We start from the raw sequence: 72,089 nt of genomic DNA, 5'->3' as shown, positions 1-72,089 counted from the left end.
TGTGTGTCACACAAGTTGACTCTGTTTGCCTCATAGTGACGTAACCAGGTGCTTCCTATTTCTGTCTCCTCATACAACTTGGTCTAAGTGCATTTCGTATTATTCTGTATGTAAATCTGTGACTTTACATTTAGTAGGCCTATGATATGTTAGGTCACATTATGAATTGAATCACAGTTGTACAATATCATACGAATTAGAGGACTATAGTATCACACATCTAATCCATTCATACAATAGCATACGAATTGGATGATGTAAATTCTCTTGGAGGATGTATAGTATAGACCAGGTTGCTTGTTGCATTGTAACAACAAAGTAGAATTATGGGGAGAATTTACGTTGGTGGTTTGGTAAACTGATTACAAAGGACAGGATCATTTTAGATGAAAGGTTAAGGGAATTTATGTAGCAGATTAGGTGAATTGGGTTAAGTTTAGCAGAAGGGTTAGGCTAAGGGTTAGCTAAACTGCCACAGTTGTCCCTGACCTGACACGAACATGCAACTTTCAGATTGCTATATGGTCGCGGATTACTCACGTTTAGTTTCTATCTAAAGTAACTAGACCATTAGTAGGTTAAATACGTAAACGATGTTAAGTATGACTCTGAAGCCAGGCTGCCTCATAAAACAGAGATGACAGGGTGTGTGTGTATCCAGAGGACAGGCGATCTGGCGGACCTGAGAGGGACCAGAGAGTCCAGTTACAGATTGTTCCACACACTGTAGAGGCGATACAGGATCTCTCTTGTGTGTGTTGTGTGTGAGAGAGAGTGAGACCGCCTAGATTTGAACGTGGGTCTCCTGTGCATCACACTGTGTTAGTCTGCTGAGCTAAAGCCTTGGCATTAGCTCGGGGGGGGGGGGGGCAGAGAGAGAGAGAGAGAGAGAGAGAGAGAGAGAGAGAGAGAGAGAGAGAGAGAGAGAGAGAGAGAGAGAGGCTATGTGCACACTGCCCACAAAATGAGGTGGAAACTGAGCTGCACTTCCTAACTTCCTGCCAAATGTATTACCGTATTAGAGACACATATTTCCCTCAGATCACACAGACCCACAATGATGATAATGTAATTGATAATATCACAGTGTGCAATCACAGCAGCTAGATTTGTGACCTGTTGACTCAAGAAAAGGTGCCCTGTGACCTGTTGACTAAATAAACTCAACTCATATTTGTGTTTATTTATTTTCCCTTTTGTACTTTAATTATTTGCACATCATTACAACAATGTATATAGACATAATATGACATTTGAAATGTTATTATTTTGGAACTTTTGTGAGTGTAATGTTTACTGATTATTTTATTTTATTTTATTTATTATCTATTTCACTTGCTTTGGCAATGTAAACATATGTGTCCCATACCAATAAAGCCCCTTGAACTGAAGTGAATTGAGAGAGAGACAGAGAGAGAGAGAGAGAGAGAGAGAGAGAGAGAGAGAGAGAGAGAGAGAGAGAGAGAGAGAGAGAGAGAGAGAGAGAAAGAGAGTGTGTCGCACCAGAATGAAAATGTCTACTGGTTAAAACGAGTCAATAATAATCCAGCCTCGCCGTGGGAGGCAGCTTCTGGGCCGTGCAAGGATTTAGCAGGGCTTATCAGAGTGTGTGTGTGTGTGTGTGTGTGTGTGTGTGTGTGTGTGTGTGTGTGTGTGTGTGTGTGTGTGTGTGTGTGTGTGTGTGTGTGTGTGTGAGTGTGTGTGTGTGTGTGTGTGTGTGTGTGTGTGTGTGTGTGTGTGTGTGTGTGTGTGTGTGTGTGTGTGTGTGTATATATGTTTTCTGTGTTATCAGCGCCCCACACACGCTGCTCCAGCTCTGTAGTAATTTCACTGGGGTGGCACGTGTGTCTGTCTGTCTGTCCCTCTGTCTGTGAATAATGTAGGCCTTTCTGCTACTGTACAATAAATGACCATAAGCAGGCAGTGAGTTATGGAACACGCACACACACACACACACACACACACACACACACACACACACACACACACACACACACACACACACACACACACACACACACACACACACACACACACACACACACACACACACACCTAGCATCCTGCAGTAATAGGACACCACCCTCTGGCATGTTAGTGGTAATATTATTATGATGGTGCTATATTCCTGATGGACAGTATCAACAGCAAGGGCATAATACAGTTACTGTATACTCAATGCACGCGCACGCGCACACACACACACACACACACACACACACACACACACACACACACACACACACACACACACACACACACACACACACACACACACACACACACACACACACACACACACACACACACACACTGCAGTGGAATAGGCATGTGCATTAGTCACAACCCTAACATCCTGACTATAAACACTTACAGTTTACCAATGATTCATGTGATTGTGTAACTCCTATAAAGGTACAGTAACAGTAATGCTGGGCCTCATTTCCCTTTCCATCGTCTAGTCCACCCACTATAGGCCTATAACCTTCTCTCTCTCTCTCGCTCACTCTCTCATCTCTCTCATCTCTCTCTCTCTCTCTCTCTCTCTCTCTCTCTCTCTCTCTCTCTCTCTCTCTCTCTCTCTCTCGCTCTCTCTCATCTCTCTCATCTCATCTCATCTCTCTCTCTCTCTCTCTCTCTCTCGCGCTCCCTCTCTCTCATCTCTCTTTCTCTCTCTCTCTTTCTCTCTCTCTCTCTCTCTCTCTCTCTCTCTCTCTCTCTCTCTCTCTCTCTCTCTCTCTCTCCGGGAATAACCCAGGTTCAAACCTGTGTGTGTCTGTGTGTGTGTTAGCTGTGTCATGTTGTAACGGTCCTGCTGTATCGTATTCTCTACCAACTGCCAGTAGAACGAGGCGATCGGAATCATAAGTTTAACTTTCCTCCCTGGCTGCTCTCGACTGCTCAGCTTGCAGACAGGCGTGTGTCTGTGTGTGTTTGTGTGAGTGTGCGTGTGTGTGTGTGTGAGTGTGCGTGTGTCTGTGTGTGTGTGTGTTTGTCGGGTGTCGGGTGGTTTGGGCAGTGAGACGTCTTTACTATTTAATGGAAGTGAGGGCAGTGTCGTCTGTCACAGGGACAACGCTGGGTCTGGCCCCAGGCCTGAGGGTGGGTGTGTGGGTGAGTGTGTGTCTGTGTGCTTGTTTGTGTCTGGCTCCAGGCCTGAAGGGGTCCACTCCGCTGGCACCACTGATGGTGTGAGTCATAACTCACCATCTCTTTCGGTTACTGCTATCGCCCTCTTTTTTTCTCCTTCTCTTTCTCTCTCTCTGGCTTTCGCTCAATCTCTTCATGGTTAGAGATATAGCATGAATACTTTTCTCTGTCTCTTTCTTTGCTTGGTTATAATTATCTTTCTCTCTCTCTTTGTAGTTTTAATTCTCTCCTTCTGTCCAGGTCTCTCTGCTTCCCTCTCCTTATCGCTCTCTCCCCTCTCTCTTCCTCCTCTGTCTGTGAGCCTATAACTCTGTCTTCTTTGTGAGTGTATATCCATCTCCATCATTCTAATGTAATTGGAAAAGGAGCAACTGCGTCCACTATACACTATACTACACTATACATAAAACACTGCACTACAATCTTAGAAAAAAGGGTTCCAAAAGGGTTATTCCAAAAGGGTTCTGCTATAGTCTTCATTGCAGAACCCTTTTCCCCCCAGGTAGAACCCTTTTTGGTTTCAGGTAGAACCCTTTTAGGTTCCACATAGAACCTTCTGTGGTAATGGTTCTATATGGCCTTCAGAAAGTATTAATACCACTTGACTTATTCCACATTTTGTTGTGTTACAGCCTGAATTCGGGAAAAAAAATCGCCCATCTACACACAACACCCCATAATGACAAAGTGAAAACATGTTTTTGTATTGAATGTATTGAAAAGGAAATACAGAAAAATCTAAAGTATTCACACCCCTGAGTCAATACTTTCTAGAATCACCTTTTGCAGCGATTACACCTGTGAGTCTCTAAGAGCTTCTACACCTGGATTGTGCAACATTTGCCGATTGTTATTTTCTAAATTCTTCAAGCTCTGTCAAATTGGTTGTTGATCATTGCTAGACAAAAATTTTCAGGTCTTGTCATAGATTTTCAAGTAGATTTAAGTCAAAACTGTAACTGGACCGCTCGGGAACATTCACTGTCTTCTTGGTAAGCAACTCCAGTGTAGATTTGGCCTTGTGTTTTAGGCTATTGTCCTTCTGAAGGGGAATTCATCTCCCAGTGTCTGATGGAAAGCAGACTGAACCAGGTTTTCCTCTAGGATTTTGCCTGTGCTTAGCTTCATTCCGTTTCTTTTTTATTCTTTAAAACTCCTGTCTTTAATGATTACAAGCATACCCATAACATGATGCAGCCACCACTATGCTTGAAAATATGGAGAGTGGGACTCACTTTGTTTTCAGGACAAAAAGTGAATTGCGGTGCAATTCTTTTTGCAGTAGTACTTATTAAGTGCCTTGTTTTTTCTGTACAGGGGTCATTCTTTTCCCTCTGTCATTTAGGTTAGTACTGTGGAGTAACTGCAATGTTGTTGATCCTTCCTCAGTTTACTTCTATCACAGCCATTAAACTCTGTAAATGTTTTAAGGTAACCATTGGCCACATGGTGAAATCCCTGAGCGGATTCCTTCACCTCTCCGGTAACTGAGTTAGGAAGGACGCCTGTGACTTTGTAGTGACTGGGTGTACTGATACACCATCCAAAGTGGAGTTAATAACTTCGCCATTCTCAAAGAGATATTCAATGTCTGCTTTTTGTATTTTTACCTATCTACCAATAGGTGCATTGGAAAACCTCCCTGGTCTTTGTGTTCGAATCTGTGTTTGAAATTCATTGCTTGACTGAGGGACCTTGCAGATAATTGTATGTGTGGGGTACAGAGATGAGGTAGTCATTCAAAAATCACGGTGAACAATATTATTGCACACAGAGTGATTCCATGCAACTTATTATGTGACTTGTTAAGCCAAATTTTACTCCTGAACTTATTTAGGCTTGCCATAACAAGGGATGAATACCTATTGACTCAAGACATTTCAACTTTTAATTTTTATTACATTTTTAAAATGTTGAAAAACATAATTCCACTTAGACATTATGGAGTATTGTGTGTAGGCCAGTGACAAAAACATCTGAATTTAATCAATTAAAATTCAGACTGTAACACAACAAAATGTGGGAAATGTCAAGGGTGTGAATACTTTCTGAAAGCACTGTTCATGGAACCAAAAAGGGTTCTACGTGGAACCAAAAAGGTTCTACCTGGAAACAAAATGGGTTCTTCAAAGGGCTCTCCTATGGGCACAGCTGAAGAAACCTATTAGGTTCTAAAAAGCACTTTTTTTCTATGTGTACACTGAAAAAAAAGGAAGGTTCTTAAATGATTCTTCCTCAGCTCTTAAGGTTCCTTGGAGAACTCTTGCCTGATAAATAACTTTTGAGTTAAGTGTGGGGTTCTTGATGTGGCATCTGAGGTTCTTCAGAATTCTAAAAGGATTTTGAAATGTATGGAATCCTGCAGATGTGTCCCTTTCATAGCACACAGCAAATTGGCCAGTGTTGACTAGTGTTGATTTTTCAGTTTAACATTTCTAGTGTTGATACAAGAGTTAAATTAACACTGTAAAGAGTTCAATTAACCCGCAGTGGTGTAAAATTACCCCAGTGTTGGTGTTAATAACCAGAGTTGAACCAAAACCACAATCCTCAATATCATATTTCCCAGCATGCTCTATTGCAGGATGATTTTTAGAATTGTTTGTATCTACAGTACCAGTCAAACGTTTGAACACACCTACTCATTGCAGGGTTTTTCTTTATTTTTGCTATTTTCTACATTGTAGAATAATAGTGAAGACATCAAACTATGAAATAACACATATGGAATCATGTAGTAACCAAACAAGTGTTCAACAAATCAAAATATATTTCATATTTGAGATTCTTCAAAGTAGCCACTCTGCCTTGATGACAGCTTTGCACACTCTTGACCTTCTCTCAAGCAGCTTTAACCAGCTTCAAATTCACTTGAAAGGCACCCTGGTAAATATGCAAATACGGCTTAAAACCCTACAGGATATTTAATTATAGTCCTGGAGGTTAGAAACATTTCTAAAATGGTTCCCCTATGGTTTATTAATGATTCACACCTGAAGATCAATGCACAGAGCAGGTCCCTATAGAAGACATAGAATCAGAACTTTGGACATTTTACTGTAATTCAGCTATACTTAAATTTGATGTAAAAAATATTAATAACAATGTGGAGGGCAGTCCCTTAGACATTTCACATTTGAGTCATTTTGCATGCAGTCTTATCCAGAGCGACTTACAGTAGTGAGTGCATACATTTTCATACTTTTTTGTACTGACCTCCCTTGGGAAGCAACCCAGCAACCCTGGCGTTGCAAGCGCCATGCTCTACCAACTGAGCCACACTGGAGCTTAGCCCAGATGAGTGTGTTTGTGTGTGTTCCACGTGTCATTAGAGCGTGCTAATCTAGTGCTCCCTGTTCAGTTTGGTGGAGTTAATGTGCTCACATAACGCCTAGCCCCCCCCCAGCCCTACACACACACACACACACACACACACACACACACACACACACACACACACACACACACACACACACACACACACACACACACACACACACACACACACTGACCCCCACATGCACCCACACAACAGGCTTGCATATTGGCAATGCTAACATGGCTTTACTAACAAACACACCAACACACACATACTAAACCCCTTTCTATCACACACACACTCGCTAACACACCTGCATCCTGAAGGTGCGAGTAAAAATGACTCCCATTCACATAGATATATATACACACACACACACACACACACACACACACACACACACACACACACACACACACACACACACACACACACACACACACACACACACACACACACACACACACACACACACACACACACACACACACACACACACACACACACACACACACACACACACACACACACAGGGCAGGCAGGCACCACTGTTGTTTTGTTTGCTCTAAGGTTGAGGTTGTAAGCAAACAGATGAACCAGCCCAGAGATCAGATGAGTAAAGAACATCTCTGCCTGAAGACATTTTCTATTTATATTTATGGACAACCAGATGAGCAATGACATACATACACTAAACATACATCACACATAAGGCTCCATGTGTGTGAGGGTGTATGCGTGTAGATATTCTATGCGTGTAGATATTCTATGCGTGTATGTGTGTGTGTGTTAAGTGCGTGCGTGCGTGTGGAATCTCAGTCTCATGTGTCTCATATGAAAGGTCAGGCATGAGGGTCAGTAATACTGTAGAGAGAGTTGCCCTGAGCAGAGCAGTGACATCCCCCTGACAGACAGGCCATTCACCATCTGACTCAGACCCAACATCATGCCCTCTCACTTGGCCTCCCTCCCTACTCCAGCCCCAGGCTTTGGTTGACTGGAGGCCCTCTACAGCAGCATACAGAGAGTCCCTCCCCCACAACCACAATCTCTGCCCTGGCTACCCTGGCTGGAACTCTCTCCCCTAGAGGGGGCTAGGGCCTGGGGGTAGGGGGGAGGGGGAGAGGAGGGTGAGATGGGTGAGGAAGGAGATGAGGGAAAGGAAGAAAAATAAGAAGAAATGGGTGAAGAGAGGGGTGAGGCTGTGTTTGTCTCCCCTCTGAGAACTGCAGTCTGTCCCTGGCATTGGGGACAATAGAGGAAATAGACCTGTCCAACTGGGGAAGCCACAGCCAATAGCAGGCCGAGACAGTGTGGACACAGGAAGTGTCTACAGTCTAGAGGATATGATGACTCATCAGAGAGAGGCTGGCAACACAGAGTACAGCGCCCTTCTAGCCAGCCCTCTGATACTACACTGACACCTACAGGATGGGAGGGGAACAGCAACACTGGGCGATAGCTAGCCATACTCCTCTGTTGTGTGTGTGTGAGCGGCTGGGGTCTATGCGGTGTGTGTGAGTGGAGGTTTGTGTGTGAGCGAGGGTGAGAGCTTCTAAGAGATGAGATGGTTGTTTGTGCCGCCCGTTGTGTGAGTGGATTCCTATGGGAGATGTGTGTGTTCCTGCTGGAGAGATGTGTGTTTGTGTGGGGTATTTGTGTGTCTCTGCGGTGCGCGTGTATGTTCCTGCCATGAGTGTGTGTCCCCCAGACTGGTTTTCGGCAGAGAGGGCAGTGTATCTGTCCTGATGTAGCCAGGCTAGGGTGCAGCAGGCAGGGCCAGCAAAAGGTGTGACCGCATGGTAGTATGGAGGGAGGGTGGAGACAACTGTCAAACTCACTGAAACACACAGGACACACCTCCTCTTCCTCCTCTTTCTCTTCATCTTCTTCCTCCTCTTCTTCCTCTTCCTCCTTCTCTACCTCTTCCTCTCTCTGACATAATAGAATTTTGTCTTTGCTGTGTGATATCATTCCTGTCACCTTGGGCTGGTCTGAGGTCAGTTTTCAGAGCCTGTCTGTGTCTCCGCAGGTCAGTCTCTGTATTAAGGTCACTGACCAAGGATCAGTGTGTCACGCTGTCTCAGGTTTCCCGCCTGTGGCTTGTGTGCGCCGTGTCCTGTTAACGTGTAGCGTGTTGTCTGTCTGTCAGCAGGGCTGGTGAGTCCTGGCTATGTCAGACAGAGGACATTAAGATCAGTGTCACAGAAACACACACACACGTAGATGCACACACACACACACACACACACACACACACACACACACACACACACACACACACACACACACACACACACACACACACACACACACACACACACAAACGAGTAAACGCACACACACATAGACGTACGCACGCACAGACACAACAAACGCGCTCAAAGACCTACGCACACACATCAAATGTCAGTCTCAGTTTTCCATTCAGACGCACATCACACACACACACACACACACACACACACACACACACACACACACACACACACACACACACACACACACACACACACACACAAGTTCACTAGGACAAAAGAGAAGAAATACACACCGAACCCAACGCCAGTCCAAACCAATGATCCTCCTCAGATTCACTGAAGATTTCCACTGGGTAACCCAGCAGGGAGAGTTAAGTACACATGCACGTACAATCACACACTTTCTGCAGTACTCACTCAAGTCCAGAGCTCTACAGACAGTGGTTTGTGTCTGTGTGTGTGGTCAGAGGCTTGGGATTGACCAGTAGGGTGTGAGATTCATCAGTCAGCTTCAACTCCTAAAAACAGCAACTTCACTCATCCACCATGACCAAGACTCTCAGCGCTTTCAACAAACATCACAACACATTTCATAAATTACACACAAAGCAATTATAATGACGACTGAATGACCAAAAAAGAACATTAATGACATATAGAAAAGTAATAGAGGGAATTTAAAGTAATATAATGACAAAAAAGAAATGGCATGAATATAATGCAGAAAGTCAGGTAGGGAAGTAACGAAGATACATCTGCCTGCAGACCCTAATTATCCAAATGTAGCATGCATCGGTCAGAAAATCAATTCAAACATTTTTAATTGCTGATTCACTAAAATGTTTTGCTCAAGTTAGTTTCTTTCTACTTCCCAAAAATACCTCATATTTTGTGACAGCTGATGTGTCCTCTCTACTTCAGTGTCGAACTAAGCATGTAACTGTGTCGATAGTTATTTTGCATGCTTGAACAACCTCAGGGAATATCAGTAGCCTTGTCAAACTGCTTTGCGCGCTGACCAATGCAGGTAGGTGGCCTGTTCCTGATCTTGCACAGCAAGATTACGCCTTATTAGTTCAGTGACAACCTATGTCATTTGCTAGGTTATTGTTATTTATGACTATGCGCTGTTGAAAATGTTTTTTTTACCGGAATAAAAGTAAACTACCGGAGACACAACTCCCCACTGGGCAAAAACTGGTTAAATCAAAATTCTTAAAACATCATTTAAAAAAACATCAAATTCACGAAATGAAATAACATCTGTGCCCAATGGGTCTCATCTGGCTATTCGCTACAGTTGAAGTCAGAAGTTTACATACTCCTTAGCCAAATACATTTAAACTCAGTTTTTCACAATTCCTGACATTTAATCCCAGTAACAATTCCCTGTCTTAGGTCAGTTAGGAACACCACTTTATTTTAAGAATGTGTAATGTCAGAATAATAGTAGAGAGAATGATTTATTTCTGCTTTTATTTATTTCATCACATTCCCAGTGGGTCATAAGTGTACATACACTCAATTAGTATTTGGTAGCTATGTCTTTAAATTGTTTAACTTGGGTCAAATGTTTCGGGTAGACTTCCACAGCCTTTCAGTTCTGCCCACAAATTTTCTATAGGATTGAGGTCAGGGCTTTGTGATGGCCACTCCAATACCTTGACTTTGTTGTCCTTAAGCCATTTTTCCACAACTTTGGAAGTATGCTTGGGGTCATTGTCCATTTGGAAGACCCATTTGCGACCAAGCTTTAACTTCCTGACTGATGTCTTGAGATGTTGCTTCAATCTATCCACATAATTTTCTTTCCTCATGATGTCATCTATTTTGTGAAGTGCACCAGTTCCTCCTGAAGCAAAGCACCCCCACAACATGATGCTGCCACCCCCGTGCTTCACGGTTGGGATGGTGTTCTTCGGCTTGCAAGCATCTCCCTTTTTCCTCCAAACATAACAATGGTCATTATGGCCAAACAGTTCTATTTTTATTTCATCAAACCAGAGGACATTTCTCCAAAAAGTACGATCTTTGTCCCCATGTGCAGTTGCAAACCGTAGTCTGGCTTTTTTATGGCGGTTTTGGAGCAGTGGCTTCTTCCTTGCTGAGCGGCCTTTCAGGTTATGTTGATATAGGACTAATTTTACTGTGGATATAGATACATTTGTACCTGTTTCCTCCAGCATCTTCACAAGGTCCTTTGCTGTTGTTCTGGGATTGATTTGCACTTTTCGCACCAAAGTACATTCATCTCTAGGAGACAGAACGTGTCTCCTTCCTGAGAGGTATGACAGCTGCGTGGTCCCATGGTGTTTATACTTGCGTACTATTGTTTGTATAGATGAACGTGTTACCTTATGGCATTTGGAAATTGCTCCCAAGGATGATCCATACTTGTGGAGGTCTACAATTTAATTTTTTTAGGTCTTGGCTGATTTCTTTTGATTTTCCCATGATGTCAAGCAAAGAGGCACTGAGTTTGAAGGTAGGCCTTGAAATATATCCACAGGTACACCTCCAATTGACTCAAATTATGTCAATTAGCCTATCAGAAGCTTCTACAGCCATGATACAATTTTCTGGAATTTTCCAAGCTGTTTAAAGGCACAGTCAACTTAGTGTATGTAAACTTCTGACCCACTGGAATTGTGATACAGTGAATTATAAGTTAAGTAATCTGTCTGTAATCAATTGTTGGAAATATTACTTGTGTCATGCACAAAGTAGATGTGCTAACCGACTTGCCAAAACTATAGTTTGTTAACAAGAAATTTGTGGAGAGGTTGAAAAACGAGTTTTAATGACTCCAACCTAAGTGTATGTAAACTTCCAACTTCAACTGTACCTACTGAACGGGGCTTACAATAGATTTTATTTTGATTGTTCAGGTTCACCATTAGCAAAAGTTTTGGTAGTTTTTAAATATGCAGGGTAAAGTTGGTGGAATGGTAGAACAAACTCCCTCACGACGCCAGGTCAGCGGAGTCAATCACCACCTTCCGGAGACACCTGAAACCCCACCTCTTTAAGGAATACCTAGGATAGGATAAAGTAATCGTTCTAACCCCCCCCCCCCCCCCCCCTTAAAAGATTTAGATGCACTATTGTAAAGTGGTTGTTCCACTGGATATCATAAGGTGAATGCACCAATTTGTAAGTCGCTCTGGATAAGAGCGTCTGCTAAATGACTTAAATGTAAATGTAAATGTAAAGTTGATAATTTCATGGCGAGTACATCAATCACTTTGTGAGGCGCACTTTACTGTGTGTGACTTATTTTATTCAGGCATTTATACAGAACAATAAAGCATGTTATGATTGCGCAACAAAGACAAAGGAGGCCCATTTATTAGAAGTTGTTTTTTATTCGTGTTCTGTGTAAACAGGGCCTGGTTAGATGGGTACCTAGGTCAGGTGCACTGTATTTAGGTAGGTTTTGTGATTTTGTCAGTGCATACTTAAAAAAAAAAATGATATTTACATAAGTTAAAATGTAGGTCAACAGAGAAAAAATGACAAAAAATAGTCTGTTATAGCCTAGGGACTACACTTGAAGTACATTTCTTCAATGGGAAATAAGACATGTTATTAGGAAGGTTACACATGTCTTGTGTTTGTGGTCTGAGGTAGGCTATGTTGTACTGTAACTGTGTGTGCGTCAATAAGCTTGGTTTGTCTGAATGCCATCCTAGACTATAACAGACACAATTCCGCACTTGCACATGTCCTTCGTCCAGTAGTCATTCACAGTTCTCTTCTTACCGACAAACAGTCTGCAGAACCAGCAGCAGCATTTTTTCTTCTCCTTCTCCTTTTTCCTCTTCCATCATTGCCCTCTAAACAAAGCTGCTAAGGGGGGAAAAACAGCAGGGAGCTATCTTTTTTATTTATTTATGTACAGGACAGGAAAGACACCATCCACATTTTCTGATACTATCAATCAATCAAATGTATTTATATATCCCTTTTTACATCAGCCGATGTCACAAAGTGCTATACAGAAACCCAGCCAAAAACCCCAAACAGCAAGGAATGCAGATGTAGAAGCACGGTGGCTAGGAAAAACTCCCTAGAAAGGCAGGAACCTAGGAAGAAACCTAGAGAGGAACTAGGCTCTGAGGGATGATACCTGGATTGTACAATATTTGCCAATTATTATTTGAAAAATTCTTCAAGCTCTGTCAAATTGGTTGTTGATCATTGCTAGAAAACCATTTTCAAGTCTTGCCATAGATTTTCAAGCAGATTTAAGTCAAAACTGTAACACGGCCACTCAGGAACATTCACTGTCTTCTTGGTAAGCAACTCCCGTGTAGATTTGGCCTTGTGTTTTAGGTTATCGTCCTGATGAAAGGTAAATTCCTCTCCCAGTGTCTGGTGTAAAGCAGACTGAACCAGGTTTTCCTCTAGGATTTTGCCTGTGCTGAAAAACTCCCCAGTCCTTAACGATTACAAGCATACCCATAACATGATGCAGCCACCACTATTCTTGAAAATATGGGGAGTGGTATTCAGTAATGTGCTGTATTGTACTTGCCCCAGACATAACACTTTGTATTCTGAACAAAAAGTGAATTGGTTTGCCAGTCACAGACCAGCAGGGACCCGATTCCCAGTGATCTCGCCAGCACTGGTTTTGGGCCTAGCACCTGCTCAAGGTTGTTGATGACAGCCTTGGCCACCTTGTAGGCATCAATGGACTGCTGAGTGTTAGACAGCCCCTCCTTCTCAGTGACTTGGACCCAGTGAATTGACCACAGAAGATTTTGGGTGTGGTCGACGAAAGCAGGTGTCTCCAAATAGACTTCCTCCTGAAAGGCTTGGTGATCTACTTGAGAAAGCAACCATGCTTGACTTTGAAACCAAGTGCTTCAAGCTGTTTTGGCATGATCTTTATCTTCATCATGGACTTCACCATGGCCTCAATATCTGTGAGGGCCTTTTGGATTGTGGGAGAGCTGCTCAGGTCAAGGACCTCAATGTTCTTTTCCTTCACATGGAAGAGAAAGAGAGGCATTGTAATGTTAGCTCCATGTACACCTGTGGTGTCTTTACTACAGTTTAAAGCAGCAGTCCATATGTATTGTAGTGTATATCTTAATAAATATACAGGTATAGTTCTATTAAACAGCAAAAAGTCACAAGTAGACCCAGTCATTCTCTCCGGGACCTCCATGATTTCCACTGCTGCGGATGAGTAGGGAGAGGGGATAAGCTTTGCCTCAAGGTCCTGAGCCTTCATCTCATGGTCTTCTCCATCCATTACCTTGTATCAAAAGGTTGGCTGGTCCTCATTAAAGTCCTGTAGATCACTTCATTACTCCATTTTTGTTTACAAAGCTTACCTACACAAGCTTCCGACCTACGTCACTTCATTGTTAAAATAAAACAAATATGAGAAACCAACCCGTTCACAGGGATGATTAACTCTGGAGGTTCCACTAGTATGTACCGATTTTGGTTTTAATGCCCCACATTTTTGGAATAGCCTACCAAACTCCCTAAAGCTTGACTCTGGTGCCTCTAGGGCAGTTTAAGACTTTGATGTTGAATGAATTTAATGAGAAAATACTTGTAATTTTGGTTTTTGAAGCTGTAGTGTTGATTCTGTAATGTGTAGTTTATTAAATTTTTTATTGATCCTTTTGAATTTGTTGTATTGTTGTCCTCAGGGCACCATTGTAAATGAGACCCTGGTCTCAATGGGTTTTCCTGAATAAATAAAAGTTAAATTGTCCACCAGGCTCTCCACGACCTCCCTGACTTCCTGTGAAATCTCCACCTGGATTTGGCTGATGAGCTCCACCTGGAGCATCTCCTCTGATGTGATCTCAGGCTGGCCCACCATGGTTACCTTCAGATGGAAGAGAGGAAGAAGACATTAGTTCATAGTGTTCCTGTGTGAACTAAAGGTGTAATAACAGATAACCTTTCTAGGACACACGTTCCGCTAGCGGAACCCCCCCCCAACATTCCGCTGAAAAGGCAGCGCGCGAAATTCAAAAATATTTTTTAGAAATATTTTACTTTCACACATTAACAAGTCCAATACAGCAAATGAAAGATAAACATCTTGTTAATCTACCCATCGTGTCCGATTTGTAAAATGTTTTACAGCGAAAACACAACATATATTTATGTTAGATCACCACCAAATCCAAAAAACACACAGCCATTTTTCCCAGCCAAAGATAGTCACACAAAAGCAGAAATAGAGATAAAACTAATCACTAACCTTTGATAATCTTCATCAGATGACACTCATAGGACATCATGTTACACAATACATTTATGTTTTGTTCGATAATGTGCATATTTATATCCACAAATCTCGGTTTACATTGGCGCCATGTTCAGAAATGCCTCCAAAATATCCGGAGTAAATACAGAGCCACGTCAAATAACAGAAATACTCATCATAAACTTTGATGAAAGATACATGTTTTACATATAATTAAAGATACACTGGTTCTTAATGCAACCGCTGTGTCAGATTTTTTTTAAACTTTAGTAAAAAGCACACCATGCAATAATCTGAGACGGCGCTCAAATATAAATAACATTTCTCCGCCATGTTGGAGTCAACAGAAATTACATCATAAATATTCCCTTACCTTTGATTATCTTCATCAGAATGCAATGCCAGGAATCCTATTTCCACAATAAATCGTTTTTTTTGTTCGATAGTGCCCATTACTTATGTCAAATTAGCAACTTTAGCTAGCATGTGTAGTACATGTGTCCAAACACTGGCGCAAGTGAAGGCAAACGTCGGACGAAAACTTCAAACAGTTATATTACAAGTCGAATAAACTGGTCAAACTTAGTAGAGAATCAATCTTCAGGATGTTGTTATCATATATATCCAATAACGTTCCAACCGGAGCATTTCTTCATGTCTGTATAAGTAGTGGCACAAATTGCCATTCCATGACTAGCGCACGTGACCAGGAACTGGCAATCTGCCAGACCAGTGACTGAAACACCTCCCATCCGGCCCCACATCACACTAGAGGCTTCATTCCACGTTCTGCTGACTGTTGACATCTAGTGGAAGGCGTATGAAGTGCAAACAGATCCATAAATTACAGGGAATTGAATAGGCGATGACTATCAAATCGACCCTTTTCAGAATTCTCACTTCCTGTTTGGAAGTTTGCCTGCCATATGAGTTCTGTTATACTCACAGACATAATTCAAACAGTTTTAGAAACTTCAGAGTGTTTTCTATCCAATAGTAATACTAATATGCATATATTATAATCTGGGACAGAGTAGGAGGCCGTTCAATTTGGGCACCAATTCATCCAAAAGTGAAAATGCTGCCCCCTATCCCTAAAAAGATAAATAAACAGTCTATGTGGATGGCACAGGAGCTTGGTGGCACCTTAATTGGGGAGGACGGGCTTGTGGTAATGGCTGGAGCGAAATAGGTGGAATGGTATCAAATACATGGTTTCTATGTGTTTGATGCCATTCCATTTGCTCTGTTCCAACCATTATTATAAGCAGTATTCCACATAGCAGCCTTCACTGGTGGACGGGAGCAGTGGTATACTGTCTTTTAGGAAATGGAAAAATATGATTATACCTCTCCTGAGGACTGGTGACATTGGCATTGTGTTACTCTTAGCTCTCTATGAACTCACTGCTCAATCTCATGGAGTCTATGGCTACCCTTCACCTTCAACATCTGTACACACAGAAGGAGCTTTTGTTTACAAATACAAAAAGTCACAACAAAGTTTGTGCCATTCGACATTGTAATTTGCTTCAGGCTATCACAGCTTTATCTATTAATCTATTCCTCTGTAAGACAGGCCATCGTTAGCTCTCTTTTCCCTGGTTCCAGACCTATCAGCCTATTTATTGAAACAGATGGATGTGGATGGTTACTTTAGGGCACAACATTAATTCAATACTTAAGAGGTCCAAAATAGGATGCTTATAAACATGAGACCTACTGTATAATGACACATGTACCTGCTCATCAATGTAACACTACCTAAAATGATCTTTGGATCACCAGGAGACCAGTAAAACAACTAGAAAAGCTTTTATGGTGGAGAAATTACAAGATGATGTTATAATGCTGTTATTGCATCAAATGGTTGTTTTATGCAACAGAATAAGGGGTTGTTAGAACGCTCATCTGTGTGTGTTCTACTGAAGATGGGCCTCTGGAAGATTTACAATGTCTTTGGGTGATACCGCATTCCAGAGCATGAGTTAATGTTTCTGTTCTATAAGGTACCAGGGAGAGATGACCCAGGGCCAGACCTTGGTCTCTACACAATGAGATACTGTCTGCTGTGATTTATAAGTATCTTTCATACTAGTCTTAACCTTGTGACCCATTCATTACATCTGTTGTTTGTCATGTAGACTGAAGGGGGTGTATCTTGGCTATAAAAGACCTTTGTACTTTTGTCTCGGGGCTCTCAACGAATCATCTGAGGGTGACTCGTCGAACAGCCATCATTAACGTAGAGCACTCAATCAATTCACTTCATATGTGTGTGTTGTATTGACCTGCTCCCTTATAAATAAGTTTTAAAAAAGATTTAGTTTAAGTATAACTGTGACTTGTGTGATAAGTTTGTCTCTCCTCATTTGATAGTAAAGAAATTAACCACCACGCTTTCTGTACAGAAAACTGGACAAAAAAAAATCAGCTAGAAAGCTGAAATAAGACCTATATAATCGACCAATGCAAGCAACACCAGAGGTGGAAATAGCAGTCTGAATGCAAAATGCATTTGGAACACAAAATAGCCATTCCAATTTTTTATGCAATGACATGTGTGATATTGTGATTTCACTGTTAGATGGCACTTGTTGACAAGAATAACCACTCTCTAATCTATGCATTCTAAAACAGAAGGGTCTTCATGCCACAGGCTTGAAGCATCATAGTAGAGTAGCTAAACTACCACATTTTACTAAAATGTTAACTTTGTGATAAAAGCACCAATTTGGTACAAAGGTAGATTTCTGTATGCTGAAAATATTTACATATGGAGTCACCTCAGATTTGGCCCCTTGGGAGCGTGGGAGGCATTTTTCAAAATGGCCCCCGACGAACACTATTTTACAATTCAGAAGAACTGCTTTCAGGTAAAGACACCAAATTAGTTGCAGTAGAGCTAGATTTAGTTTTCTAGATAAACTAACAAAATTTGTCACAGAGTTAGATTTATTTATGATAAGGAGCCAACACAGATTTTGAAAAGGAGCCAACACAGATTTGGCCCCTGGGGACAATGGCAGCCATCTTTGAAAATGACCACCTGTTTGTGACTGGACCTATATACTGTGTGTAACTGTTAAACCGTTTGGTTTAACTTCTACTTCCACACAATCCCGGATCCGGGAGCACCCCCATCAGTAAAAAAGCTGACTAGCATAGCCTAGCATAGCGTCACAAGTAAATACTAGCATCTAAATATCATTAAACCACAAGTCCAAGACACCAGATGAAAGATACACATCTTGTGAATCCAGCCATCATTTCTGATTTTTAAAATGTTTTACAGGGAAGACACAATATGTAAATCTATTAGCTAACCACGTTAGCAAAAGACACAACTTTTTTTACTCCACCATTTTTTTCCTGCATAGGTAGCTATCACAAATTCGACCAAATAAAGATATAAATAGCCACTAACCAAGAAACAACTTCATCAGAGGACAGTCTGATAACATATTTATTGTATAGCATATGTTTTGTTAGAAAAATGTGCATATTTCAGGTATAAATCATAGTTTACCATTGCAGCCACCATCACAACTCTCACCAAAGCGACTAGAATAACTACAGAGAGCAACGTGAATTACCTAAATACTCATCATAAAACATTTCTGAAAAGTACACAGCGTACAGCAAATGAAAGACAAAGATCTTGTGAATCCAGCCAATATTTCAGATTTTTTAAGTGTTTTACAGCGAAAACACAATATAGCATTATATTAGCTTACTACAATAGCCAACCACACAACAGCATTGATTCAAGCCAAAAATAGCGATAACGTATAAACCAGCAAAAGATATTAATTTTTTCACTAACCTTCTCAAACTTCTTCAGATGACAGTCCTATAACATCATATTACACAATACATATAGAGTTTGTTCGAAAATGTGCATATTTAGCGGCACAAATCGTGGTTATACAATATGAATAGCAGCCAAAATGCAAACAAAATGTCAGGAGAAATCTTGGGAGAGGCACCTATTCTAATCGATAACTAATCATAAACTTGACAAAAAAATACAGGTTGGACAGCAAATGAAAGATACATTAGTTCTTAATGCAATCGCTGTGTTAGATTTTTAAAATTAACGTTACTACAACATACAGCGTGCGTTAAAGCGAGACCGCACCTAGATTAATAGCAGAATAATAGTTCTACATTTTTCAACAGAACAACGAATTAACATCATATATAGTTCTTACTTTTTGATGAACTCCCATCAGAATCTTGGGCAAGGTGTCCTTAGTCCAAAAGAATCGTTGCTCGGTTGTAGAATGTAGTCTTCAACGTTGGAATTAGCAGTAAACATTAGCCATGTGGCAAAGACGTTTCCAACTCTCTAGAACGCAGCACGAATAAATACCCGAAAATCGCAATATACCGATATAAACTGATATAACTCGGTTTAATATAACAACATTATGATGTCCTTAACACCTATAACGAATAAAAACACAGCCGGATATATCTAAGGCCTATAACCGGAGCGTTCTAGAGCCACAGCCAGAGGTCCTTCCTGCGTCAGAGCGAAGTGAACAAAGACCGGACCCTACGTTCCCAGGCCATTTATAACCTCTCAGTTCTGCCTAGCAACTCCATTTCAATTCTCACTATTCGCTGACACCCAGGGGAAGACGTATGCAGTGCATCTCAACCAATAGAAGACAGGCAAATTAATAAACTGACCTGGGAACAGCTTGCAGAATTCAGCATTCTCACATCCTCATAGGAAAATTCCTCCAACTCCAGTTCTGTTTCACTCACAGATATAATTCAAACGGTTTTAGAAACTAGAGAGTGTTTTCTATCCAATAGTAATAATAATATGCATATTGTACGAGCAAGAATTGAGTACGAGGCAGTTTAATTTGGGAACAAAATTATTACAAAGTCCAAACAGCACCCCCTATTGAGAAGAAGTTAAAGGATATCCAGGCCAAGAAGTATAGGCCATGACTTTTAAAAGTCAAAGAAGTGTAGACCATGACTTTTTGTAGATTATTGTAGGTTTGTAAAATAGTGGTATAGTCTGCAGCTATTTAGTAAGATGGCTGCCATGTCTCCCAGGGGCCAAATCTGTGTTGACTCCATATCTAAATCTTTTCAGGGTACATAAAACTACCTCGGTGCCAAATGTGGTGTGTTTATCTAAAAAATGTCCTTCAGAACAGTAACATTGTATTTACCGACAGTGGCCATTTTGTAAGATAGCTGCCACGGCCCCCAGGGTCCAACTGTATGGTTGCTCCATATCTGAATGTTTTCAGGCTACATAAATCTACCTCTGTGTCAAATTTGGTGTGATTGTCTCGAAAAAGTACATCTAAACAGATAACTAGCACTACCGTCTGCAGCCATGGCCTCCAGGGGCCAAATCTGTGGTGGCTCCATATCTAAATCTTTCCAGGGTCCATTATTCTAACTATGTGACAAATATGGTGCTTTTATCTCAAAGCAGTCCTTCTGAATTGTAGAATAGTGTTACAGTCTGGGGCCATCCTGAACAATGGCTGCCATGCCCCCCAAGGGCCAAATCTGGGTTGGCTCCATATCTAAATCTCTGTCAAATTTGGTGCTTTTATCAAAAAAGTTAACAATTTATCAGCTTAACTGCCCACTATCACAGGATATCCTGAGTGACAGAAATAAAAAGTATTGCAAATGTGACACGTAATTAATAAATGCAAGTATCCCAAAATAAATATTAAAACACCCTTCATTAGTGAAAAGAACACAAAGAACATTTTCAATCTCTTGGTAAAACAATGGATTACTCAAGTGTATTTGGCCACTTTAGATTTTATTCATTTACAATAATTTACATCAGGGACGGGCAAGTGGTGGCCCACAGGCCGTGAATAAAAAATTATAATAATACATTTAAAAAAAAAGTATATATATATATTTCACTTAGGGCCCCCAAAAGGCTTTGGTTTTGCATAGCCGCTGTAAGTACGGGTGCTGAAGGTGCTGCAGCACCCCCTAAGAATCCCCCTAAGAATTTGTGTCGCAATAAAAAACTATTGAACTATTTTTTCTGTTGCATTATTTATATAAATTATAATACGATTGGGGTAGGTGAGAGAAACAAACATGGGATATTTATAAATGGGGTCATTCTGCATGGAGAGCTCGCAGTGCACTCGTGCTCTTCTCTATTTAGATGTGGGGGTTTGGAGTCGGACATATGCTCTGCTGTACAATAGACAGTTTAGCTTGAATTAAGTCGGGTCTCCTCGCCCTCTCCGTCCCTCTCTCCGTCTCTGTCCCTCTCCCTTTTCTCTTCTCTCCCACTTGTGGTGGATATCAAGTGACCTGGTATTTGGTATTTTATTAGGATCCCCATTAGCTGTTGCAAAAGCAGCAGCTACTCTTTCTGGGGTACACACAAAACATGAAACAGGACATATTTCAGAACATTAATAGACAGCAGCTCAAGGACAGAACTACATTATTATAATTGTTTATTTATTTTTTACAAAAGGCACACGCAGCCTACAAATAAATACATACACACAAAATATCTAGCTCAAATTGGGGAGAGGCGTTGTCAGGTGTTGCTTTATCAGAATTTTTTAACCATGTTCGCAGTTCACTTGAGCAATATGAGATGGAACGGAGTTACATGCAATAATGGCTCTATATAATACTCTACGCTTTCTGGAATTTGTTTTTGCGGACTGTGAAAATACCTATCTCAGAGCTGTGTGTAAATTGACTATGCAAACAATTTGGAATTTTCAACACATTAATGTTTCTTATAAAAAGAAGTGGTGGTCTGTCTCTGCACAACTCTTAACCAAGAGAGACTAGCAAGCATAGTACTTCTATCAGCCCTCTGATCAAAATGAAGAGCAAGACGTGCTACTGTTCTGGGCCAGCTGCAGCTTAACTCGGTCTTTCCTTGCAGCACTCGACCACACGACTGGACAATAATCAAGATAAGACAAATCTAGAGCCTGCAGGACTTGCTTTTTGGAGTGTGGTGTCAAAAAAGCAGAGCATCTCTTTATTACGGACAGACCTCTCGCCATCGTTACAACCATTGAATCTACATGTTTTGATCATGATAGTTTACAATCTAAGGTAACGCCAAGTAATTTAGTCTCATCAACTTGATCAACAGCCACACCATTCATTACCAGATTCAGCTGAGGTCTAGAACTTACAGTAGGGAATGATTTGTACCAAATACAATGCTCTTAGTTTTAGAGATGTTCAGGACCAGTTTATTACTGGCCACCCATTACAAAACAGACTGCAACTCTTTGAGGGATAACCCCCTTTTATTCAAATTTTCGCCTAAAATGACGTACCCAAATCTAATTGCATGTAGCTCAGGCCCTGAAGTAAGGATATGCATATTCTTGGTACCATTTGAAAGGAAACACTTTGTGTAAATGTGAATCGAATGTAGGAGAATAACACAATAGATCTGATAGAAGAAAATCCAAAATTCAACAGAAAGGTCCCACCATCACTCTTCTTTGGAATTCTGATGGTGTCCACAAGATGGCAGCAGTGTATATGCAAAGTTTCAGATGGATAACTTGAAGTATGAGCAAACTACATGACAATGAGTGTGAAGTCACCCAGGTACATTTGGGCAAATCATGAAGGAGACATTTACATTCATATTACATTTTTCTGCAAGAATATAATCAAATCTGTATACTTGGACTTTGATTTAGTTTTTCCAGTATTAGTAGCCATATTATAAGTTCAACATTTGCAAAAAAAAACTTCAGAACTTCAGAACTCTCCATATTCTTATAATTTTTGTCCGAAATGAAAAGGCTGGCTGTCGCACAAGATTAGCAGCTACATTTTGCGACAGATACAGGGTTTCCGGATACTCCCGTAAAGCCCAGCTCATTGGCTTTCTAGCTGTCTAGCTTTGTTTGACCCCGATTGGTGCTTATTTGACAAAATCACAGTTGACCAAGTGAAGACCGCCCGTGTCATCGGCGTGCCATGAAGGCGTCATATAGGATATACTACACCCCTAATGATATAGTGAAGTCTGGTTACGTTCTAGGATCTCTGAGGAATACATACGAACGTGATTTGACTGGTTGAAACAACGTTTAGGGTTAGACTCCTTACTTTGCAAATTGAACGAGTGGAAATACATAATCGACCGTGCATGCTATATGGACCATTTTAGGATATGAAAAAGGATTTTATCTAACAAAACGACACTTCATGTTATCTCTGGGACCCTTTGGATGATAAATCAGAGCAAGAATTCAGAATGTAAATACACATTTCACCTTCAGAGGTGAATTTATCAAACCTATCCCGGTGAAAAAAGTGTTTTGTTGTTAGGAGCTCTCCTTAACTCTACTTCATCACCATCCCGGATCCGGGATCCTCCTCATCAAAAAAAGCTGACTAGCATAGCCTAGCCTAACGGGACAGGGATGTCATATAATATAATTTTCATGAAATCACAAGTCCAATACAGCAAATGAAAGATAAACATCTTGTGAATCCAGCCATCATTTCCGATTTTTAAAATGTTTTACAGCGAAAACACAATATGTATTTCTATTAGCTAACCACAATAGCCAAACACACAACCGCATATTTTCACCATGTTTCCACCGCATAGGTAGCTTTCACAAAACCGACAAAATAGAGATAAAATTAGTCACTAACCAAGAAACAACTTCATCAGATGACAGTCTTATAACATGTTATACAATACATTTATGTTTTGTTCGAAAATGTGCATATTTGAGGTATAAATCATAGTTTTACATTGCAGCCACCATCAAAACTAGCACCAAAGCAGACAGAATAATTACAGAGAGCAACGTGAAATACATAAATACTCATCATAAAACATTTATGAAAAATACATGGTGTACAGCAAATGAAAGATAAACATCTTGTGAATCCAGCCAATATTTCCGATTTTTTAAGTGTTTTACAGCGAAAACACAATATAGAATTATATTAGCTTACCACAATAGCCAAACACACAAACGCATTTATTCACCGCAAAGGTAGCTTTCGCAAAAAACAGCAATAGATATAAAATTAATCACTAACCTTTGGACAACTTCATCAGATGACAGTCTTATAACATCATGTTATACAATACATTTATGTTTTGTTCGAAAATGTGCATATTTAGAGCTGCAAATCGTGGTTATACATTGTGAATACGTAGCAACATTTCCCCAGAATGTCCGGAGATATTTTGGACACTCACCTAATCTGACCAAAGAACTCATCATAAACTTTACATAAAAATACTTGTTGTATGGCAAATGAAAGATACACTGGTTCTTAATGCAACCGCTGTGTTAGATTTTTAAAAATAACTTTACCACAACATACAGCTTGGGTTATTGTGAGACAGTGCTCACCAACACGGCGGAGAATAGACATCAACATATTACACAGAAATACAAAATAACATCATAAATGTTGTCTTACTTTTGCTGAGCTTCCATCAGAATGTTGTACAAGGAGTCCTATTTCCAGAATAAATCGTTGTTTGGTTTTAGAATGTCCATTTCTTCTGTCGAATTCGCGCCACAATGCTAGCCAAGGTTGCTAACATTCCCATCCTCTCTTGGTGCAAAGAACGGAAAACTCCAAAAGTCCCAATAAACGTTGAATAAACTGATAAAACTCGGTTGAAAAAAACCTACTTTATGATGTTATTATCATATGTATCAAATAAAATCAGAGCCGGAGATATTCGCCGTGTATACCGAACGTTTTTCAGAAGACAATGTCGAGGTCCCTCGCACGCCGTCGAAGACAAAGAAAATACCGGACCTGTCACTCCAAAAGCTCTTGTTTCGGCCTCAGATCAAGCTAGACACCCCATTCCACCTTCCACTGCCTGTTGACATCTAGTGGAAGGCGTATGAAGTGCATGCATATCGATAAATAAAAGCCAGTTGAATAGGCAGGCCCTGAAACAGAGCCTCGTTTTCAGATTTTTCACTTCCTATATGGAAGTTTGCTGCCAAATGAGTTCTGTTTTACTCACAGATATAATTCAAACAGTTTCAGAAACTTGAGAGTGTTTTCTATCCAATAGTAATAATAATATGCATATTGTATGATCTAGAACAGAGTACGAGGCCTTTTCATTTGGGCACGATTTTTTCCAAAGTGAAAACAGCACCCCCATATTGACAAGAACTTTTAAACAATAGCATGGCATTTTTTCGCAGTAATAGCTGATGCAAATTGGACAGTGCAATTATATTAACAAGAATTTAAGCTTTCAGCCGATAAGACACTTATATGTACCGACATTTGTTGTTTCTCTAAAATCTGCGATTGTGACACAGGGTGCTGCATGATTTACAACTGTCCCATTGACGGGACGCCTATCCATAAGAAGTTTTAAGGGTTCAGTGACTTCATTAGCTGTGGTTGCTGATGCGTATATGGTTGAATCATCAGCATACCGTTGAAGTCGGAAGTTTACATACACTTAGTTTGGAGTCATTAAAACTAGTTTTTAGTTTTGGCAAGTCGGTTAGCACATCTACTTTGTGCATGACACAAGTAATTTTTCAAACAATTGTTTACAGACAGATTATTTCACTTATAACTCACTGTATCACAATTCCAGTGGGTCAGAAGTTTACATACACTAAGTTGACTGTGCCTTTAAACAGCTTGGAAAATTCCAGAAAATTATGTCATGGCTTTAGACGCTTCTGATAGGCTAATTATCATAATTTGAGTCAATTGGAGGTGTACCTGTGGATGTATTTCAAGGCCTACATTCAAACTCAGTGCCTCTTTGCTTGACATCATGGGAAAATCAAAAGAAATCAGCCAAGACCTCAGAAAAAAAATTGTAGACCTCCACAAGTCTGGTTCATCCTTGGGAGCAATTTCCAAACGCCTTAAGGTACCACGTTCATCTGTACAAACAATAGTACGCAAGTATAAACACCATGGGACCACGCAGCCGTCTTACCTCTCAGGAAGGAGACAAGTTCTGTCTCCTGGAGATGAACGTACTTTGGTGCGAAAAGTGCAAATCAATCCCAGAACAACAGCAAAGGACCTTGTGAAGATGCTGGAGGAAACAAAACAAATCCTATTTCGACATAACCTGAAAGGCCGCTCAGCAAGGAAGAAGTCATTGCTCCAAAACCGCCATAAAAAAGCCAGACTATGGTTTGCAACTGCACATGGGGACAAAGATCGTACTTTTTGGAGAAATGTCCTCGGGTCTGATGAAACAAAAATAGAACTGTTTGGCCATAATGACCATCATTATGTTTGGAGGATAAAGGGGGAGGCCTGCAAGCCGAAGAACACCATCCCAACCGTGAAGCACAGGGGTGGCAGCATCATGTTGTGGGGGTGCTTTGCTGCAGGAGGGACTGGTGCACTTCACAAAATAGATGGCATCATGAGGCAGGAAAATGATGTGTATATATTGAAGCAACATCTCAAGACATCAGTCAGGAAGTTAAAGCTTGGTCGCAAATGGGTCTTCCAAATGGACAATGACCCCAAGCATACTTCCAAAGTTGTGGAAAAATAGCTTAAGGACAACAAAGTCAAGGTATTGGAGTGGCCATCACAAAGCCCTGGCCTCAATCCTATAGAAAATTTGTGGGTAGAACTGAAAAATCGTGTGCGAGCAAGGAGGCCAATAAACCTGACTAAGTTACACCAGCTCTGTCAGGAGGAATGGGCCAAAATTCACCCAACTTATTGTGGGAAGCTTGTGGAAGTTACCCGAAACATTTGACCCAAGTTAAACAATTTAAAGGCAATGCTACCAAATACTAGTTGAGTGTATGTAAACTTCTGACCCACTAGGAATGTGATGAAAGAAATAAAAGCTGAAATAAATCATTATTTCTTCTATTATTCTGACATTTCACATTCTTAAAATAAAGTGGGGATCCTAACTGACCTAAGACAGGGAATTTTTACTGAAATTAAATGAGTTTAATGTATTTGGCTAAGGTGTATGTAAACTTCCGACTTCAACTGTACATTAAAAAGTAATATTTTAAATGCACATGTGTAATACCATCCTTATTTTCTACATTTATTTCAATTTGTTGGATGTTGCAGTTTTGCAAATTGTTATTTATTTTTCTTTGATATGGTGCAATATTCTATTATGCTGTTCAGATTGTATTAGTTTTGAATGGTTTGATTTATATGCACTTCGTTTATATACATTAAAAAGTTATACTTTAAATGCAAATGTTTAATAGCTATTAATAGCATTCACCGCTATCAGGTGTGGGGTTTAGAATGGTTTTCCCACAAATTGCATTTTGGCAAATGTTTGAAATTGAAGTTATATTGGCTGCTTCATTACACAAATTGCATTTTCTGTTTAGATATATTACCATAATCTAAATGTGATTCCTGTCATTCTGAGCAGTGGGTGGAGGCCCTAATCCTAACCAATACATATGGGTCGGGTACATTTTTCAAATGGTCGGAAATGTATTCCGGCACCACATTTTCTTAACTGGAAACCCTTATTCCTAGAGATACAAAGATGAGTCTTATATATCTGTACCATTATAATGTTTGTGACAGCATGGCCAGCGCCATTGAAGCCAGCTCCATTTTGAAGTACTACCTTTTCTTCTTCACAATTGGCTGATCCCTCCTGATGACCCAGTTGAAAATGACTCCAACAGGGTCACCAGGAGGGATCAGCCAATGAAGTTGGAAGTCCCACCCATTAGACAATATTAAAACGGTGGAAGCCCTCAATGGCGCTGCCCATGCTAATACAGTCTTTTGGCCACTAGAAGCCTCTATCATTCTTTATGGCTTACATCCTATCGAAACTGTCGTCTGGTGTGTTTGGTTAGACTACTAGCTATTAGCCAATGCCATGGGAAGCAAGGTTAGGAATTAAGCTAGCTAGCCTGTTATGCTAGTGTCGACAATAACCGTTTAGCTAGCCAGGAAGCAAAATATTTGTCTAGCTGGCCATGGCAAGCAAGGTTAGGAATTAAGGCTTAAGCTAGCTAGCTTGTTATGAAAGCAATGTTAACTGTTTAGCTAGCTAGTTAGCTAAAATATTCGTAACGTTCCTTATCAAACACTATTTTCCACCACGAGGTGCTAAATGCTAATCCCGGATGTTGTGCATCAACATCATTTGTTGTGCAGCAACAAGCATTTCGCCACACTCGCATTAACATCTGCTAACCATGTGTATGTGACCAATAACATTTGATTTGATGTAGGTTTCTAATCTTTCCATGAGGGCATTTACCAGGGCCGGCGTTGTGGGTAGGCCTTAGGGGGCCTGGCCCGCCCTACCGTACCTCCTTGCCCTTCCAAATAAAAATATTGAAATAGTGATCATTTATTTGACGCGCCAAAAAAAAGTAAGACGCATCAATCTCAGATAAAGCATCCGATCGAGAGAAACAGCGTCCCTCTGTCTCAGTATGTGTAGACCATGTATCTGATGCTCTCTGGACAAAAATAGTATGGCATGACATACAGTCATATGAAAAAGTTTGGGCACCCCTCTGAGGCTGCATAATAATTTACTCTGTCTTCACAGAAAATGATCACAGTGGCATGCCATTCATTTTCTAATAACAGCTGAGTACTGGGGTATTGTCCAGACAAAGATTTTTAGTGTAGCAATATTAAGTTGTATGAAATTAAATCAGATGTGAAAAATAGGTTATGCAAAAATGTGGGCACCCTTGTCATTCTGTTGATTTGAATACCTGTAACTACTTAGCACTGATTAATTGGAACAGACAATTGGTTTGGTGAGCTCATTAAGCCTTGAACTTCATAGACAAGTGCATCCAATCATGAGAAAAGGTATTTAAGGTGGCCAATTGCAAGTTGTTGTTCTCTTTGACTCTCCTCTGAAGAGTGGCAACATGGGGGCCTCAAAACAACTCTCAAATGACCTGAAAACAAAGATTGTTCAACATTATGGTTTAGAGGAAGGCTACAAAAAGCTATCGCAGAGATTTAAGCTGTCAGTGTCCACTGTGAGGAACATAGTGAGGAAATGGAAGACCACAGGCACAGTTCTTGTTAAGGCCAGCAGTGGCAGGCCAAGTAAAATATCGGAGAGGTGAAGGATGGTGAGAACGGTCAAAAACAGCCCACAGACCACCTCCAAAGACCAAAGACCATCTTGCTGCAGATGGTGTCACTGTGCATCGTTCAACAATTCAGCGCACTTTGCACAAGGAGAAGCTGTATGGGAGAGTGATGCGGAAGAAGCCTTTTCTGCACACACGCCACAGAGTCGCTTGAGGTATGCAAACGCACATTTGGACAAGCCAGCTTCATTTTGGAATAAGGTGCTGTGGACTGATGAAACAAAGATTGAGTTATTTGGTCATAACAAGGGACGTTATGCATGCCGGCAAAAGAACACAGCGTTCCAAGACAAACACTTGCTACCCACAGTCAAATTTGGTGGGGGTTCCATCATGCTGTGGGGCTGTGTGGCCAGTGCCGGTACTGGGAATCTTGTTAAAGTTGAGGGTCGCATGGATTCCACTCAATATCAGCAGATTCTTGGGAATAATGTTGAAGAATCAGTCCCAAAGTTGAAGTTACGCCGGCGCTGGATATTTCAACAAGACAACGACCCAAAACACTGCTCAAAATCTACCCGGGCATTTATCCAGTACAATGTTCTGGAATGGCCATCCCAGTCCCCAGACCTGAATATCATTGAGAATCTGTGGGATGATTTGAAGCGGGCTGTCCATGCTCGGCAACCATCAAACCTAACTGAACTGGAGATGTTTTGTAAGGAGGAATGGTCCAAAATACCTTCATCCAGAATCCAGACACTCATTAGAGGCTATGGGAAGTGTCTAGAGGCTGTTATTTTAGCAAAAGGAGGCTCTACTAAATATTGATGTGATTTTTCTATTGGGGTGCCCAAATCTATGCACCTGTCTAATTTTGTTTTGATGCATATTGCACATTTTCTGTTAATCCAATAAACCTCATTTCACTACTGAAATATTACTGTGTCCATCAGTTATTTGATAGATCAAAATTAAATTGCTGATCCAAACACCCAATTATTTATAAATGGAAATCATGGAAATTGTCAGGGGTGCCCAAACTTTTTCATATGTATTGTTTCTGGCTATACAGGATCAGATACATGTGCTACATATAGTAAGACAGAGTGGCGCTGTTTGGCTCGCTTGAATGCTTTCTCCGGTGAAGAGATTGCCTCACTCTTGCCAAAATCTGTCCAGAATACCCCTAATGCATTTTTATCGGCATATAATGCAGACCTAAGCTTGCAGCCTGCCTTTGGGACAACTGCCATTGTTAGGGCGGAGACATGAGCATCTCGTCATTGTATACATATCTCTGGTTTCAGCCTCATGCGAATTGGAATGGACAGTTGGCTTCCCCTAAAGTTGGCTTCCCCTTAATTTTCCAAAATTAAATGACTCCTTTCAAAATACTTCACCAGAGAGAATGATTTAGCCACAGGGATCATTAGCTTCTTATATATATTTTTTCTGTGGATTGTTTCAAATCACTAGTGCATAGCCCTCTGCCTATTTGGGAAGCCCGCAATTTGGGCAGAGATTGTGGCAATAGGCCTAGCTGATTAAGTTGCGGCTGTCTGTAAAAAGCATCTAAAATGAGTGAAGATAATGGGTCTTTATAATTTAAAATGTTGAGACAAGGGAAGGGGTGTGTGGTGAAGATATGCCACCTCGCTCTCCAGAATGCATGCACTCAGCTCTTCAGCTGTCGCCCGCAAATTCTTGCGCTTTGATTGTATATTTATTATCAATGTCACCAGTAGGCCTAGTAAATATACCGTTACTCCTCTGTCATTTGGTTACATTAATTTCTGTTAATGCATGTATTAGTTATTTAGCCTACCGTTCTCATTATCGGAGTGGAAACTTTGTTTGCAGAAGTTCACAACCTGCTACAGTTGTGAGAAACAAGTTTTGGTTTATTTCATAATCATTTACGAGTTGTCATTTTCATTTGTTTGGAGTGCCCCATGTGAGCATGGGTCTGGATTCTCTCTAGGAACATAGAGGGAGCTTGCACGCCTGAGCATGGATAGAAGAAGGCCTACCAGACCTGCATATGTAGGAAAGTGGCCATTTGGGATGTCGGATTTCTGATTGTCTTAACTCACTACGTCCAGTAGTGATGAATGAGAGTCTGAGAGTTTCTCATTCATTTTTTTTCTCTTCACCTCACAGTAAGTAAAGTCTCTTTTTCTTTTATCCTTTGCGAATAGATCTTCACAGTATTTGAAAAATATTTCCAACACTCTCCCGGCCTCGATAATCACCAAGCCTCGGTGACAAACCTATCATGATCTGATGATCCCATATATCCAGTGGAAACAGCTGTCTGGCAACTCTAGGGAGACACACGGAGTAGAGGGATTAATGTTATTTGAAAGAACTGGAATTTTCATCAGGATATCTTCCGTTTTTATTTGTCGGCTTTTGGCCTATGTATTTTACTTAGTTGACGATGGACGCTATAAGGCCTACTGCTGCTCTGGCCTATTTATAGCTTAGTTCCATGCGCTCATATCTTTTGCCTCCAATGGGATCACAGTGTAGACCATCAATGTCTCCATATGGCAGAGGCTGGTGCTCTCACCTTAGTTTAATCTTTACTTTTATCATTTTTAATCCAGATTATGATTAACCACGTGACACTGATTATGAAGAAACAAAAACGTTATTAGTCAAATGAAACTGTTCCACGAAAGTGCACATAAATAATCAAAACTCGCAGGCAGGTCGGTAGAAATGGTAGGATAAATTGTAAACCCCATGGGAAAAAAACATGCCCGCCTATGGAAATCAAAGGCCCATCCAAATGATTTGTTCTACTGCCGGGCCTTCACCGAGAAGATTGAAAGGAGCTCATGAAACTGAACCACTGCAAACCAACATAGGCAGTAGAAGAGTTGCCAGAAGATACAGACTCTACAGTAACGCTTTTTTACACCGAGCTGTATTGAGGTCGGAACGCAATCATGGTTACATTAAGACGTCATGGAGCCTGCGCGAGATATGGGTCGGAAAAGGTACCTCAATGCAGGGATAGGATATGCCAATGTCCTCCAAATTTTACCTTCATTCATACTGCTCCATCGAAAAGATAGAAATACTGCTAGTTTTCCGGAAAACTGACCTTTTTTGTCCTCATGCTAGCAAGCAGTAGACACCGCAGCCATTTTGGAATGGCATTGTCAGTGTATTAGCTTATTCTTCAACGAGACATGCTACGCATCTTGTGGTGCCCCTTATACACTAAAGTCAAGGGGAAATTGCATACCACGTGCTTGTACAACATTTTACAAGTCTTTGATAATAAATGACTAACATTTCAGAGTACATACATGTTTTACTTGAAAATATGAAATACCATTTACAGGTACAGATTAATGTTTTGTCTAAAGCACAAACACAAGTGTTAACAAAGCCAGAATCTATCAATCAGACTGCTTTGCTCTTTCACAATGACTGTTTATCAAATGTGAACAAAATGCATCAAATTAAAATGACAACCTACGACAAGTTGTCACATTTTAAGAGACTTGCATGGCCAAAGGCACAACTGCAATTTTTGCCTTGACACAATCTGACAAACTGGTATGCATTGTAGAAAATGTCTCATGTAGATGATGTCGTGGGAAGGTCCATATGTTTCACTCAAAGGTTGAACCTCCTTCTGCAGACGTCATTTTCATGTCGCTGAAAAGTGTAAAAGCAAATTTAGGAATTATTTAGCTACCAAAGAGGATCTGCCCTGATTCTGCCATTCACACTAGTCCAATATCGCAAATCAGTGATGCAGCGGTAAAAACATTGATCACCCTTCACAGGGAGTAAAGTAACACTACCTTTGGCTATTTTCAATGTATTTTTCCTGCAAAAAGTGGGTCAACACAAAATGTGCGCAAAAGGCATTTACCCTCCACTACACCACTGATCTCAACTTCTCCCCCAAAACCAAATCACACGAGATTTGGTTATGGGTTGCAGAGATGAGGAATTATTCAAAATTGAGCTGCACACCTTTACTCCCACAGTACTATTGTAAAAGGTTTACTGTTCCACTGCTTTTGCTAAACGAGCAGTCACTATCAGTTTCAATTGTTCCACAATCAAAGAAAAAAACAGGACTGAACAACTCACCTTGAGAACCCACTCATATTCCCCAAACTTGGAGTCAAAGGTCCCTTTCTGTAATGATCGGAGTTTCAGAGTGAAGCGTGGTCCCAGCTCTTGCATGCCGACTCTCTTCTCGTTCTTAAAGATGTACCTTTGGAGAGTACAAGGGCATTGACATGTTGCGGACCACTCTATAAGCCCATCATTCAGATCCCATTAGAATGGGAAACAATGATGGCCTGACAACACTATGCAAAGAGAGCAGCAAACACGCACACCTTTGGCCGACGTATCAAATTGTGTAGGGAATATGAGACTTGTTCCAGTCGCATTGACCCGGACATACATTTTAGCTCTATACATTTTTTTTTTCATCTTTATTTAACCAGGTAGGCTAGTTGAGAACAAGTTCTCATTTGCAACTGCGACCTGGCCAAGATAAAGCATAGCAGTGTGAACAGACAACAACACAGAGTTACACATGGAGTAAACAATAAACAAGTCAATAACATAGTAGGAAAAAAAGAAAAGAAAAAAAAGAGAGTCTATATACAATGTGTGCAAAGGGCATGAGGAGGTAGGCAATAAATAGGCCATAGGAGCGAATAATTACAATTTAGCAGATTAACACTGGGGTGATAAATCATCAGATGATCATGTGCAAGTAGAGATACTGGTGTGCAAAAGAGCAGAAAAGTAAATAAATAAAAACAGTATGGGGATGAGGTAGGTAAATTAGGTGGGCTATATACCAATGGACTATGTACAGCTGCAGCGATCGGTTAGCTGCTCAGATAGCAGATGTTTAAAGTTGTTGAGGGAGATAAAAGTCTCCAACTTCAGAGATTTTTGCAATTCGTTCCAGTCGCAGGCAGCAGAGAACTGGAAGGAAAGACGGCCAAATGAGGTTTTGGCTTTAGGGATGATCAGTGAGATACACCTGCTGGAGCGCGTGCTATGGGTGGGTGTAGCCATCGTGACCAGTGAACTGAGATAAGGCGGCGCTTTACCTAGCATAGCCTTGTAGATGACCTGGAGCCAGTGGGTCTGACGACGAACATGTAGCGAGGGCCAGCCGACTAGAGCATACAGGTCGCAGTGGTGGGTGGTATAAGGTGCTTTAGTAACAAAACGGATGGCACTGTGATAAACTGCATCCAGTTTGCTGAGTAGAGTATTGGAAGCTATTTTGTAGATGACATCGCCGAAATCGAGGATCGGTAGGATAGTCAGTTTTACTAGGGTAAGTTTGGCGGCGTGAGTGAAGGAGGCTTTGTTGCGAAATAGAAAGCCGACTCTAGATTTGATTTTGGATTGGAGAAGTTTGATATGAGTCTGGAAGGAGAGTTTGCAGTCTAGCCAGACACCTAGGTACTTATAGACGTCCACATATTCTAGGTCGGAACCATCCAGGGTGGTGATGCTAGTCGGGCGTGCGGGTGCAGGCAGCGACCGGTTGAAAAGCATGCATTTGGTTTTACTAGCGTTTAAGAGCAGTTGGAGGCCACGGAAGGAGTGTTGTATGGCATTGAAGCTCGTTTGGAGGTTAGATAGCACAGTGTCCAAGGAAGGGCCAGAAGTATACAGAATGGTGTCGTCTGCGTAGAGGTGGATCAGGGAATCGCCCGCAGCAAGAGCAACATCATTGATATATACAGAGAAAAGAGTCTGCCCGAGAATTGAACCCCGTGGTACCCCCATAGAGACTGCCAGAGGACCGGACAACATGCCCTCCGATTTGACACACTGAACTCTGTCTGCGAAGTAGTTGGTGAACCAGGCAAGGCAGTCATTAGAAAAACCGAGGCTACTGAGTCTGCCGATAAGAATATGGTGATTGACAGAGTCGAAAGCCTTGGCCAGGTCGATGAAGACGGCTGCACAGTACTGTCTTTTATCGATGGCGGTTATGATATCGTTTAGTACCTTGAGCGTGGCTGAGGTGCACCCGTGACCGGCTCGGAAACCGGATTGCACAGCGGAGAAGGTACGGTGGGATTCGAGATGGTCAGTGATCTGTTTGTTGACTTGGCTTTCGAAGACCTTAGATAGGCAGGGCAGGATGGATATAGGTCTGTAACAGTTTGGGTCCAGGGTGTCTCCCCCTTTGAAGAGGGGGATGACCGCGGCAGCTTTCCAATCCTTGGGGATCTCAGATGATACGAAGGAGAGGTTGAACAGGCTGGTAATAGGGGGTGCAACAATGGCGGCGGACAGTTTCAGAAATAGAGGGTCCAGATTGTCAAGCCCAGCTGATTTGTATGGGTCCAGGTTTTGCAGCTCTTTCAGAACATCTGCTATCTGGATTTGGGTAAAGGAGAAGCTGGGGAGGATTGGGCGAGTATCAGCGGGGGGGGGGGGGGGGGGCGGAGCTGTTGGCCAAGGTTGGAGTAGCCAGGAGGAAGGCATGGCCAGCCGTTGAGAAATGCTTGTTGAAGTCTTCGATTATCACGGATTTATCGGTGGTGACCGTGTTACCTAGCCTCAGTGCAGTGGGCAGCTGGGAGGAGGTGCTCTTGTTCTCCATGGACTTTACAGTGTCCCAGAACTTTTTGGAGTTAGAGCTACAGGATGCAAATTTCTGCTTGAAAAAGCTGGCCTTTGCTTTCCTGACTGACTGCGTGTATTGGTTCCTGACTTCCCTGAACAGTTGCATATCGCGGGGACTATTCGATGCTATTGCAGTTCGCCACAGGATGTTTTTGTGCTGGTCGAGGGCAGTCAGGTCTGGAGTGAACCAAGGGCTATATCTGTTCTTAGTTCTGCATTTTTTGAACGGAGCATGCTTGTCTAAGATGGTGAGGAAGTTACTTTTAAAGAATGACCAGGCATCCTCAACTGACGGGATGAGGTCAATATCCTTCCAGGATACCCGGGCCAGGTCGATTAGAAAGGCCTGCTCGCAGAAGTGTTTTAGGGAGCGTTTGACAGTGATGAGGGGTGGTCGTTTGACCGCGGACCCGTAGCGAATACAGGCAATGAGGCAGTGATCGCTGAGATCCTGATTGAAGACAGCAGAGGTGTATTTGGAGGGCAAGTTGGTCAGGATAATGTCTATTAGGGTGCCCATGTTTACGGATTTAGGGTTGTACCTGGTGGGTTCCTTGATGATTTGTGTGAGATTGAGGGCATCTAGCTTAGATTGTAGGACTGCCGGGGTGTTAAGCATATCCCAGTTTAGGTCACCTAACAGAACAAACTCTGAAGCTAGATGGGGAGCGATCAATTCACAGATGGTGTCCAGGGCACAGCTGGGAGCTGAGGGGGGTCGGTAGCAGGCGGCAACAGTGAGAGACTTATTTCTGTAGATATACATTTTTAAAATTAGAAGTTTGAACTGTTTGGGCATAGACCTGGAAAGTATGACAGAACTTTGCAGGCTATCTCTGCAGTAGATTGCAACTCCTCCCCCTTTGGCAGTTCTATCTTGACATTGTTGAAAAGAGAAGACTATTAGCTTTAAAATGATGCATAACTTGTGTATCAATCCTTAAAATGTTGCGCAGCAGAGCTAATTACAACAGAGGTATCCCTGATCAGCTGTTCAGAGAAATACACCCCTGAAGTCGGGTAGTTTTAGCGCAGCGCCGTTTGCATGCTGGACATCGTAACGCAAGTGTCACTGCAGAAGACATGTCTTATTTGGCATAAATTATTAGCAAGGAAGCTACAAGTTAACAGTTTGACAAGATTGTGCGCTAGCTAGTTGGTTAATATGTTTACAAATGAGTTTGTGGGTGTGCTAGCAAGCTTGTCAGTTGATTGTTAGCTAGCCAATGACTCGTTTTGAAAGGTGGATCTTGTCATCGGAGACATTTAATCGATTAGGGTTGGCTAGAAAATATGTTTTAGTGGATTCTGTTTTAATCCAAAAACACACCATGCCAATCATTTGATAAAATGTGATTTTTTTTATGCTTATGAACTAGCGGGACTGAAAATGATAGAGCACGTCACATACATAGTTTGGAGAGTATTTGAATATTGGGAAGACCTCGCCGAGACGTATAAATTATGCAAGTGTCAAATTTACAATGCAGATATTAAAAATACATCTGCAAGATGTCTTGCCAATTAGCAAACGATGTTTAAACTGCATTTTCCCGATGTATCCTTCATACATCATGCAAAACATTGGGCAGAAGTATGTGTGCTATCATTATGCGAATGATTTCTAGGCATTCTAATGAACATTCACCTGTGGAATCTGAAAAAGATGAAGTCTCTCTGGTTGTGGAAAGTGGCGACTTGGCGTCCCACAAACTGGGGGTCGTGAGGGAAAAGGGCAGCAAAGAGTCGTCCCATGTTGTGGCCCAGGCGGGTGGTGAAATTGTTGAGGATCACCTCTGGGGAGTGTTCTGTCGGGTCCTTCCCTCGCCTCTGTAAAAGGTTTTTCTTTCAGTATTTATATTCTCACAATGTATACATTTTCCAGATCCATCCCCTAAGTGAGCAGAATTTCTGCTTAAAGAATGCCAGACTCATTTGAATAATTTTAAAGCACATAGATACAACACTAAAACATTCAGTCTGGGATTGATACATTTTGGGAATTTTAAACGAATTATAGCTACTCATTCTTAAAATAATAAAACCTGGAAATACCTCATGAGCTTAGTACAACTGTCTTACCCCATCAGAACAATGTCATTGTAAAAAAACACATGGACTGTCAGTTCTTGTATCTATCGTATCTAGTGTGCCGTTTATAAAATTGAGAGGTTACATTTACCCAGCCCCATCCCCCAGAGAATATTATTACGGTATTATCCCTCAGCTATATATCAAAACAAGTGGCGGATCATCGGGTTTGTTGTTTTTCAAATGACATACTGTAGCTCTAAGTGAAACATTGACATGTCTGTTTGAACAGTTTTGAAATGTCTTGCCTTCATCTCCTTCCGCAGTCGGACACTGCTGACTTTGAAGTGTGCAGTAGGCCCATCAGGGAGGTGGCAGAGAACCATACCATCTTAGTGTTGTGGTGAAGGAAACATAGACATCTACAAGGGACTTTGTATTATTACTGACTCCAACTGCAACTCTCCACCTCGAGGTGGGCGGGGCAACTTGAAACAGGACTTAACTGTGTGCCAGGCTGTTTGGATTGTGATACTGAAGCCTGGTCTGTGACTTAAAAGCGAGTGCATGTAATAAAAACGCAGACCAACAACAGCATTAGAGTACCATAAGCATCCTGCTTCATTAACAGTCAACATATTAACAGTCGCAATGTCCCTGTTTCAGTCAGTCAACCAAAGGATACTGGGCACCTTACGATCTTCATTGATGACCAGGAGGTATGTGAAACCTCTGGCTATACACTGGGGAATGACCTTCTTGAGTGCCAAGCCTCTTCTGTAGTACACGTGTGCGTCGGGGATGACTGTGGCCAGCTGGTTGCAGAACCTCACGGTCCTCTGAAAGACAAAGCAGAAAGCAGACAGTTTTGTAATAACTACCATAAAATGTTACTGTATATCTGATTATTTGTTAGAGAATATTAAGTGACGAATGATCGCCCAGCCCTACATACAGTATTGGTGTCCTACATTCCAGTGCGTCAATAACCGTCAACCTTCTTGTCTACTAATATCAGCCTGAGCTAGATTCACTAGGTCTAATCTTTAGAAGGACTTCTTCCCTTTGTTTGGAATTTTAGGTGATTTACATAGATCAGCCAATGAGGCAACATGTTTTAAAAGATCTGTTTGATATACAGGTTCTCTCTAATTTGCGCTTTGGCCACAAATATGAGTCAACAACATTAACAGAATATGGACTTTTAAAAGTGAGATTTTCACTGGGTAGTTACTTTAATATGATAAAGCAGGAGTGGCCAACCCTCTTCCTGGAGAGCTACCAGGTACACAGGCTTCCCCCCCATGTATTGACACCTGAACCAGCAGATATGCTAGATCAGCATTAAGGAGCCTACAGCAAGGGAGCGGAAAACATCAGCCAAGCCCTCTACAGTTGATAAAAAAATATTTTTAAAGAACGCGGTCCAGCGGCAAGGGGAAAAAGTTCAAGTGTGTTTAACTGGACTGGCAGTAAAAGATTCTCCGCTCGTGCATGTGGTTAACAACTGCTGTCCCTCCCGGTGCCGCTGCTGCCGGGGTGTGTGGCAAATTTGACGCCGGCTTTATATAGAAACCAATGGAGGCGGCTGCATTTTACTTTCTGGAGTGTAAGCACCTTTAGAGCGAAAGCTTGCAGAAGGTATCACCCCCGTGATATCAATCTTCTGAGATTCACAGCAGGACTGAAATAAATAACAGCACCATCTCCGGGTGCTGTTCTAGTCCACTCACCCCTCTAGGTCTGTCCGATGTGGTGATGAGGACTTTGGGGTTGGTCAGCCGGTTGAAATAGGCCGAAAACTCATCAGTTCCCTCATCAAAGGCAACCTGCAATGGAGAGTATCTGAGTAATGCGCAACATCAAAACACTATACTGTAAAGGCACGAGATGACATCAAACAGCTCTGCAGAAAGACAGTACCTCTTCATCTTCAGGGTTAACAGTAGTTTCGTCGTATACCCTCTGGTTTTCTATCGTCTTTGGAACTTCCTTTGGGGGAGCCTACATTGGAAAGGTAAGAGTCATCATCGTAATATCAATTATGTTTAGGCCTACATCTTGGAATTCTTTGGTCTGTCAATAACGGGCTACTCTTATAGTGTTTCTGCTCACAGAGGACTCTAACAGTTGTCTCTATTCATTTACAGATCAGTGGGACCAAGTGATGTCATAAGTGTTGCAGCATCCAACCTACTTACCTTGTCACCTAGAGCATCCCTCTCTTTTTTCTTTTTCTTCTTCATTGCCACCTTTTGCTGAAATTAAATAAAAAAACACCATGTTACATGGTTACACTAAAAGACCGGAATAGATATTCTCGTCCAGTTCCAACTGGTAAGACTTTCCACCGGGGGGGCAGGTATAGCGTCGAGGTTAGAGTGCTGTGCCAGTTACCGAAAGGTCGCTGGTTTGAATCCCGGAGCCGACAAGGTGAAAACCTGTCATTGTGCCCTTGAGCAAGGATCTTAACCCCAAATGCTCCAGGTGCGCTGGACAAAGGTGACCCTTGCCGTGATCCCATTCCCTGCGGGTGTCTCAGGGGGAGTTGGAATATGCAAAACGCACATTTCCATTACACACTTGTATAAACAAGACAAATAAGGACGCACCTAATTGTTATTATTTTGAGGACTGGGTTGTTCAAGTGTTTTCCCTAAGCACCGGCCATCATCCAAACAGCCGTTAACAGACTTATTTTCAGCCGGCTACTTTAAAAAACATCTGCTACTTTTCATTTAAAAGTTTCAATTCGCTAGTCAGAAAAGTCAGCCGAGCCACCTCCCGCTAGAATGAAGGATATGCATCTTCTATCGATCTATGGATAGGACAGGTGCTGGTCAGTCACAAAGCGAGCGATGACAGGGCAACTGCTGTCTGCCTCACCTCCCGGTACCAGTGTGATGTGTGTGCTCTGTGGCTGGTTGTAGTCTAAATTTATTTAGCTGGAGGAGGGAGAGCATGGTGCTCCATCGTCTTTGTGAGTGAATTTGCACATCCCGTGTAGTGCAAGTGGTAACGATGAATTGAAATCCTAATTTGTTGTTTTCTGGCACATTCATTTATTTTCTTTCGAGTGTTTTCTTTAGCCAACCACAGAATCATGGCGCATAGGCTATTTGCTGTGCTTTGATTTATGACCGAAAAGCAAATAACTAGTTTATAAAATAGTATTTGACCATTTAATTAGCATATTTAATCGAAGAGAAAATGTTAATGATAATATTAAGACTTTTTTTTGATTAGTAATAATTTACTTTAAAATATGTATGTGTAAAGTTATATTGTGTAACACCAGGGACGGTAACAAAATGACAGTAACACCAGTGACCAATAACACTATTAAGAATATTCTATTAACAACACCAGCGACGGTAACACCAGCGACGGTAACACCAGCGACGGTAACACCAGCGACGGTAACACCAGCGACGGTAACACCAGCGACGGTAACACCAGCGACGGTAACACCAGCGACGGTAACACCAGCGACAAATCTGCAGGCAAGATGGCATAGCTAATATGGCGGCCACAGTAGATCAAACCACACTTGTTAAATCGTAAATAAATCACTTATTCATGCGATTTGATCAATTATTGTAATAACATTTCCCCCTACTATAAACTGTCTAACACCAGTGACATCTTAAGGTTACGCATGAAATTACCAAATTAATCATCAAATTGCTAAAATATGAAGGGAGAGTGCAGACACCATGTGTTTTTCAAAACAGCCCTTCCTCCAATGAATGTTGCATTTTTTCAAAGTGGTGTTTATATTTTTATAAAAGGGTAACACCAGTGACATGTAATTGAGGGACAGCTATTCCCTGTAAATCATTTTTTATATTCGTTTTTTAAGTAGTCCACGAAATAATGCTAATACTTTAATTTGCATTATGATATTTAAAGTGTGGGGGGGGGGGGGGGGGGGGGGGGGGTGATTTAACATGTCAGTAACGTTAAACCTTGACTCATGACCAGAGGGACAAGCACATTTCATGCTACTGACCGGATTGTACAATATATTACACATTTTTTGTTGCCGTCTAACATATATTTTATAAAAAGAAACATTGTAAAGTTGATCAGACATTTAAGTGTTCTTAGTGGTGGTTACGGCGGGGACTGGAAAGACACTATTTTCGTAGATGACCCGACTAAAGAAGTAAATAGCGAACTTTCAAGAATTATGAAGTGGGAACACATGCATGCTAAACGTTCATTACCTTCCGTTTCTCCTGCTTCAGCTTCATGAACATGAGGTGTCTGCGTTGTTTATTTTTTATTTCAGACACACTGAATGTGGGGGGAAACGAGAATTCTGCTGGCGGATCCACATGTTCTGGCTCTGTTTTCTCAATCATGCTTTCGTTACCATTTTCATGTGGAGGCTTTGGCTGTTTCTTTGGCTTCTTAGTCTTCTTTTTCGTGGGTTTATCCTGTATATCATGCTCTTCTACGACGTCCATGTTGTCAGCTGAATGTATATTCTTTCACGTGTTCTGTCCAGTACTTCCGCCTTGCTTCCTCATGTAAAAGGAAGTTACGTTCAGTAGAAAAAACGAAACGCCCTGCCCTTTCTTCTTCTTTTGAATAATGGGGTTCACAACAATTATATGTGCATTCGCCACCTACTGTACAGGTGGATCATTTTTATTTGTATTATTTATTTCACCAGGTAGGCCAATTGAGAACAAGTTCTCATTTACAACTGCGACCTGTATAATAAGGATCCAAAAATGAAAACATTTGTGGTAAAAAAATGAATAAAAAATATCATACAAACTATCAGTAACAAAATGTTAATTAAGCTAAATCAGCCTCCTTTTCTGTTTTAATCATGTCCCTACACAGGCTCAGAAGGATCCTGTGATGATGGGACATCTCCTGGCAACAGTCCTTGCAGTGCTTCTGCCGTTAAGTCTTGGAGGCCCAAAACCTTCTCGGCTGCAGAGATGATGTCCAGCTTCTTGGACACTTGTGCAGTACAATTAATAACTGTGGCTATATATGCCACAAAATCCACCTTCTTAACAATAAGTGTATCCAGATCACTTGATTGGCGTATAACACCGGCAACTGGTTGTGATGCATCCACCGCCATATCTTCTTCAGAACTGTGGCCTCTTGCCCCTTCAACTCTCTTCAACTCCACATAGGAGATATGCTGTACAGCCCTGATCCTTGACACCTCAACCTTTTTCACCCTAACAGGGCACTCAGGGAATTCGGAAATATGATCTCCACCACAGTTGCAACATTTTACATTCAGACTCTTTAATAACATATTCCTTCCGTCTGCAAACACTTGACACATGGACAACGTTTTTACATTTCTTGCATTGCATCGGGTTTTGCACGAACGCTCTTACGGCGTACAGTATCTTATATATCCCAACTTTACATAGGGTGGTAAATACCCAAACGTCAATAATACAGATAAACTTTGCTCCTTTTCCCAATTCTCCATACGGGTCAAGCAACGTGCATTAACTACTCCTGGAATTTTTTGCCTAAGATATTATCACTGTCCAGAGATAACACCTTTTACCGGTGTCCTGCTCCGAAAATCAAAGCTGTCCACTTCATGCGTCGATAATTCCGCGCTCCTGTTGTTCTTTAGACACACACAATATCAACATCATACCACTCCTGTCTACTCTGACTGCATTCACTTTCCCCAAAGCTTTCTTCCCCATCCTCGTGGCTTCACAAGGGTTTCCCAAATAAGCATTATTATCGGGGGAAAAATGTACTCCAACAAGCAACGAGTTATCAGACTAAAAATGTTGGGCTCAAAACAGGTGGGGCTCTTTTGTACACTCAGTGATCCCCACGCAAGGACTAAAAATCCATGACATCCAACAGATAGTTAACCACATGACATTGGTTGTTCACATAATTGATGTTCATAAACAATTGAGAAATAAAACCTTATATTTGGGCATATGATGGAGACATACAGATGGGAGCTTTTTTCATTGATAATATTTCACGTTCTATTTTAATCACGGCAAATTGCCTACTATGACAACTAGGCAGTTCAGAATGATAGGGCTCTGGAAGTTAGTGCAATTGCTTACATATAACAATACAAATGACTGTTTACAAGTATTGTGATATGATGGTTGGTAAGTGAGAAACAATACAAATGATTGATACAATGAAGACAGTTATGCATGTCCTGTCTATAAATCCATAGAAATTCTTATAATTTAGTGTCTGACTTCCTGAGAGCATTAGTACTGTGTTTCTAGACCTATCCAACTAAACAGCTATACATAGAGACTGCTACGGGTATAATATTTTTCAGCAGCCGCTGTTTCTTATTTAATGACACAATACAGGAGAGATCGACATGCATAATCTACTAAAGGCATGACTACCAACAACATTGTTGAAAGTCTTCCGCACAGCTTGGTTCTCTGTGCATATGGCCCCTCCACCTCTGCTCTCCTGGCTAACCTCTCTGTTCATGTCAGCAATAGAGGTCCAGTGATACTTGGGCCCGCCGTTGTCACACACACCACTTGCAGTCATCCACGGTGATGCTATACAACTTAACCGAGGGGAGCTGCAGCTTTATCAAAACGTACACATTGTGGGCAATGGTGCATCCTGCCCCAGCTCTTGGCCTAGAGGGCACTCCCCAAATGTTTATACAGAAGACCAGAGATCTACAGGAACAAAAGAGGCACAAAAAAAGATAGACATGATTGGACTAGCACAAAATGTCAGAAAACAATTCCTTCAGAATTTTACATAAATCTGGACGAAGAACAAATACCTAGGTAGTCTTTTTAGGCTCATATCCAAAAACAATGTCTTACTGTCATCATATTTGCTGTAGTTTACGTAGCTGACAAACTTGTTTCTAGCCAATGATGTCATATTCAGCTGTCGGTACCAGTGCCCTTTCTTGGGATAGCAGCCTCGGTGGACCACACACTGGAGCGTGGGGTAAAATGAGTTGGGGATGTTGTCATACAAAAGTAATACTGTATGAGTATACATGAATGTACTGGAGCTGAATAGCTGTGAATACAGAAAATAGTGGGTAAAGATACTATATTTCTTCCTCCAATTTCTTCCACCGTCACCATGCTGTAAAATAAATTATATTTAACATGGAACCAAAACACATGTTGATATAAATATTTTAAGGAACCATATAAGCAGTGGTGTTCAAATAACATTGTCAGGAGTCAAACTTGTAAAATCTAGATCATGCTGTTTCAATCACCTACTCAATAATGGTTATGTATTTGTAAACATTACCAATATTAATGAATTCGCTGTATGTGTAGGTCACACAGATGAATGTTTGACCTTTGTGGTATCCACTGTCAGAAGTTGGTTGTTTTAGTTCCTTGAAACTGATGTGTGAAACGTGAGAGCCAAATTCCAGTGTATTTCTCCATCATCACAACCCCTGTCACACACGTGTAAATATCTGTATTTTCAGTACTAGACACAAGAAAACATCAGGTGACCCACCAGGAACACACCATTTGTATTGTTTAACATTTCAATTGACTGACTTTCATTGAACAACATGTTCTTACCTGGAGAGAGGATTTGCTTATAAGTGAATATAACTGTATAGGCAGAGTTGCAAAGAAAGCCATATCGCAGACCGGCCAATAAAAATAAAAAGATTAAGATGGGCAGAAGAACACAGACACTGCACAGAGGAACTCTGCCTAGAAGGCCAGCATCCCGGAGTCGCCTCTTCACGGTTGACGTTGAGACTGGTGTTTTGCAGGTACCATTTTAATGAAGCTTCCACGTGAGGCATCTGTTCCTCAAACTAGACACTTATGTCATTGTCCTCTTGCTCAGTTGTAAGCACTCCTCTTTCTATTCTGGTTAGAGACAGTTTGCGCTGTTCTGTGAAGGGAGTAGTACACAGCGTTGTACGAGATATTCCGTTTCTTGGCAATTTCTCGCATGGAATAGCCTTCATTTCTCAGAACAAGAATAGACTGACGAGTTTCAGAAGAAAGTTCTTTGTTTCTGGCCATTTTAAGCATATAATCGAACCCACAAATGCTGATGCCCCAGATACTCATCTAGTCTAAAGAAGGACAGTTTTATTGCTTCTTTAATCAGAACTACAGTTTTCAGCTGTGCTAATATAATTGCAAAAGGGTTTTCTAATGATCAATTAGCCTTTTAAAATGATAAACTTGGATTAGCTAACACAACGTGCCATTGGAACACAGGAGTGATGGTTGCTGATAATGGGCCTCTGTACGCCTATGTAGATATTCCATTAAAAATCTGCCATTTCCAGCTACAATAGTCATTTACAACATTAACAATGTCTACACTGTATTTCTGATCAATTTGATGTTATTAAAATGGACAAAAAAATAGGCTTTTCTTTCAAATACAAGGACATTTCTAAGTGAGCCCAAACTTGTAAACGGTAGTGTACGTCAAATACGTCATGATTGATGTATTGTAACAGGCCAACAATGTGGCGTTAACTTCCATACAAGCATTATACTCAGATTTATTCCTCAAAATAGTGTGAAATACACATATAAAACAATAGACTAAATGTCTGCAAACTTTACTGGGGGGCAATGAGGAGATTCAGGATCCTTCCCCCAAGCATTTCCCTGGCATTTCTATTGTTTTGGTCAAGTTTGATTTACCTATAGCATATGGTTTACAGTCAATTGTTTCCATCCTCATCAAACCATAGATGCGGTAAAGAGGTCAACAGAACGCAGATCATAGGGGATAGAAGAAAGATGCCGGATTGGTGCATATTCAACAAATCTGATCTGACAAAGTGGATATTTATCAAATCCGTCATGTATTGCAGGGATAGGCAACCCTGGTTCTGGAGTGCCGCAGGTACTTAATGTTTTTGATTTAACCAAGCTGGAAGACCAGGTGTGTTGAATTTAGGGAATCATAGAACTGATCAATTAGATCAGTTGATCAGGTATGGTGTCTAGTAGGAACAAAACCCTGCAGTACCTGCGGCACTCTAGGAACAGGGTTACCCCTGATGTATTTTAACAGGCCCACAATGTGGTTACTAAAGTCCGATTTGATTATGCAGTATTGGCTGTTTTCGCTGCACAACATTTAGCCGTAGCCCCTTTTCAGGTTTAAAAGAAGTGACTGCTAAATGCTAACTCACATTCGTATAAGTTTAAGTCGGAAGTTTACATACACCTTAGCCAAATACATTTAAACTCAGTTTTCACAATTACGGACATTTAATCCGAATAGAAATGCCCTGACTTAGGTCAGTTAGGATCACCACTTTATTTTAAGAATGGGAAATGTCAGAATAATAGTAGAGAGAATTATTTATTTCAGATTTCATTTCTTTCATCACATTCCCAGTGGGTCAGAAGTTTACATACATCAATTCGTATTTGGTAGCATTGCCTTTAAATTGTTTAACTTGGGTCAAACGTTTCGGGTGGCCTTTCACAAGCTTCCCACAATAAGTTGGGTGAATTTTGGCCCATTCCTTGCTCGCACACGCTTTTTCAGCTCTGCCCACAAATTTTCTATAGGATTAAGGTCAGGGCTTTGTCATGGCCACTCCAATACTTTGACTTTGTTGTCCTTAAGCCATTTTGCCACAACTTTGGAAGTATGCTTGGGGTCATTGTCCATTTGGAAGACCCATTTGCGACCAAGCTTTAACTTCCTGACTGATGTCTTGATGTTGCTTCAATATATGCACATCATTTTCTTTCCTCATGATGCCATCTATTTTGTGACCTGCACCAGTCCCTCCTGCAGCAAAGCACCCACTTTTTTATGGTGGTTTTGGAGCAGTGGCTTCTTTCTTGCTGAGCGACCTTTCACGTTATGTCAAAATAGGACTCGTTTTACTGTGGATTTAGATACTTTCGTACCTGTTTCCTCCAGCATCTTCACTTCCTTTGCTGTTGTTCTGGGATTGATTTGCACTTTTCGCAAAGTACGTTCATCTCTAGGAGACAGAACTTGTCTCTTCCTGAGCGGTATGACAGCTGTGTGATCCCATGGTGTTTATACTTGTGTACTATTGTTTGTACAGATGAACAGGGTACCTTCAGGCGTTTGGAAATTGCTCCCAAGGATGAACCAGACTTGTGGAGGTCAACAATTTGTTTTCTGAGGTCTTGGCTGATTTCTTTTGATTTTCCTATGATGTCAAGCAAAGAGGCACTGAGTTTGAAGGTAGGCCTCGAAATACATCCACAGGTACACCTCCAATTGACTCAAATGATGTCAATTAGCCTATCAGAAGCTTCTAAAGCCATGACATCATTTTCTGGAATTTTCCAAGCTGTTTAAAGGCACAGTCAACTTAGTGTATGTAAACTTCTGACCCACTGGAATTGTGATACAGTGAGTTATAAGTGAAATAATCTGTCTGTAAACAATTGCTGGAAAAATTACCTGTGTTATGCACAAAGTAGATGTCCTAACCGACTTGCCAAAACTATAGTTTGTTAACAAGAAATTTGTGTAGAGGTTGAAAAACAAGTTTTAATGACTCCGACAAGTGTATGTAAACCTCCGACTTCAACTGTATATATATACATACACACACAGTACCAGTCAAAAGTTGACACACCTACTGTTACGAATCCCTTTGGCCCGACAGTCTAGGGGGGATGGTAATGGGACCCGTAACACAACTCATGCAAATTATAGTAGTGAAAACGTAACAGTGAGAACAAATAACACAGACAACTTAATTACCGTCAAACACTAAATGTTTATTTATAAACACACGGTAAATGGGGGGGGGGAAGCAGGAAAAGGGGCTGAGCGGGACCCAAGGAATGAAAGAATAATAATTCAAAAACACCCCTAAGCTAGACTAGCCTACTTCACAAACAGCTAACTAACTAACCAAAAATACAGGGGGTGGTCCGCCCAGTTCTAACTAGTGTTTTTAACAATGTTTAACTACGGGTAGTGTAGCCCAAGGGCGACTTGTCTGGTTACCCCCTTTTCCCACCATCAAACAAACACTCAAACACCATAACCCAAAACAATACTCACAGGTGGGGACAAAGTGACATGTAGCTGCAAAACACACAAGCGATCTACAGACAGAAGGCATGTTACAAAGAGATTGAGCTGGGGAGAAAACAACTGACAGGGGTTTTAAACCAAGGGAAAGGGACTGTGATTGGGTAAGGGAAAAGGAGCAGGTGTCTTCCGATTAGCGACTGATTGATGACTGATTGGGGAATGATTATTGTCACCTGTGAGTAGGGGAGAAGGAGAGAAAAGAAATACACACAGGATACACACAGAACACTTGTATCCGTAACACTCCCACCCTTAAAAGCGCAACCCTAGGGATTGCGAACACATTTACAAAACATACAAACATCATTATTTTTACACACGTGACAAAGCATCTGCCAATACATTTTCTGAACCCTTTTTGTGGCGGATCTCCAAATTATAATTTTGCACAATCAGGGCCCAACGCATTAGGCGCTGGTTCTGATTGTACATACGGTGGAGAAACACTAAGGGGTTGTGGTCCGTATATACAATCACTGGTAGGGCACTGGAACCAATGTACACCTCAAAGTACTGCAGAGCCAACAACAAAGCAAGAGCTTCCTGTTCTATTGTGGCATAACTTGTCTGACATTTGTTAAACTTCCGAGAAAAATAACACACTGGATGATCCACTCCACTCTTGTCCTGCTGCAGTAGAACAGCACCAGCACCTCTGGCACTAGCATCTACCTCAAGTTGAAACGGTTTTTCAAAATCCGGAGCAGCAAGTACAGGGGTATTACACAAGAGGGCTTTCGCAGATTCAAAAGCTATTTTACAATCCGGAGACCACACAAATGATTTAGCCGGACTGAGCAAATCGGTCAATGGAGCAACTACCGCAGAGAAATTTTGACAGAAACTACGGTAGTAGCCAACCATCCCTAAAAAGCGGCGTAGCTGTCGTCTGGTGGTAGGTGCGGGAAATGCAGTTATAGCCAAGACCTTGGCATCAACAGGGCGCACCTGTCCATGGCCGACCTCTTTGCCAAGATAAGTAACAGTAGCTTTTCCAAACTCGCACTTTGCCAAGTTCAGGGTTAGCGAAGCAGCTGCCAACCGTTCACATACTACCCTGAGAGAGTCAACATGATCTGACCACTCAGACGAATAAATCACCAGATCATCAAGATAAGCACTACAGTTGGGTACTCCAGCTAATACGGAGTTAACCAGTCGTTGGAAAGTGGCTGGTGCATTTCGCATCCCAAAAGCCATGACTGAGTACTGTAGGAAGTTGTCTGGGGTTACAAAGGCAGAAATCTCCGAAGCACGTGAAGTTAACGGAACCTGCCAGTAACCTTTTAAGAGGTCCAACTTAGTAACATACTTAGCAGCTCCAATAGTGTCGATACAGTCGTCCAGTCTGGGTAACGGGAACGAATCTGGCATTGTGACAGAATTAACCTTTCGATAATCCGTACATAACCTGGACGTACCATCAGGTTTAGGAACCAGAATGCAAGGAGAACTCCAAGGGCTTGAACTTGGCGTAGCCAGGTCATTCTCCAACAAATATGTCACTTCATCCCTCATTATCTTCCTTTTGGAAGCGTTGATACGATAGGGGTGTTGCTTGATAGGTGTAGCATTTCCAACATTAATGTCATGTTCCAACACGTTTGTGCGAGTAGGAACGTCATTAAAGAGACATGGAAAACTGTGTAGTAGCCTCACAACATCGTCGGCCTGTCCGTCCGTTAAATGAACCAGACCTGACTGGATAGACAACAGCATTTCTGAGTTGGGCAATCTAACGCACTGCTGCTGAGTATTGCGCAACTCTAATCCATCTCCCTCAACATTATCAATATGACAGTCCACTATCATAGCAGTAGAAGCAGTGGAGACAGCCGTACCTTCCTCTGTTTTTGAACTATCCACTTGGGTGTTGGGTCGGGTGTGGTATGCTTTTAACATGTTAATGTGGCACACACGAGATTGGCGTTTTCTATCAGGCGTTTGAAGCACATAATCAGTTTCACTTAATTTCTTCTCAATGAAATAAGGACCAGAGAAACGAGCTGACAGTGAAGATCCTGGAACAGGCAATAACACCAGTACTTGGTCACCTGGCTGTAGTGGACGAGAAACAGCCTCTTTATCATAGTGTCTTTTCATGCTCCTTTGGGAGGAAGACAGAGCTTCCTTTGCAAGAGCACAGGCTTGGTGTAGGCGCTCCCGAAAGCGACTAACGTAGTCCAACACATTTTCATCTCCTGTACACAACTCTTGGGACAAAAACTGTTCTTTAAGAACTTTCATTGGTCCTCTCACTGTGTGACCAAACACTAGTTCAGCCGGGCTGAAACCTAGGGACTCCTGTACAGTTTCACGAGCAGCAAACAAAACTAGAGGAACTCCCTCATCCCAATCTTTCTCAGATTCCAAACAATATTTACGTAGCATAGACTTCAATGTCTGATGCCAACGTTCAAGCGCACCCTGAGACTCTGGGTGATAGGCGCTTGACACACGGTGCGTAATTGACAAGGATTTTAACACCTGCTTGAAAAGCTTGGACAGGAAATTGGTACCTTGATCACTTTGTACCACCTTAGGTAATCCGAATGTCGTGAAGAATTTAATTAAGGCTTTACTCACTACAGGGGCTGTAATCCTTCGCAGAGGAATGGCCTCGGGGTATCTTGTTGCCATACACATAATTGTCAACAGAAACTGGTTACCCGATTTTGTCTTCGGTAACGGTCCAACACAATCAACCACCACATGTTCGAATGGTTCACCTATGACAGGTATTGGACAAAGAGGAGCGGGAGGAATAACCTGATTTGGTTTTCCTGTTATCTGACATGTGTGGCATGTACGACAGTACTGAGCCACATCTTGTTTTAAACCTGGCCAAAAGAAATGGCGAAGAATCCGATCATAAGTTTTTGTGATTCCTAAATGACCAGACCACTGGTGATCATGAGCAAGGGATAACACATTTTGTCGAAAGGCTGTAGGAATCACTATTTGGTAAACAGCATTCCAATCTCCGCCCGCGTCATCATGGGATGTCCATTTACGCATGAGGAGATTACCATCAATGAAGTAAGCCACGTTTTTCTTCTTTACCTCTTCCAATGAGACAACACTAGAAAAACATTTAGCAAGCTTGGTGTCAACCTTTTGGTTAGCAACCAGCTGCTCACGAGTGACTGGTAACTGTATTGCATCAGCAATAAGTTCAACATTCTTCGCTTCTTTCCTGGGCTGTTTGTCAGAGGTGATCAGCTTCCCAGAGGTAGCACACAACCCATCCTCTTGATCATCCTCTTTGAACAGAACAGTGTTCGACAAATCTATCACGTCACTCTCTTGTCGTGCCTGAGCACGAGTGACAGCACAAGCAGGGAACACATGTGGATAACTCTGTGCCAGCTCATTGGAGAGAGAGTGGTCACTTTTATCCAATACTTCCAATATGGGTACTATCTTTCCTCCGGCAATATCGTTACCCAATATAAAGGTCACACCTTTTACTGGCAACATAGGACGTACCCCCACTCTGAATATTCCACTGATTAACTCAGAGTGTACTTTCACAAAGTGCAATGGCACTGGGACAAAACCCATTTCTATACCCTGAACTAACACACTGGAACCACAGTATGTATCGTCGGATAAGGGCAACACATCAGACAATATAAACGACTGCGCCGCACCAGTATCTCTAAGGATTTTAACCGGACGCTGAGACGCTTCGTCATTCGCTAGGGACACAAACCCCTCGAAAATGAACGGTTCATAACTACGGTCGGGAACTGGGTCTTTCAAAATACATTTACCCTTAGGCACCTGTTTCGTTTCAGACCTCACAACCGTACGAATTAGACCAACACCTGTTGGTGGCTTGGCACGAAGAGGCATCCCTTGTTTACGTTTTAGCAGGAAGCAATCATTAATCATATGTCCCACCTTATGACAATAGAAACAGGGACGCTCATTTTTCTGGCGTGCTTGATATACTGCTGGCCGACTAGGGCTATAAGTAGGCAATTCTGTAACTCTACTCTCAAAAACACACTCTTGTGCGTCAACACAAACTCGTCTGCCAACACAGACGCTTCGGACAGGGAGGATACTTTCTGTTCGTTTAGGTACACTACAATGCGTTCAGGTAAGCAATTTTTAAACTCTTCCAACAAAATTAACTCGCGGAGAGAGTTAAAATCAGTTACCTTGCTAGCAGCATGCCATTTATCAAACAGATTTCCCTTCTCTCTAGCAAATTCCACATAAATCTTACTAGAAGACTTCTTATGAGACCTAAATCTCTGTCGGTATGCCTCAGGCACAAGCTCATAGGCGCGAAGAACAGTAGCTTTGACCACTTCATAATTTAAACTGTCTTCAAGAGGTAGCGCTGACAAAACCTCTTGGGCTTTACCAGTTAATTTACACTGAAGTAATAGGCACCATACCTCTTTAGGCCATTTCAAGGCTACGGCTATACGTTCAAATACACAAAAATAGGAGTCAACCTCTGACTCTCTGAACAAAGGTACCAAGGCAATCTGCCTACTAATGTCAAAAGTGTTGGCATCTCTAGTTGGTGAGGACGGCTCACTAACAGTCACTGCAGGAACGAAGGCTAGCCTCGCTGTCTCTGCCTCCAGTTCCATCTGGCGCATTTTTAACTCCATCTGCCGCTGTTCTCGTTCTTTTTCTGCCTCAATTTTACACATCTCCATTTTTAACTCCATCTGCCGCTGTTCTGCCTCAATTTTACACATCTCCAACTGGAGAGTCTCTCGCCTAATTTGGGCTCTCTTCCGCCTCCAGTTGGAACTGTATTGACCGGCCATCCCTCCTGGTATCACCAGTTGACTGTGGGGAGAGTGGATCAAAACGGGGCAATGTGGCTGGAGCTTTAGCCTCGCCCTCAGACACCACTGGGCTTAGAGGAGCAGCAACATCCCCTACAGGGGTAGTAGGCTCAGGCAGCGGTAATACAAGCACCTGTTCTTCCAACAAAACATTCAACACTAATTGTTTAACCTCCGCTTTAACTACATTCTGTGGAATCAATACTGAATAATGGTCAGCCAAGGTCATTAAATCAATTCTACGACACCTATCAAAAACCTCCCACGAAGGGTTATCCAAAAAGGACTTCAAATCAAATGTAGCCATTTTTAAATACTACACAGAGCCAACAAATAGCAAACACCAATTCTACTTTAGCTATAACGTTCAACACTGAACTAGACCACTAAAACAATCTGCACAAGCGGTATGGGTGTCAGTAATGACAGATCCCGGATGAGCCCCCACTTATGTTACGAATCCCTTTGGCCCGACAGTCTAGGGGGGATGGTAATGGGACCCGTAACACAACTCATGCAAATTATAGTAGTGAAAACGTAACAGTGAGAACAAATAACACAGACAACTTAATTACCGTCAAACACTAAATGTTTATTTATAAACACACGGTAAATGGGGGGGGGGGAAGCAGGAAAAGGGGCTGAGCGGGACCCAAGGAATGAAAGAATAATAATTCAAAAACACCCCTAAGCTAGACTAGCCTACTTCACAAACAGCTAACTAACTAACCAAAAATACAGGGGGTGGTCCGCCCAGTTCTAACTAGTGTTTTTAACAATGTTTAACTACGGGTAGTGTAGCCCAAGGGCGACTTGTCTGGTTACCCCCTTTTCCCACCATCAAACAAACACTCAAACACCATAACCCAAAACAATACTCACAGGTGGGGACAAAGTGACATGTAGCTGCAAAACACACAAGCGATCTACAGACAGAAGGCATGTTACAAAGAGATTGAGCTGGGGAGAAAACAACTGACAGGGGTTTTAAACCAAGGGAAAGGGACTGTGATTGGGTAAGGGAAAAGGAGCAGGTGTCTTCCGATTAGCGACTGATTGATGACTGATTGGGGAATGATTATTGTCACCTGTGAGTAGGGGAGAAGGAGAGAAAAGAAATACACACAGGATACACACAGAACACTTGTATCCGTAACACCTACTCATTCCAGGGTTTTTCTTTATTTTTACTATTTTCTACATAGTAGAATAATAGTGAAGACATCAAAACGATGAAATAGCACATATGGAATCATGTAGTAACCAGAAAATTGTTAAACAAATAAAACTATATTTTATATTTGAGATTCTTCAAAATAGCCACCCTTTACCTTGATGACAGTTTTGCACACTCTTGGCATTATGACGTCATTATCATAGTGCTTTCAAGACAACTGGGAACTCCAACAAATACGAGGTGAAATCATGACGATCTGAGTTCCCAGTTGTCTTGAACGCACTGAAGTCGGAAGTAGGAGATTTCCGAGTTCCCAGCTGTTTTGAACACGGCATTAATGCTCAGGGGGAGAAGACAGGATATTCCCTTTGAGACAGGAACCAAAATCCTCCATAGTGACCCGTGAATGCGTTCGGTCACGACAGCTCGATATGCTGTTCGATTTCACTTACCGGCATGCCAACTGAGCCAGGATCACAGTGAAACGGATTGGGAAGTATGCCCCAAAGTGCTCTTCCAAGCGTTGGAGGTGAGCAGTCATCACTCATGTGAAACACTTACTGATTCTGTGTTCTGTTAGAAACATGCACAACAGCCGAGGGAACGGGGCATGGTTCGCTTTTGAAAGACTCTCTCTCCAATAAGAATTCTTTCCTCTGAATCCACTGATTTGGTCACTCATCTGTATAATGTTTTTGTATTTCCCCTGCATGCTTGCATTCAGTTCCCCAAATATGTATGTTACATCCTTGCCTGTTACATAGGCAAGGAGACACATAGGCAAGGAGCCCATAAATTTAGAATTTTGTAACATTCCCAGAATGCATGAATTAGTGAGTCATTAGTAGTTTTACACTTCAGACATGACTCTGCCATTGTGCTGTAGAATTTGTGAATTTTTGTATAATAAATTCTATCCATAAATTTATACTGAATTAAGAGTAAATTTTCGTTAACTGCAATCTCGTTATGTTCCAACATTCCCTCCATCTTGTGCCAATATCAGTTTTTTAAAAACTTCTTATGGATAGGGGGAAGCATTTTCACGTTTGGATGAAAAGCGTGCCCAGAGTAAACGGCCTGCTACTCAGTCCCAGTTGCTAATATATGCATAGTATTAGTAGATGGATAGAAAACACTCTGAAGTTTCTAAAACTGTTTGAATGATGTCTGTGAGTATAACAGAACTCATATGTCAGGTGAAAACCGGAGAAAAATCCAACCAAGAAGTGGGAAATCTGAGGTTTGTAGTTTTTCAAAGCTTGGCCTACCGAATACACAGTGTCTATGTGTCACGTTCCTGACCTGTTTTCTGTTGTTTTGTATGTGTTTAGTTGGTCAGGGCGTGAGTTGGGGTGGGTATTCTATGTTGTGTGTCTAGTTCGTCTGTTTCTGTGTTCAGCCTAATATGGTTCTCAATCAGAGACAGCTGTCAATCGTTGTCCCTGATTGAGAATCATATATAGGTGGCTTGTTTTGTGTTGGGGATTGTGGGTGGTTGTTTCCTGTCTCTGTGTTTGTGGTCTGCACCAGATAGGACTGTCTCGGCTTTCTATTTTGTTATTTGTTAATGTTCATCGTTTATTGTTTAATTAAACATGTTGAACACTAACTGCGCTGCATTTTGGTCCTCTCCTTCATCCCAGGAAGAAAGCCGTTACACTATGGGGTTAACCTCTAAGGGATCGGTGTCCCCACAAAGGAACGGTTGAGCTAACCTGCGCTAATGTGATTAGCATAACGTTGTAAGTAACAAGAACATTTCTCAGGACATAGACATGTCTTATATTGGCAGAAAGCTTAAATTCTTGTTAATCTAACTGCACTGTCCAATTTACCGTAGCTATTACAGGGAAAAAATACCATGCTATTGTTTGAGGAGATTGTGCAACAACAAAACACTTATCACGGCAACTGGTTTGATACATTCACCTCAGAAGGTAAATAATGTACTTACATTCAGTAATCTTGCTCTGATTTGTCATCCTGAGGGTCCTAGAAATAAAATGTAGGATAGTGTTTGATAAAATAAATTTTTATGTTCAAATGTAGGAACTGGGTTCTACAGTTTGAACCCCTGCTGTGTCAATCTACACACAATACTCCATAATGACAAAGCAAAAACAGGTATTCAGACCCTTTACTCAGTACTTTGCTGAAGCACCTTTGGCAGTGATTACAGCCTCAAGTCTTCTTGGGTATGAATACAAGTTTAGCACACCTATATTTGGGGAGTTTCTCCCATTATTCTATGCAGATCCTCTCAAGCTCTGTCAGGTTGGATGGGGAGTGTCGCTGCACAGTTTTTTTCAGGTCTCTCCAGAGATCAAATCAAATTGTATTTGTCACATGCGCCGAATACAACAGGTGTAGTAGACCTTACAGTGAAATGCTTACTTACAAGCCCTTAACCAGCAATGCAGCAGTTTTAAGAATCTTTACTAAATTAACTAAAGTAAAAAAATGGGGCGGGGGGAGTCAATGCAAATAGTCTGGGTGGCCAATTAATTGTTCAGCAGTCTTATGGCTTCGGGGTAGAAGCTGTTTAGGAACCTTTTGAGTTACACTTGGCGCTCCGGTACCACCTGCTATGCGGTGGTAACCGTCGATGACTTGGGTGACTGGATTCTGACCATTTTTTGGGCCTTTCTCTGACACCGCCTAGTATATAGGTCCTGGATAGCAGGAAGCTTGGCCCCAGTGATGTACTGGGCTGTACGCACTACCCTCTGTAGCGGTCAGATGCCGAGCAGTTGCCGTACCAGGCGGTGATGCAACCGGTCTGCATGCTCTTGATGTTCGATCGGGTTCAACTCCGGGCTCTGGCTGTGCCACTCAAGGACATTCAGAGACTTGTCCCGAAGCCACTCCTGCGTTGTCTTAGCTGTGTGCTTAGGGTCCCCCGATTGCTCAGTTTGGCCGGGCGGCCAGCTCTAAGAAGGGTCTTGGTGGTTACAAACTTCTTCCATTTAAGAATGATGGATGCCACTGCGTTCTTGGGGACCTTCAATGCCACCAACATTTTTTGGTACCCTTCCCCAAATCTGTGCCTCGACACAATCCTGTCTCGGAGCTCTACGGTCAATTCCTTCGACCCCATGGCTTGGTTTTGATCTGATATGCACTGTCAACTGTGGGACCTTATATAGACAGGTGAGTGCCTTCAAAATCATGTCCAATCAATTGAATTTACCACAGGTGGACTCCAATCAAGTTGAATGCATCGCTACTGTAGGAGGCCGTCCTTTTACTGGTTGTCTCCTCTGTCTTTCTCATTCAAACACCCACAAGCACAGCCACACACAGTCCCAGAGCGCTGCCCCCTTCCATTAAAATGGTTGGATTTTCAAATCCAAACAACGAGAGGTCTCAACACTCAAGGGAAAAAAATATGAGAGAGCTAATCAAACCCGGCACACAATTTCTGAGCGAATTTTGCATGACAAACATCATCCTTTCTAGACCAGTGTGTTCACAGCTCTCCCTGCGCTGTGGGTCACGTGAGCCAGGCTACCAGAGAGCCTGGAGCTAGAGGATAAGTGCACTAACTCCTGTGCCATAAAGGCCCAGACTTCTTGGCACCATTGTCCTATGGTTTGTGTAGAGCAGCCATGAGATGAACTGGGACCACCAGCTGAGCTCCATTCTCTCAGCAGCTGATGGCAGCGTGGCCAAGATGAGGGTGAGTAACCAGTAGATGGCACTATAACATAATTATACATACTGTACTTGGCATTATACATCTCTCGTCTCCCCCAGCCCTCCACCTCTGTTCTCACCCTCTGTGATGCAGTGGGCAGACCTGGCAGCCGTCCAATCACAACTGCAGATCCAGGTCCGTGTGTGTTGTGTGTGCATGCGAGTGTATATGTTTATATAAAATAATACTTTTTATTACATACTTAAAAGGTGCCTAAATAGCAATACATTTTAAGTAATTTCTTCTTCCTCTTCTTCCTGTTGTAATGGTTTCCAGGCCCTAGAGTCTTCATGACATGGACAGAGAGAGACACTCAGCAGTGCCACATACAGGCACTACAAGGTACCTATAAATGACACTAACAATTATTGCTCACAGGAATATAGCAACCAATATTAATAGATTTATTGAATGAATATTGTAGATGTGTTATTCTTTTATCTCTCAGACGAGATTCACTGGCTGTGAGAGCAGGCGGCGGAGAAAGAGCAGGAACGAGAGAGGGATGGAGAGAGAAGGTCAGAGCTGGTGAGTCCGGGAGTGGAGAGAAGGAGGAGAGAGCAATGGAGGAGAGAGGTGGGCCGTGAGCTCAGCACTTTGAGAAGGCACATCACTAGGTAACCTGGAAGAGGTGATATGTACCCCGACCCAATCCTAAATCAACCATTAGCCCTTAGTGTGGAACCATACCAGTTTGGAGCAGTTTGGTGAAAGCTGTCCTTTTCGTTGATCGTTGTCATTTACAGTTTCAGCTCTTTTAATTTGATTTATTTTACCAGGTAAGTTCACAGAACACGTTCTCATTTACAGCAACAACCTGGGGAATAGTTACAGGGGAGAGGAGGGGGGGATGAATCAGCCAATTGTAAGCTGGGGATGATTAGGTGGCCATGATGGTACAGTATGAAGACCAGATTGGGAATTTAGCCAGGACACCGGGGTTAACACCCCTACTCTTACGATAAGTGCCATGGAATCTTTAGTGACCACAGAGAATCAGGACATCCATTTAACATCCCACCCGAAAGACAGCACCCTACACAGGGCAATGTCCCCAATCACTGCCCTGGGGTATTGGGATAAAACAAAATAGACCAGAGGAAAGGGTGCCTCCTACTGGCCCTCCAACACCACATCTAAGCTGCAAAGGGATCATCTGAGGAGAGAGGTGGACACACTCAAACTCTGTTCTCAGGTTGTTTCTGCAGGACTATACATCTCAGACTCAGAGCTGGTCTCTGTATGGAGGGTAAGCACAGTCTTGCTTACACCTACTCCTTCTGTTTCATCTTACAGTATGCGTGTGACAGGGAGGCATGAGGAGGACATGTTTCTTCAGCAGTCGGAGGCCAAAGAGATAAGGGGGCAGTATGAACGCAGGTGCAAGGTATGAATGAATGAACAAATGAAATATAAATAGAATGGATGAAGGTAATTTGAGTGACTCCCGCCCCCTAACCTCTAAAAAGTATCTTTCCCCAGACACTAGAGGAACTGACAGAGCTACAGAAACCACAGCTTTGACCTGACCAACTGTCTTTCAATACACACACTGAGCAGATCAGGTGTGTGTGCGTGTGTAATAATGCCATCTCTGTGTGTCCTGCAGGGCATCTGTATCAGAGCTGAAGGACGAGATCAGGAGTCTGATTCTCACGGAGAGACAACACACGTACTTCTACAACACGCACAGCAGGCAAAATACAAACACACAAACACACATACTCACCTGAGTGGTTTAACCCTCTGTTTCTCTTTAACCTGCTTTTTGGCACTTCATATATGGAGCTACTAATACAGGGGTGCAAATTAACTACCATTCAACTCAACTCAAATAGAACCACTTGGTTTCAACAATGACTTTAGTCCCATTGATACAGATGAGTGGCACGACAACAAACCCCTTGACTTGTTGGTCTGCAACCAACAAATCTGTCAACTAGAGGGCGGTATCCCAAGCAGGAACTCTAAGGTAGCTAACTTTGATAAACATTCAGAAATAGAAATAACTATTGCTAATTAGTTTAAAAAAAAGGTCAACTTGTATGTGCTGTTGTGAGTGAGTCAGTTAAACCATTTCTATCTATCAGTATCCACCTGTCCACAGTCTATCAGTATCCACCTGTCCACAGTCTATCAGTATCCACCTGTCCACAGTCTATCAGTATCTTTATGAAGTCTGAAATATGAAGTTATTTCACACACACACAGTATTCACTTCACATTAATAGAGCATAATCCTCATAGAAGCTTTACATAAGAGTTTCTCTCTGAACCTGTGTGATACATTTACCATGTCTGTGTTCATGGAGTTCCCTTCCCTTGAGACAGTAAATGGACTACTAATGGTAGTGGCTAGCACTGACTGACTTAACATATTGGGCAACAAGTTACCCTCATGCGATGTAGTTACATGATTAAAACAAAGAGTGAATTGTATTGAAAGACAACTTCTCAAATTCAGTTGGAAACAGTCATGTCACCAGTGAAATCTCTTCTGTTGAATCTTCCCAAGGCTCTTCCTGACTAAGACACAGACATGTAAGAGCATAGATCTGGGTCTGGGCCTGGCTGTGAGAACTGCATTGATGGACAACCCAGTCTCAGAGTTAAGAACGCTTGCTATGAAATGTAGAATTTTAACTAGCATGAAATGTTTTGCGCTGACATGGAGTTTCCTCTGTATTGACTTGCACTCTGTCTATATCTCTGGTGGCGATGAAGAGAGTCCATTAAAGCTCTATAAAAGGTACTAAAGATACTCAGACAAAGACCCCTCCCCTTTTACAAGTGTGACTGACCAGGTTTGAACCCAGGCTGTCTGCACGCCACAAGGCTGTGTTAGCCCACTGAGCTAAAAGCACCAGAGACAAGTCTCCCAAATAAAGAAACAAGAGAAGATTTTAAAAATGAACAATAACAAGCAGGACCTTTAGAGAGAGGAACTCGTTTTCAATTCGTAAAGTGCAACAGTACTGTATGACACTATAGCCAGGCACAAGGAGCCTACCAGGCTTTAACTGGTGTTGAGAGATGATCCTTTGTTACTGACCACTCAACCAAACCACAGCTGACTGAAAGTGCACCCTAGAATGTAGAAGTGGGAGTGCTGCTGATGGAACCTGGGATCCACACAGATCAAGAGGAGAGCTGTTCACACTCAGAACCCTACTGTTGCGCACGGACACAAAGGTGGAGAAGGAACGCCAAAGTTGCATCTCAATGGTCTAAAATGGCGCCTCCCTCTACCCCATTCTCCATCTGCACTGATCTGAAATCACAGGCTCAAGATAAGCAATATGGAGGATGCCTACCTGGGACTGGCTTTCACCACTCCATTTCTCTCATGTCAGTGCAGATAAAGGAAAGGAGATGAGGACAGGGGACAAGGAGAATAGATCAGGTTGGACTATAGATACGCAGCCCCAGTTCAGAAAGAGAGGGTCTGTGGGGTTCTAGCTGTTCCACCTGGTCAGAGACAGAGGGTCTGGGGGGGTCCGTTTGGCTGTTCCATCAGGTCACTGTGTCCTCTCCGTCTCCATCAGAGGCTGCACATGGACAGGGGAGTATCCTCCATCATATCATCCTAAACAGGGGAAAACGCAACAGGATATCAGCAGGAACACGAGTAAACACTGAACGGTTAGCACTGGTCCAGGTGACAGGTGGTGAGTGAAGTAAATGCTAACAATGCCTACTTAGTGTAATAGCTCACAAAACAAGACTAAGGCTATCACAAGTCTTCAGGTCTCATTACTGTTAAGCGTTACACTAGCTCTTCACCTAACCACTTGTGTTCTACTGTCTCACCATAGGCAGGTCCTGGAGCGTGTGGAACTCAGGCCGCTGGTCCCGTCATTGCAGTTTAATGAAAAGGAGCAGGGTGATGATGGCTGCAGTGACGATGAAGGCTGACACTAGTCCAGCTAGGTGAGGGTCCAGGGCAGGAGCGCCATTATGGAACACTGGCTCCCCTGCCGGGGTTAGGGGAACATATACACACACACATATACAGTATAACATACATTGAGTGTATAAAACATTAGGAACACCTGCTCTTTTCATGACAGACTGACGAGGTGAAGGATTTTTAAGCCTTGAGACAAGGATTGTGTGTATGTATGCCATTCAGAGGGTGAATGGGCAAGACAAAATATTTAAGTGCCTTTGAACAGGGTATGGTAGTAGGTGCCAGCTGCACTCGTTTGAGTGTTTCAAGAACTGCAACGTTGCTAGGTTTTTCACGCTCAGCAATTTCCCGTGTGTATCAAGAATGGTCCACCTCCCAAAGCACAGCCAAGTCAACATGGGTCAGCATCCCTGTGGAACGCTTTCGACACCTTGTAGTCCATGCCCCGACGAATTGAGGCTGTTCTGAGGGCAAAAGGGGGTGCAACTCAATATTAGGAAGATGTTCCTATTGTTTTCTACACTCAGTGTACTATATTAACATTAAATATACCATATTTTTTTTTAAATAAACACAAGCTATTAACAAGTTCTACTACAAAGACAACAAGAAGAAAGAGAGTTCCGACAGGATTGATTGTAGGATATTGACAGAGAGCGAGCAGGCCCCGGGCTTTCTAGGCACAGGAGTAGACTGACACACCCAGCCAGCACTGAATTGGCATCACAAAAAAAGCTGTTCTTTGTTTCCCTGCACCCCCCCCCCCAAACAGCTAAAATAGTAAAAGTGCTATTGGCACCACTACCCCACAATCAGCTCTCTGTCTGGCAAGAGACAGACACAGTCATGGGACTGACGAGTGAACCATTTAGGTTTTGTGTGTATGTGTGTTTTTTTTAGACTAGGGTTGGATGTCTGCCCGCTTTATCCGCCAGAGAGGCCAGAGTATATAATACTGGCTGCTGCTGTTTGATAACAAAAACACTCTCCCATAGCAACTTAACACACACACACACACACACTTACGCACAAAGATCTCACCATTCACCACATTGAGCTGAGAGTGGGTGTTGGCATGTATTTTAACCTGGGCTGGAGGCCTGCTGGCTGGGGTGGAGGCCAGAGGAAGCTGGGTGGTGCTGGAGGTCTGGGGCTGGGGCTCAGATGTAGGTTCAGCTGGGGAAGAGGTGGTGGTAGTGGTTGTAGGATGGGGACTGAGTTGCTGTTAAAGCTGGGTAAGGGTAGAAGCCTCTGGGTTAGGGCTGGGGATGAGCTGAGCTGGGGGGCAGAGGTGGTGTTAGTGGTGGTCTCAGGCCTAGTAGGGGCTGGTTTAGATGGGGAAGCGGTGGTGGGTGTGTGGATTTTTGGATGATGAGTGGAGGGATGAGGGAAATGACTTGACGGAGTGGTGGGGAGGACAGTTGTGTGTGTGGGGGGTGGAGCTTTGTGTATGAGGGCCGCAGTATTGTGTGTGTGTGTGTGTGTGTGTAGGGGCAGAGGTTAGGGGTGTGTGAGAATGGTCAGTTTGGTTGTCAAAGCGGGCAACGGGGCTGTACGGTCTCTTCGGTGAGGATACAGCTCATAATGTGAGGAGAGAAAAGAAGAAGTGTTGAGATAATATAGACCCAGGGGGTGAAACTTTCACTGGGGACGAGAGGGACATGACCCCCAAACATTCGGAAATTGCATTTTTGTCCCTCCAAGATTTATCATTGTACTGAGATACAAAAAGATGATTCAGTGTGCTTTAGGACCATGCGGACGCCTCAGAGTGGTCAAGAAGGCTGTGTGAAGGCGAAACTTCTGAGAGGCTGGTTTATAGTCCCCCACAGGAGACGCGTCATAATACCCATAAAGCCTAGCGGTCAAACACAGAAATGGTTCCAATCTTCTTTCCACTATTCATTTTTCACATCGTGGATTCTACAAACACTTCAAATTAAGTATATTCCGTATAAGCTTACCTTGGCGTGACGTTTTGATAACCGTGAAATTCTCTCTCGGACAAGGTGAGTTAATCACTCTATTCGCCTCGATTTGCTCTCAAAAATTCCGAATACTAATTAGGAACAGAGAAGGGCTCAGCAAGACCACAAATTCCGACAGGCAGCTCCTGCATGTCATCTCCAGCCGACACTGTCAGCTACCGTTCACCAGCGCGCTATCGGAGACCTTTTGTGCCCAATCCATGATGAATCCATGCGCTGTATTGAAAGTAATTGAATAAAGTGTTGAACTTCTTACGTTCCCTTTCTCTATTTTAGCTCGCCACTGACTACACTTTAGCTAGCTAGTTAGCAGAGCAGTAGATCAAAACATTATTTTGTTATACTTAGCCTAGATAATTGTTTGTAAAGTATGTCAACTTTGGTGTCTAGTTCAAACCTTATGACATTTTTCAAGGATGAGCATAAGAGCGTTAAAAGGAGAGAGGACCACTATAAGTCCCTGTGCCCTCTCTGGATCGTGGTATTGAACGTATTAGCAAGATTCTTTCTCGTCACAACTGGCTACGTGATTATTGCAGCTCAATGGGTGTAACTTTTGTTGACAATTTCGATACCTTTTGGAAACAAAACATGTTTTATAAGGAGGGTGGGAGCCACCCAAATCATTTGGGTTCCTGGATTCTTTCACAGCATTATAAGGCTGCCTTGAGACAATGACTTATCAATGACCCAAGCCCAGCTCAGTTAATACCTACCATTGTGACACATTGTTGTCATAATGCTTCAGCAAATGTACATTACACCAAGGGCGTTGGTAGACACAACGTATGTCCCTCTAACTGTCCTGAATGCCTCACACTGCACTGACATAAATAATATGAGCATATCTACTTCTGCTGAGCTTCCCAGTAAAGCAATAAAACTAAGCATCCAAGAAGAAAAGTTAACATATGTAGCTTAAGAAACAAGGTTCATGAAATCAATAACTTGCTAGTAACCGAAGACAGTCCTATTCTGATCTCTGAAACTCACTTAGATAATACATTTGATGATACAGTTGTAGCAATGCAAGGTTATACCATTTACAGAAAATATAGAAATGCCAATGTTGGAGGTGTTGCTGTGAATATTCAGAACTATATTCCTGTAAAGATTAGAGAGGATCTCATGTTAAATACTGTTGAAGTAATATGGCTACAGGTTCATCTGTCTCACCTAAAGCACATTCTGGTGGGAAGCTGCTATAGACCACCAAGTGCTAACAATCAGTATCTGGATAACATGTTTGAAATGCTTGATAATATATTTGATATCAACAGAGATATATTTTCTGGGTGATTTAAATATTGACTGGCTTTCAAGCTGCCCACTCAAGCTGCTCACTCAAGAAAAAGCTTCAAACTGTAACCAGTGGCTGCAACCTGGTTCAGGTTATCAGTCAACCTACCAGGGTAGTTAAACAGCACAGGAATAAACAGCCTAGGAATTGTGAGAGAAAAATTGCAAGATTATGTTATAATACTTCTATTGCATCAAATAGTTGTTTTATTCAACAGAATAGAGTATTGTTAACTATTGTGTGTGTGTTCTACTGAGGATGGGCCTCTGGGAGATAACACTGACAGGAGATTTACCATGTCTTTTGGGTGATAACACTGACAGGAGATTTACGATGCCTTTTGGGTGATAACACCTAAAGCGCATTCCAGAGCATGAGTTAATGTTTCTGTTCTATACCGTACCAGGGAGAGATGGTTCCAGTTTGGAGTCGGAGGGCCAGACACTGGTCTCTATACAATGAAAACTCTTGACACAGCAGATACTGTCTGCTATATATTATAGGTATCTTTCATACAAATCTTAACCTTGTGACCCATTCTATATATCTGTTGTTCGTCATGTAGGTTGAAGGGGGTGTATCTTGGCTATAAAAGACCTTTGTACTTTTGTCTCGGGGCTCTCAACAAATCATCGCTACTGCAAAGCTCTCACTAATAAAGATTCAGTTTAAGTATAACTCTGACTTGTGTGATAAGTTTGTCTCTCCTCATTTGATAATACAAATTAACCACCACAGAATAAAATCAACATGTAATGATCACATCTTTACTAATGCTGCAGAAATTAGCTTGAAAGCAGTATCCACATCCATCGGATGTAGTGATCACAATATAGTAGCCATATCTAGGAAAACCAAAGTGCCAAAGGCTGGGCCTAATATAGTGTGTAAAATGTCATACAATTAATTTTGTAGTGATTCCTATGTTGTTGATGTAAAAAAATATTTGTTTTTTTTATGGTGTGTAATGAGGAGAAAACAGACACTGCACTTCACACATTTATGAAATGTCTTATTACAGTTACTAATAAGCATGCACCTATTAAGAAAATGACTGTAAAAAGTGTTAAATCCCTGTGGATTGATGAGGAATTGAAAAGTTGTATGTTTGAGAGGAATGAAAAAAAAGGAAATGGAATGGCAAATAAGTCTGGCTGCACAACAGATTGGCAAACATAATGCAAATTGAGAAATCATGTGACTAAACTGAATAAAAAGAAGAAACTACACAATGAAACAAAGATAAATTACAAAGAATGATAGTAAAAAGCTTTGGAGCACCTTAAAATGACATTTTGGGAAAAAAAGCAAATTCAGCTCCATCATTCATTGAATCAGATTCATCACAAAACCAACTGATATTGCCAACTACTTTAATGATTTTTTTCATTGGCAAGATTAGCAAACTTAGGCATGACATGCCAGCAACAAACACTGACACTACACATCCAAGTAAATCTGAGCAAATTATGAAAGACAAGCAATGCAATTTTAAATTCTGTAAAAGTGAGTGTGGAAGAGGAGACAACAATAATTGTTTCAATCAACAATGACAAACCACCGGGGTCTGACAACTTGGATGGAAAATTACTGAGGATAATAGCAGACGATATTGCCATTTCTATGTTCCCCCAGGCGTGGAGGGAAGCAAAAGTCATTCTGCTCCCTAAGAATAGTAAAGCCCCCTTTACTGGCTCAAATAGCCGACCAATCAGCCTGTTACCAACCTTTAGTAAACTTTAGGATTTTGTTTTTGTTGACCAGATACAATGCTATTTTACAGTAAAAAAACACATTTTCAGCATGCTTATACTGTAGGGAAGGACATTCAACAAGCACAGCACTTACACAAATGACTGATGATTGGCTGAGAGAAAATTATGATAAAATGATTGTGTGTTGTTAGACACTGTGGCTTTTGACATTATCGATCATAGTCTGCTACTGGAAAACTTGTGTTATGGCTTTACACCCCCTGCTATATTGTGGATAAAGAGTTTCCTGTCTAACAGAACACAGAGGTTGTTCTTTAATGGAAGCCTCCTAACATAAATTGCATTTAGCTCAGAACAGGGTTATGAGAGGTATTGACATGTTGAATGCACCGTTCTATCTGTTTGAACTACTAGCGCGCAGCTCGGACAGCCATGCATACCCCACAAGACATGCCACAAGAGGTCTCTTCACAGAAAATACACCTTATGGAACAGAGGGGACTGTGAAGCAACACAAACATAGGCACAGACACATGCATACACACACGATAACATACTGTAGATATGTGCACTCTAGATATGTGGTAGTGGTGGACTAGGGGCCTGAGGGCACACAGTGTGTTGTGAAATCTGTGAATGTATTGTAATGTTTTAAAATTGTATAAACCTTAATTTTGCTGGACATCCCAGGAAGAGTAGCAGCTGCCTTGGCAGCAGCTAATGGGGATCCATAATAAATATAAATAAGTCTGGCCATGTGGAGAAGTGCAGCTATAGTGAGGGGAAACTGACCGGTTTGGTCAGCGCCAGCATGAGGGATAAAATGTATCCTGTGTCGGTGAGTGTAGCTATTAAGTTAAGTTTAAGCATCTTAGCAATACAATGTGTTCTATACAGCAGTCAACATTCTACAAGGAAAGAGCCCACTTAATCAATTATGTAATCACTAACCAGATTACTCCAGATACCAGACTTAGATGAGTGATAACTCCATTCTGGAATGTTGTCATTGATTAGAATGAAACTGTAAATCTCTTGACATTCAGAATATCTGACTTTGTTTAGACATCCAGCCTGTATTGGGGTCACATGACCAGAGACAAATCTTCAAAGGCACAGTATTTATTTATCCAAAGTCGTACGTGCATTCACACAGTCTTGATTTATAGGATTCATCCAACTGATTGATATGTCAAGTGATAAAATTAAAAGTTATTAATTAAAAGTTAATGGAAAAACTGCACTTGCCTTCATGTGAAAATAACAGTTTATTAAATATTCTACAGCTGCAATGCCATCAATCAAATCCAACTTAATTTATATAGCACGTCTTCCAGCATATGCATTTCAAGGTGTTCATAGTCATGCATTGAAAGGCACCTGGCACTTAACATCCTTCCTCATGGCAGGTCTCTACAGGTGACCAGGGGATTCTCTCTACCACAAGCGAATGCCCCCGTGAAGCTCATAATTGTAGCCATGCAACTGCAACAGCTATTTTTGTGGTTCACAATATCAGCTGTACCGATGTGGAATGTGAGTGGAGGAAGCCAGCAGTGCCCAATTAGGTGGACTCAGTGGATGACCTGTAACTGGCCGAAGACTACAAGCCTCTGTCCCTAGAGCCCACAGAGGAGGATCTTCAGTGGTTAAGGAACCGTCTCTGGGGCAGGTTCAGTGGAATGGTATGTCTCCTTGAACCTGAGCCAGAACAACCGCTACCCTGTCTGACATTGTTTTTTTTTTAAAAAGGGTGCCTGGATGCATCCTGGCTTGCATTGCGCTGTCGGTGGAACGGCAGGGCACCAACCCAAACTGGCACACCATGAGGAGTGAGGTTGGCGGCCAGCAATTTTGAAGCAGTGGTTAGGGCCAAGTGCTAAAAAGGGTCCTTAGATCAGTCACTGGATGGGGTGTTGTCTGTAAAGTGGGGCACAGATAATGAAGAGGAGAGCATCAAGGCATTCAAAATGGCTACAGGGACGGATATGCAGGAGTTAGGGCTTTGGGTCACGGTGCCTGGAATCCTGAGTGCCAAACAGAATGGTCTGGTGGGCACCACAGCAGTGGTGGAGGTCAAATGTCCCTATGGTGCAAGGGACCTTACCATTGAAAAGGCAGTGAAGTTGAAGGATTTCTATATCCAGGAGGAGGGAGGGTCTTACCCTGTGCTCTTCACGCCCTGTGCTCTTCACAGATGAAAGCAGGTTCACACTGAGCACATGAGCACATGTGACAGACGTGACAGAGTCTGGAGACGCCATTAGGTACCGAGATGAGATCCTCAGACCCCTTGTGAGACCATATGCTGACACATGCACATTTGTGGCCTGCTGGAGCTCATTTTGCAGGGCTCTGGCAGTGCTCCTCCTTGCACAAAGGCGGAGGTAGCGGTCCTGCTGCTGGGTTGTTGCCCTCCTACGGCCTCCTCCACGTCTCCTGATGTACTGGCCTGTCTCCTGGTAGCGCCTCCATGCTCTGGACACTACGCTGACAGACACAGCAAACCTTCTTGCCACAGCTCGCATTGATGTGCCATCCTGGATGAGCTGCACTACCTGAGCCACTTGTGTGGGTTGTAGACTCCGTCTCATGCTACCACTAGAGTGAAAGCACCGCCAGCATTCAAAAGTGACCAAAACATCAGCCAGGAAGCATAGGAACTGAGAAGTGGTCTGTGGTCACCACCTGCAGAACCACTCCTTTATTGGGGGTGTCTTGCTAATTGCCTATAATTTCCACCTTTTGTCTATTCCATTTGCACAACAGCATGTGACATGTATTGTCAATCAGTGTTGCTTCCTAAGTGGACAGTTTGATTTCACAGAAGTGTGATTGACTTGGAGTTACATTGTGTTGTTTAAGTGTTCCCTTTATTTTTCTGAGCAGTGTATATAAATGTACACCAAGGTAAGTCTTTGTCATGCCTCATCTTAGCAGGATTAGACGGTGACAGGGGTCTCAGCAGGGTCAGGCAGCCATGATGAACCAGTCTGTGACAGAGCTGAGGGGAACAACACTTTATTATCTCTGTGCAGCAAACACTGGACAAGCCAGAAGTGTCAAGGATTGAAACCATTTTAAGGCAGTCTGACAAAACCTCTAAAGATGATTTCCAAACTGTATCAAGGGTTGAGAATTTTCCCAATTACACAAAACATGAAAAAAATGCGAGGAAGTCCTGAGAGACACTATTGATGATGAATGGATACAGATATGTTTGAATGCCCAGAATGTTCATATAATCTCAGTCATAAATTACTGCCGTTTAAGACCACACATAGAACGTACTATATTTCATTACCTTTAATAATGTTTACATACTGCTTTGCTCATCTCATTTGTACTGTAGATCTAGGAGGATGAGATTTAGCTTTGGCAGTGAGGAGAGCCTCCGTGACACAGAGAAGAGCAGTCTCGGTTGAGTAACCCGTCTTGAAGCCTGACTGGTTAGGGTCAAGAAGATCATTTTGAGGAAAATAGCAAGATAGTCAGTTGGTCAGAGACAGCACACTCAAGTATTTTGAAAAAAAAATTAAGTTGTAGTTTGACATCAAAGAAGTTAAGTGTTGGTTTCTTGAGGAGGGGAGCGACTTTGGACATTTTGAAGAGAGGGAATGCAACCAGTGGTCAGAGATGAGTTGAGGGAAGTGAAGAATGGCCTAAGGTCTCCAGAGATAGTCTGGAGAAGGGCGGAGGGGATGAGGTTGAGCAGACAGGTTGTCGGGCAGCCAGACCTCACTAGTCACAGGATTTCATCTGGAGAGAGAGGGGAGAAAGAGGTCAAGGCATAGGGTAGGTCTGTGTGAGTGGGATCAGTGGACTCAATAGGCTGAGTGAATGAGGAGCAGATGTCGTCAACTTTCTTTTCAAAGTGGTTGACAAAGTCTTCTGTAGAGAGGGATGAGGAGGGGATGGAGGATTAATGAGGTTAGGAGAAGATGGGGTTAGAGGCAGAAGCTTGACATTATGAGTCATAGAAAGTGGCTTTCGCAGTGGATACAGAGGAAGAGAAGTCAGAGAGGAGGGAGTGGAAGAATGATAGGTCCTCCTAAAGTTTCCTTTTCCTCCATTTTTTCTCAGCTGCCCGCAGCCCAGTTCTGTAAGCTCGCAATGAGTCACTCAGCCCCGGAGCAGGAGGGGAGTGCCGAGCTTGCCGGGAGGAACGGGGACAGTGCGAGTCATAGGATGCTGAAAGGGAGGAGAGAAGGGTTGAAGAGGCAGAATCCAGTGACAGGAGGGAGAAGAATTTAGCAGAAGAGAGAGATGATAGAAGAGGAGAGAGTAGTGAGAGAGAGAGAGAGAGAGCGAAGATTGTGACAGCACATTACCATCTGGGTAGGGGCTATGCGCCAAGGGTTGGCGCAAAGGGAGACAGAAAAGGAAATTAGTGATCAGAGACCTGGAGGGGGATTGCAGTGAGCTTAGTAGGTGAACAGCCTCTATTGAAGATGAGAGGGGACTGGGAAAGGTCAAAAGACAAGGAGGGGAAAGAGAGTTGGAAATAAATAAATCGAAGGCAGATGTCAAGAGGTTGAAGTCACCAAGTATGTAGAGTGGTGAGCCATCATCAAGAAATTTGATTATCAAGGTGTCAAGCTCATTGAGTAACTCTCTAAGGTCACCTGGTGGGCGATAGATGACAACAATGTTAAGCTTGAGTGGACAAGTGACAGTGACAGCATGGAATTCAAATGAG

The 72,089-nt window shown here is 42.1% G+C and overlaps 1 protein-coding gene across 1 annotated transcript; it reads right to left on the bottom strand.

The window, feature by feature from the left end:
* Positions 1 to 32,342: 32,342 nt before the first annotated feature.
* Positions 32,343 to 42,241, bottom strand: rpf1 (ribosome production factor 1 homolog). The gene is made up of 9 exons (XM_038998729.1): positions 41,943 to 42,241; positions 39,915 to 39,971; positions 39,637 to 39,717; positions 39,447 to 39,542; positions 38,399 to 38,552; positions 38,022 to 38,104; positions 37,331 to 37,512; positions 33,157 to 33,283; positions 32,343 to 32,712 (listed from the first exon to the last, which is right to left on the bottom strand). The coding sequence occupies exons 1-9, from the start codon at positions 42,183 to 42,185 to the stop codon at positions 32,671 to 32,673; spliced, it is 1,065 nt and encodes a 354-aa protein (XP_038854657.1). The 5' UTR covers positions 42,186 to 42,241; the 3' UTR covers positions 32,343 to 32,670.
* Between the last annotated feature and the right edge of the window lie 29,848 nt (positions 42,242 to 72,089).

The sequence above is a fragment of the Salvelinus namaycush genome, chromosome 8 (genome assembly GCF_016432855.1).
Source record: "Salvelinus namaycush isolate Seneca chromosome 8, SaNama_1.0, whole genome shotgun sequence".
NCBI lineage: Eukaryota > Metazoa > Chordata > Actinopteri > Salmoniformes > Salmonidae > Salvelinus > Salvelinus namaycush.
The sequence above is the reverse complement of the archived record's forward strand: the minus strand, read 5'-3'. Positions and strand labels throughout refer to the sequence as shown.

Coding starts and splice junctions, on each gene's coding strand:
- rpf1 (XM_038998729.1), bottom strand. CDS start 42,185: ATGGACGTCGTAGAAGAGCATGATATACAGGATAAACCCACGAAAAAG. Junction 39,718..39,914: donor GGGATGCTCTAGGTGACAAG/GTAAGTAGGTTG, acceptor TTTCCAATGTAG/GCTCCCCCAAAGGAAGTTCC. Junction 39,543..39,636: donor TTAACCCTGAAGATGAAGAG/GTACTGTCTTTC, acceptor TCTCCATTGCAG/GTTGCCTTTGATGAGGGAAC.